At 40.4% G+C, this 55013-nt stretch overlaps 2 protein-coding genes, 1 long non-coding RNA gene and 3 pseudogenes across 4 annotated transcripts; 4 read left to right on the top strand and 2 right to left on the bottom strand.

Moving 5' to 3' along the window:
• The first annotated feature begins 7028 nt into the window (after positions 1–7028).
• Positions 7029–7945, top strand: LOC143854350 (ethylene-responsive transcription factor 4-like). The gene has a single exon (XM_077364244.1). It carries the CDS (start codon positions 7084–7086, stop codon positions 7672–7674), a length of 591 nt encoding a protein of 196 aa, XP_077220359.1. The 5' UTR covers positions 7029–7083; the 3' UTR covers positions 7675–7945.
• Positions 7946–18308: 10363 nt separating this feature from the next.
• On the top strand, positions 18309–18788 carry LOC143854881 (ethylene-responsive transcription factor 12-like). Its single transcript, XM_077365000.1, has one exon. The coding sequence runs from the start codon at positions 18309–18311 to the stop codon at positions 18786–18788; it is 480 nt and encodes a 159-aa protein (XP_077221115.1).
• A 10576-nt stretch (positions 18789–29364) lies between these two features.
• Positions 29365–35994, bottom strand: LOC143854300 (3-ketoacyl-CoA synthase 4 pseudogene; annotated as a pseudogene). The gene is made up of 2 exons (XR_013237479.1): positions 35897–35994; positions 29365–31416 (listed from the first exon to the last, which is right to left on the bottom strand). The product of XR_013237479.1 is annotated as a 3-ketoacyl-CoA synthase 4 pseudogene (transcript).
• A 4402-nt stretch (positions 35995–40396) lies between these two features.
• Positions 40397–42291, top strand: LOC143854731 (uncharacterized). The gene is made up of 2 exons (XR_013237579.1): positions 40397–41006; positions 41600–42291. It is a non-coding gene; the product is annotated as an uncharacterized LOC143854731 (long non-coding RNA).
• Positions 42292–45148: 2857 nt separating this feature from the next.
• On the bottom strand, positions 45149–47370 carry LOC143854729 (3-ketoacyl-CoA synthase 4 pseudogene; annotated as a pseudogene).
• Positions 47371–49046: 1676 nt separating this feature from the next.
• On the top strand, positions 49047–51015 carry LOC143854730 (3-ketoacyl-CoA synthase 4 pseudogene; annotated as a pseudogene).
• Positions 51016–55013: the final 3998 nt, after the last annotated feature.

Raw genomic sequence — 55013 nt, 5'->3', positions numbered from 1 at the left:
CGGAGAGCATAAAAAATTCTTAAGAACTAGTGAAAGAAATTGCCCATTTAAAATTGGTATTTTGTTTTTCTGTTTTTCAGGAACTTTTACACCATGTCTGGCAAGCATGAATTTTTTTTTCATGATAAATTAAGTTTCTCAAATGGTGAGAAAGGGGTAGGGCGGGTGGGAGAAGGAGAGATTTGAGAGGGCACAAATGAGTAGAGACTGAGAAGTAGCTAAAAACAAGGAACAATCAATCATATTTTGAGTGGAGTGTTTTGTTTCCTTGTTTTTTAGCCACTTGTCACTCTCCTTATTCGTTGTCTCTCAAATCTCTGCTCTCCCACTCGCCTTACCCCTCTCATCGCTTGAGAAACTAAATTTATCATGAAAAAAATTAATCATGGATTCCAAACATGGCCTTCGGAGCTTTTTTTTATTCCCCGCGCTCCCACCTGAAATATTTTTTTATGGCTGCCAAATCATGGCCTTAATCTTTCTGACTATGGAGAATTTGAAGATAAAATAGATGCATTTAAAAGCCTTCAACTTTGAGGCCGGAGGTTCAATCCCAGCTTACCTACCAAAAAAAGAAACAAAATAGATGCATTTAATAGAGAATTGACATTGATCATTCCTTGACCCGTCACGGAATTAGATGAAGAATTAACACCAAGATCGAATTTGAAAGGGTTGCTCTATTGAATTAGCTGAAGAATTAACACCAAGATTGAATTTGAAAGGATTGCTCTATTGGCCGAACAAAGAAGACCTGATTCAGAAATGAAACTTTTGAAATTTCAATTCAAATGATGAAATTATAAGAAATAAATCTATTTATATGAAATCAGAAGCAAAGTTCTTCGATTGGCATATAAGTTAACTGCTGATTTGGAAGAATAAGAGGAAAATAAGGAGGAGGAGTCAACAACCGGCCTTTGGGATTCTTAGAAAAGCCAAACGTGCAGTGATGACTTGATTGGATTCACAATAAAAAAGTTTTATTATGATATTCTTTTTTCATTGGCACACACAAAAATTTAATAAAATATATTGTATGGTAAGGGTTCTGTAAACTATTTCTCACAATATTGCTAGAGTAATGTTGTAGGATGCCCACGGAAACGCCAGGATTGTGATGATCACTCTCTGCACTCCAGGTACACAGAAGGCATTTTGCGGATGGTCTGTTGCATGTGAGAGCACCCACAGAGGCTCACTTTTCAGCAGATTTTGTCTTCATTCGCGAGATGGCTGCTGTCACATGCAACAGACCACCTGCGAAATGCCTTTTCAGATGGACGCTAGCAAATCCCTAATAATAAACATTTAATTATGGATCCAATCAGGGTATAATATTTTCTTTTTCTTTTTTCCCCTGTAACGAAGGGTGAGTTTGATTGAAAAAGGCTAGAGAACTAATCCTTCTTCGATTAGGCTACCGGTGAAACCTGAAAGGATCTTTTTTTTATCCTCAAGCAGTGAACCATTCTCACAGAAACCGTTAAAGGGGGGGGATTTTATCCGTTTTGGGGGATATCATTTCCCTTATTTATTTATAAATGATAGTTAAAATTTTATTTGAATATAATCTTTTACTTGGACCTGATTTTAAAGTTAAATATGTTTATTTGAAAAGGATGATTATCATAGTTTTACTTGGTTGATCTTGCTCCTATTTTCTCAAATCCTCTAAAAAGTCATGAGTCATACTTTCGTCTTTTCTAGAAATCTTTTCATGACTACATAACATGATTTTGATGAACAGGGGTGGTACAGTGATTCGGGTGAGAGTTGCGGGCCCTTGCCGCTGCATGAGTGGTAGTTCATGTCCAAAACTCCTCCCACATGAGTCCTAGTCGTTGTGCTGGCTCCAGCAAAACACGTCTGTAGAAAACAAACACTACATTATTTTCAACCATATACGTATATAATTCTTTTTTTCCATCATTATTTGGTCTCCTCTTGTTTTGTATTGGATACGCCTGTAACGATAAGGATCGGTAAGTGCCTATCTACAATATGAGGAATGCTACACACAAGCGCCCTTGCAATAACAGATGAAAAGGCACCCCCATTAGCGTTAAATGCACTTTGGTAAAATTCCCCCAATGGGGTGCCCTTTCATCTGGTTTTTTCCAAAGGCGCCCTTGAGTTTAGCAACCTTCCTACAGTAACTACGTAGAAAATCAAAAAAACTCTAACTCGGATCTTATCACTCCTCTGCGAGCAAGACGATCTGCCTCTTCGTGGGCTGACCTCATAAATGATGATTGCGCACCTTGTGGTGACCCTCAACCCTATCTACGATCTCATCAAAGAGTTCAGAAAATCTCCATGTGCGAGGAGATTGGCCTTCCAACCACCTAATGACGTTTAGGGAGTCTCCTTTCCGCTATTAGATTTTCCATATCTCTTTCCGAAATCAATCTAAAGCCTTAAAGGATGGCCCTCACTTCATCTTCATTAGAGTCTTCTATACCAATCGGTCATGAGAAAGCCCACTCTGTGACATTATTCCCATCTCTTTGAAGACCTCCTATACCAGAGGACCCCGGGTTTCCCAAACTAGATCCATCAAAATTTAACTTTAACAACCCAGTGTCGGGAGGGTCCATCTAGGGGCAGCCACCTCTTCGCTTTCCCTGCTATTTGTGAATCTCTTTCCAACATCGTTTCAAGCCGAATATATTGAGAAATCAGGGAGGGCTTTTGCCCAAGAAACCACTAGAGTAATGATTCTGAAAAAGGAGGTACTTTTGACCACATTCTTAAATGTCCAAGCGCATATTTCTTTCCAAATGACTCAATAAGCACCAAGTTTCATAAGATCTTTCCCTTTTTTGGCCATAGCACAACCGTATCCCATGACTTTTTCTTTGGGAGACCCACTCCAAGAGGGAGCCCTAAGTATGTAGTTGGAAACTGATGGGACATAAATACGGCGCTGCTCTTAAATCTCACCACGTGTCGCCCATGCACCAATAGTGCCTAACCATCATGAAGAAATGCGATGGAAAACGGCAAGACCGTACGAGTACGACACGTGTCACTTCTCGCCGCCCAAACCTCATCACACAAATCATGAAAGGGATTATCCAGCGAAACCATGCGCGCCGTCCAGACAGGAGGTCCGCACGCCACCCTTTAAAAATGAAGAGAGGGGAAGAAGAGAAGCATCCTTTTCTCTAAGCTCCCACAAAACAACCGGAAAAAGAGGCAAGGCAATAACAGAGGAGACTAGGAACTTAACCCCACTCTCCCTGTTAAGTCCCCTCCGACCCATCCATCCGTACACCCAGAAAAGAATCTGCGCCTTGGTCCTGGTAAACCTGATCGAACCCTCTCCTCTTCTCACTGTCCTTTATATTGATTGGTCGAAGAATTTGACTTGGGTGTCGAAGTAGTCATCCGGGACCCACCCCGGACCCCCCCTGACCCCCTTTGTTTGTGATTGAAGACCCCGCGGAGGCCCTCTACCGACCGCGCGATCGCAGACCCGGATTCAGACGCCATCAGAAACTCTTTGACCGAACACCCCAGAAGACATGCCATTTTCCTGTTTTCTTCTTCCAAGTGAATGCTAAACATCTTGGATTTGCTAAAGTTAGATCTTTGACTGGTGGATTCTATGAGTTTTAGGGCAGGTTTGACAACCATGCACCCAGAATTATTCCATGGAATATTATTGGGCTCTTAATTGTACGATAGAAGTTTAGGAGGGAGTCTGAGAGACTTGAGAGGGCAAGAGTGGGGAGAGCATGAGACATCCCTAATGAAAATATTCACTACTTCAATTTGTGATTTGTTTCCCGAATGTTCAGGGGCTTTTCATGCTCTCTTCGCTCCCATCCTCTCAAGTTTCTTCTCCATTCATCCCTCCCAAATGGCCCCACTAATTTTCCGTGGAATTTTTTTCATGGTTGTCAAACACGCCCTTAGTACTATGCTTAGAAGGTCATATATAGCTCTTATAATTTTGATCAATTCACCAAGATTCAAGGCTCTAATTTCTTAGACCTCAATTCATATGCATCCTTGTAGCGAGTCCCAACCATGGTTTCAAATTTCGGTTTCAGAATGCGTTTCGGTCCTCACCCACACCGAAACTGAAATTTCAGTTGAAATCGGATGAAATCTATTAAAATACTATTCAATAACGCTAGGAAAACCAAGAGTTGGACCTAAAAGTGAACCAAACAAATTGTTTCACGCCACAACATCAATAGTGGACGTGAGCAATCCCTTTAGTTTAGGGAGCAATCCCTTTAGTTTAGGGAAATCACCCAAAAAGTAAATTTTTCTTTAACACATGGCTTATTCTCATTGCAGCTCCAGTTTTAGGTCATACTCTAGGTCTCCATATCATTTTCCAACATTATTTTATCTTATAAGAAATTTCGGTCATTTTATTTCGGCCGAAATTTCGGGAGAATATTATATAATGATGAAAATCGAGTTTTTTGGTTGAAATTCCTTGCATTAGAGAGGAAATTTCGGGAAAAGCTAAATTTCGAAATTTAAAGCCATGCTAGTGACAAGAAAATTTTGGGAATAGCGAAATTTCAAAATTTAAAACCATGCTAGTGACAAGAGCCGTGTTCTCCGTGAGGATAACAGACTTGGTATTCTCCGTTCACATCAAGAACAACCCCAATAATTCATTCCATATAAATAGGATAGGCAATCCCTAAAATTATCCCAACAGAGTAGCCAATCCTTTGAATAGCTTATCCCAGGCTTTCTATCCTCATCAAGCCTCTGTATGACTGGAAGCCCTTCATTGAGTAGCGTGTGACGTGTCACTTGCCTTAGAAACGCGTCACACGTCGTTATCGCGTGAATAATAATAAAAAAAGAGGGGTGTGCGAATATCAATCAATGTTCTTAAACTCGTGTTTCTCGGAAACAGAGAACGACAAATCCAGCCTAAATTACCGCGGCAACCCCGATCTTTCGCTGAGGAACAAAATTACTAGATTAACCCGAAACATCGCTGAAAAATATGAAGATCTAAAGGGCAGAAGTGGTCATTTTGACACGTACGGAGGGTTAGACCGGGGGACGTGTGGGGTGGGTGGGGGATTAGATAAACAAGCGTGGAAGAAAGCTGGGGACACGCGTCGATATTCTATTGGATAAGGAATCTAACTGTCGGTTAACGGAGCGAGTAGGAAGGCTACGCGATCCAAGTCAGAAGGCGGGAAATCCGAAGATGCCGACAAATGGTAGACGTGGAAGCGCCGTCACGTTTCCGTCCAAAAAGAAGAAAAAGCGGGCCCTACTACAGAAACGACCCTAGTGTTTTTGCAAAAGAAGTCATCGGGTTTCCTTTATTTGCAAAATCGACCCTGTTGTTCGACAATTTGCAAATAGTCATCATCATTGAGTAAAATGCACTAATCAGGTCATGCCATAAATTTTGTAGGGGCAGTGATAAATCGACCCCCGGAATGATAAATCAACTCCAATGTGTCTCTATCTCTCCTCTTTATCTCTCTAACTCAGAGGAGAGAGAAAGACACATGGGGAGTCGAATTATCATATTTGGGAGTCGATTTATCACTCCCCATTTTGTAGCAATGAAAAGACCAAAATAGATTTTTTACTCATAAAAGGCCAAAATATCCATGAAAATTGTTTTGTTATAAGCATGGTTTTAAACTTCGACCGAAATCTGAAATTTCGGACCGAAATCTGAAATTTCGGACCGAAATCGACCAAAACCGAAATGGTCATTTATTTCGGCCGAAATTTCGGAATTTCTGTTTTTTCGAAATTTGACAAAAAAAAACTGTTTTTTTAATATTAATTTACTATTTTAACGAAATTACCGAAATTTCAAAAAATTTTAACGTAATAAATAAAATATTGGTTTCGGGTTATGAACCAGATTTTGACCGAAATTTGAAATTTCAAAATTCTAGGGTCCGAAACCGGTATCGAAACCGAGATTTTACACCTTGGTTATAAGGGCAAAATGCCCATGATGCTACGTGAAAAGTTATGATATAGAGGGTCCCGCCAATTTAACTCAAACCCATGCATACGGTGGGGTTTAGGTCCCTACGTTCTCGACCGTAGCAAAAAGTCCCACATTCTCCACCAAAGCTTCTGTATAAGTTTATGGTGGGGTCCAGAATTTTACATGGCATGTTTTGATGGGGCAGTTTCTCTTTTTTACTCCCATGCCTAGCATTAGTCAAGAATGGTACTATTTATATAGAAATGATATTCTCACCCTTGATTTAAAATTTATTATGGAATTGTGGTTTTTCTCTATTTCAGTGTAATTTTTGTATTTTTTATATAAGGAAATTTTGGTCTTTTTATGAATAAAAAATCTAAAATGGTTATTTCGGTCACATACTGATGGCAAACCTTATTTGCAAAATTTATTAAAGAGTAATAACTCTTGAGGACTCTTTTGCAAATAAAGCAAAGTAGCGTACGCTTTTCTTTTTTTTTGGTGGCAAAAACCCCAAACAGGCTAATGATATTTTCACCCCTGCAGTACTTGCACACCCCCTTTATAACGTGATTTGACATAAAGTTGCCCGGGTTTCACGTCAAATCAGGTTATAAGAGGGGTGTGCACGTAATACAGTGGGGGTGAAAATATCATCTCCCACACGGAAGAATACAATAAAGAGGTCCCACGAGTGGCTGCTTTTTGTGCCGTCTCCCAAAATTAACGGCCGTTAGACAAACGCCGCCCGTTCTGCCGTTTGCCGCGTCTCTCGACAGCCCGAGTGCCATGTAACCCGGAAACTAAAACAAAAAAAATTAAGTGAGATGTTAAAACCGCACCTCCTATACGAAAATTCGCACCCCTGTTACCATGACTTGATGCGTACTTTATCGTCAACATGGGTGCGAATTATCCTACGGAGGGCGCGAATTTATAATGACCAAAAAATTAATACATGGCCGGCGGCTAATGACAGTCAAACCACTCGTTGACTGCGCTGCGAATATTTTCTATTTTCTTTATTCTTTCTCTCTCCTCCCTCCGCCTCTATAAAAGAAAACCTCTCCCCTCTCGTCTTTCTTCATCTCCTTTCTTCCATTCTCACAAGAGTTTTCATTCATCTCCTTCTAATGGCACGAAACGGTAACGGCGGAGGGAGAGCAAACGGTAACGGCGTTGGCAAAGAGGCGCATTTTAGAGGCGTACGAAAGAGGCCGTGGGGGAGATATGCGGCTGAGATTAGAGATCCAATAAAGAAAAGCCGTGTCTGGTTAGGTACTTTTGACACAGCCGAAGAAGCAGCAAGAGCCTACGATGCAGCAGCGAGGGAATTCCGTGGAAACAAAGCGAAAACCAATTTTCCGGTTCCGGAAAACCCTAGCCCTAGCCAGAGCAGCACTGTGGAATCCTCTAGCCGGGAAAATTTATCACCACGGCCTTCGATTCCACCTCTTCATCCTCCATCCACTGCGTTGGATCTTCATCTCTCCGGCCGTTTTCCGTTCAATCAAAATCATCCGATGTTCTATTTTGACGCGATCGTCAGATCTAAGAATCAACGGCTGAGATTCGCTCCGGCAACTGTGCCGATGCCCGATTATCATGCCGGAGGCATGCAGAGTGATTCGGATTCTTCATCGGTGGTTGATTTGTATCATAAGCCGCCGAGGAGAGTTCTAGATCTGGATCTGAATCTCCCGCCCCCGCAGGAAGATGCGTGAGAAATTTCTTATTTCAGATCGGAATTTTGGTCCTTTTTTTTTGTCCATTTTTTTTCTTCTCTTTTTTGCATTTGGAAAGAGCGCGGCCTCTTAGACTCAGACGTTTACTGCTGGAGAATGATGATGATTTTGTAAATAGGATGATGATAAACATCTCCTTGTTTTTTTTTTTTTGCACTGAGAAATCTATGGTTTCTTAATGTTTATTTAATTACTGATTAATAATCTTCTCTGATATCGTTAATTTAAAACCATATAATCCTTTCTTTCTTTTCTAAGTTTGACATTCTTTAAACGTCTTTTCTTCTTTCATTTTTTTTTTATGCCGGCGTCCGGCCGTAGAGAAACAAAAAATAATAATAAACAAAAAAAAGTTTTAAAGGGGGGCGTCAGCCGTTTTGCCCAGCCGCCTGTAGTTAATTTTTTTTTTGGGGTCCCTTTCTTATGGGGAAATGATATATGTTTTAATAATTGCTATCACGCTCCAACTTTAATAATCGCCCGGTTTTGTTTTCATCGAGCCCGAACCCCAACCCCAACCCCGTAACTTTTCCTCCCTTTCTGATGTGGGATCTCACAGTCTACCCCTCTTAGGGTCCAGCGTCGTCGCTCACACACTGTATGGATGGAGGTCCCGCTTTGATACCATAATGTCATGCCCCAACTCCTTTATGTAGATACTGTCCGGTTCTGGATCATCTGTCCTCCCCGGTTTTGTTTTTCAACAGCACTAACCGTGCCTGACCCACTCTACTGGGCTTGCCCTGGAGAAACTGAAAACACGTTTACGTAGAGAGAGGAGAAATTCACATATATAGCCCAGTAACTTTTTCTCTCTTTCTGATGTGGGATCTCACAATTGCACAAACTTAGCTTGTCTTTTCTATTCGGCTTAGATCTCGACAAAAGAAATGTGAAATGATATCAACACAAACATGTTTTAATAATTGAACAAAGTTAAAACTCGTCTTGTCTTTTTTCTAATTGGCTAGTGAGAGCGTGGTAATCTTTGACAGCTCTATTTTCTAATTTCCGAGATCTGCATATGTTTTATTGTGTAAAAAAGAAAAAAAAAACTCTCTTTACTAATAGTTTGTTCACCATTTCCATTGTGTACGCACCGTATAAATCGTGTTAGGCCTAATGAATTATTACAAGGGGATTGGAGCTACGATCGGAGCATTAGTCAGCGAAGAACGATCAAGAACCCGTAAAGTTTTAAAAGCTTGATAAAAACTCTAGTAAGAGGTGGGCTTCATTAAATTTCATTATGAGGCAACCTTCTTTTTAAATATTTGCATGGTTTGAATTAAATTTCGGAGGTGTGCGAAAGGAGTGAAGAAGGTTTCGAATTGATTGCGATTGCAAAATTGAGCAAAACCTACTCTCTGATTTCTAAAACTCGATGTCGCAGTATTCATCTGTTTGTCGATCAGTGTAGAATACAATTGATTAACTAGGGCACGGCCAAACAGCTAGATTGTGTCAATGGGCAAACAATGCGGATCAGAGTATTACCCGAATAATTGGCCAAGATAGAACTGATTAGTTAAATAATGCACCAATTTAACTTATATTTTAATCTATTAGAGTCAAATTTTAAACCCATACGTATTTTACTTTGATAGGGATTTGTGCCTATAAATTTTTATCCAATGGGATTAGAAATTCGATCCTTTCACTTTCTTCATGAAAATTGGATAGGATAGAATAGCACGGAAGAAAATGATCCATGTTGACGAACTCAACTATTGTCAGGATTAGACTTAGTCAATTTGAGCCGGATAGTTACTTTCACCTTCTTCATGAAAATTTTCTAAAGGATTCATTAGCCAACCCCAACTAGTTTAGGACAAAGGCGAGTTGAGTTGAGAGATTAGAAATTCAAACTTTTGCTCTAATATGGATTCTTTCCTTTGTTTCTTCTGTTTTACTTTCGTGAATTTAAGAAAGGAACTTGGGTCGGTAAACTGGGATTTATGCAAAGACCCCCACCAGAAATCTATAGAAAGAATAAGAAAAATAATATTCGAGTATAGCAGACTCTAGATGAGTCTATCGACGTAAATTGTTATTCAAGAATCTATCGACATAATATCTACTAACATAAAATTTTGAGTATTTTCTCCCTATTGACGTGAAATACTATCGGATTATGACATTTATCAGTATAAAATCTGAAGTTTTAACTCTTCTTGAATAAAAATCATTTTTTTTTTGGTCGATATGATGGGATTTTAGGCAAAGACCCCCACCAGAAATCTATAGAAAGAATAGGAAAAATTACAGTCAATTATAGCAGACTCTAGGTGTTACTTCTTCTTGAATAAAGATCTATCAACAGAAATTCAAAAGGAAATAAAAATACCCATTAATATGAAGAGAAAAGCGTTCCTAGGGAGCTTAACTGCGCTTTAGTGGGTTATAAAGCCTCTCATTGGTTCGTACAGCAGGTCCCCATTTGAAAAGTATAGTGGGTCCACAAGAAAGGAACCAATGGGTGGCTTTATAACCCACTTAAGCGCAGATATGCTCCCTTTGCTGCAACGCATGAACGCTTTTCTCTAATATATAATCTAGTTTTTTCCAGCTAAATGGAGTAAATTGTGAGTTTCTTATCAGATTAGAGTAAAAATCAGAGTATTTTTTACTCCAATAGAGTTTTTTTAGTTTTTCGCCCCTTTTTATATTCTTGCACATTTTTCGGTTTTTTTTTTTTTTTTTTCTATTTTTATGGCATTGTCTTCTTTCTCTTCTACTTCTTCATGCCCAAGTTTTGAAGTTATTTTTTCTTTATTTGTTCTTCTTCTTGCTCAAAATTGAGTTATTTTCTTTCCTGTTTTGTTTGTTCTTCACCTTCCTCTTAGTCTTCATATTCTACTCCTTGCGTAATGTTTACGGATTATTTTGTCTATTTTTCATTTTGTTTCTTCTCCTTTTTATTCTTTTTCTTTTTCTTGGCAAAATATATAATAGTCCCCACCCCGTCAAATGTAGGGGAGGAAGTCTAAACTGAAGGGAGCCCTTGCAAACAAGAGGTGAAAAGGCTCCCCAGTTGGCTGCAAATCACCATCATGTTTGACTTTTTGGCAGTTATTAATGCATGATGGTGATGTGTAGCCAATCGGAGAGTCCTTTCACCTCTTTTTTGCAAGGGCTCCCTTCAGTCTAGAATTCCTCAATGTAGGGTTAGCAGATTACTCTGAAATAAGTTACCCCCTCATGTTTACCCTCGCTGGAACATACTGAGAAAGAAAACGACTAAGTAAAACATGTTTAGTCTACTAGAGTTTTAAAATGGTTTGTGGCTGTATAGTCCAATTTTTTTTTTCTTTTTAAAGTACTGGCAACCCACCCAATAGGATGATCCAAACCGTTCATTTCTCGGGCCATAACGTAAATGGGTTGTGTGCCCCAAAAATCATTTCCATATGATGATTCCAACCATTTGATCTATCGTGGGATTGCACATTAATTAAGCCAATGCACATCCAAGGGTTAGGATCATCCTATGGAAATGATTTTTGGGACACAACCTATTTACGAGTAATGAATGGTTCGGATCATCCTTTGGAGTGGGCCTGGGCCATACAATAGGTTTTGAAAAATACTTGATTTCAGCCAAACACCCTATGAAATCTCTAGTATATAGATGGATAGATGGTATTTTAGTGGGAGACTTTATACTGTGTGTGGCCATAGAGGGGAGCCGAATGGCACGAAATTGAGAACATAACTGCCTTCAATGGAATTTGACCAATAGGGGAGCCCTTTACCCCTTTCTTTTCCAAGGGCTCCAGTGAGTCAAGCATTTCTCTTTTTAGAGGTTCTTAACTACTACTGTTTTGGATAACTTAGAAACAGAGGTGCTTATTTAATAATAGCCGATTAGATAGGTACTCAGTTTAGTAAAAAAATAAAATAAAATTAACTACCTGCTTTCTGCGGAATTAATTGAGAGCAAGGCACTGACGCCAGGCGCATAGCGACCCAATCACGAGGCTATTTTGGGAATTATAAGAAACTCCGTGTTGACGTACAATATATCTCCTGTGATCTTCCCACTTGCCACGTGTAAGCTTCTCTCTGGTCTTAGCAAGAAGAAAGGAAGAGGTAAGTTGGGGCCCACACGACACGGCATTGAAAAATGAAAATGTTATGCGCGGCGGCCGCTTTTTATGGGCCCCAGTCATCGTCATACCAGATTTTTTCCTTTTTTTATTCCGTATTTATTTCTGGACGGTGATGGACATGGATGCATGTATGGGGATGATATGGATGACATGCATGCGGGTGAGGCCACGTGGGGTGAGTACGGCGAGAGGCCGCCGTGGAGCGTGACGACTTCATAGAGAAGGAAGACAGTTACGGCTCCTGCCTGCCTGGGAAACGGTGGGCCCCACAATAAAGATAAGCCATGACGTCAGCTCTAATTCAAACCCAACCCCCCGGCCCCCCCTGCTCTGTTCACTTCTTTCCCTAGTGCTGTTTTCCTGGAAAACATTTTTCCTTGACAAGATAAAAATTCTGTGTTTACTTCTTTTCCAGGAAAAAATATTATCAGATGTGGAATTTCTTATTTAAAAGCTGAAAATGAAATGAAAATTAACTTTTTCATATTACTCGAGATTTGGTTTCCGATTAAACATATCGGAAAGAAGCTTTCCAAGGAAAACAAAACATTTTTCTTGACAGTTTTCCTGAATTCCTTTTCCTTTTACCATGTCACATGGAAAGTTTTTCCTTTTCTTTCCGGGGAAAAGAAGTGAACTGAGGTTGGATTTTTCTATTTTGGATGGCAGCTTCCCATTTCTTCCTCTCCAAAAGTGGGCCCCACTTCACCGCTGTTTCTCTCTGACATGGTTTTAAATTTTGGTTTCGGAATGCATTCTGGCCATCACCGAAGCCGAAATTTCAGCCAAAATTGGGTACACAATTAAAAAATAATATTTTATTTAATACCGAATTTTGGCTGAAATTTGGGTATTTTCAGTTTAAACTTGGGAAAATGGCTATATAATTAAAAAAAAGGAAAACGATATTGAAGCCCCTTTAGATCACCAGGGACACTCATTGACAGTGTACGTTGCAATCAAATTCCCTGGATTTTTTAACATCAATTACATTAGGCCCCTTTTTGTCATTGATACACTGACACTGGGTGTCCCTGGTGATCAAAAGGGGCGTAAATATCACTTCCCTTAACGTTATAAGGGATGCGAATGCACGGTGCAGGGGAGTGAAAATATCATCGCTCTTCTCCAAAATTTCAGATGAAATTATAAAAACACAAAGGCTATATAATAAATAAAAAAACTGAATATTTTGGGTTGAATTTCTCAAAATTTCTGATGAAATTATAAAAACACGAAATTTCGGCTGAAATCCGGTACGGTTTCTAGTATTGCCAGTTTCGGTTTCGGTGTTAGACCGAAATTCCGAAATTTCGACCTCGGTCGAAATTTAAAACAGTCTCTCCGGCTCTCTCTCTCTCTCTCTCTATTTACATTTATTTCGAAAAGATGGTGGCCCGCAGGTTAGATTCGGAAAGAAAGGTTTGTTTCCCCACGCCAAAGATATCATCATTTCACTATTTGTCTCAACTGATGTCCGACGCTTTTGCCAACTGTCAAACGCAGAAATATTCTCTACCGATTTACTGTATGTGATCGAAACCGTTGATTTCCGGGGTGCTGTCTTAAGCTAGGTTATAGCAAAAAAAAGAGTTTGACGGATTGGATCGTTTTGTGACCTGTGATGTACTTACATGGGCCTTACCATATTATTATTCGGATCAATCATCGGCATATATCATATTGTTAGGCCACCACTTCAATAGGGAATTTGGGATCATGGGATAGAAAGTCTATATGTCATCATTAACAGGGTTTTGTGGAGTAATTGAAGCCGTTGATCTCGTGGGCTACATACCATAGATTCCAGGTAGGGGTGCAACTCAGGTCAGTTGGATCGGGTTGATGCCAGCCCTAACCCAGCCAGAGATAGCATTCCCTCAACCCTAACCCAACCTAGCCCGAAACTCGGGTCGAGGATGGTCAACCATAACCCAACCCGCCTCTAAATTTCTCAACCCTAACCCAACCCATCTAACCCGAAATCAGGTTGGGTTCGGGTTCTCTTAGGGCCAAACACAAGAGTGCAACAACTCAAATAAAATAGACATAAAATTAGAGGACGTAGGTCAGGTCGGGTGTGGGTGTGGGTTGGGTTGGGTTGCCAAGGCCTGTGCACCCTAACCTAACCCGAAATTAAATCGGGTTGGCTTTTCCAAACCCTAACCCAAGCCAAATTCAGGTTGATCCCGACCCAAGTTGCACCTCTTAGTCCAGGGCTACCTTGACTTTAAATTCTAAAATGAGATTTGAAGATTACCCAACCAAGGTGAGGTAGTGACCATGGGACCAAGAAAGGGCCCAACGGACTAAAAAAGAGCCCAACAGCCACGTCCTTTTCAGCACTTTTGTTTTCCAAAGCTTTTTGCTTGGTCAAAGTCACTTTTCACACCGCCACTACTTTGCTAGGTGGAGAAACACGGGCCAAAATTGAATCTACTCGATCTCAACTGATGCCTTCTTAATTTGACTAACGGACCCTTTGCACTCGTGTGAATTCATGAAGGCTATCTGTTGGAGAGGATAGGAAATGCCATCAGGGAAGATTACTTTCCTTTGACTCTATTGTGCGCCATAATTATGAGATGGTAGGTCCACCTTTCGTTAATTTAAACTTTATTCATTATTTCTTTTTCAGTGGGCATTTGTCTTATTCTCTCAAACGGAACATAATGATGTATTTGAACCAAGGTTTTAAATTTCGGTTTCGGTACTGATTTCGGACCCCACCGATATCTGAAATTTGGTATTTTGTCTCGAAATTTTGTAACATTTTTTTTTAACATGGCATTTTCTTGAAATTTTAGACCGAAATTACCTAAAATTCCAAATTCTGGGAATTTCGGTTTCAGTCCCCGAAATCGGCCGAAATTTAAAACCATGATTTGAACCTTCTACTTTATAGGCCTTTTTAGATATCTTATATCTGAACCATGGATAGCAAAACAATGACTACAAAAATGCAGCGACTCACATTTAGTGACAGAAGTAGACATTAGTAGAAGTTAGAATTGTCGGCTCAAGCCAAACCCGATGGGTTCAAACCGATATTTTGCTCAGGTTGGGTTGGTATTTCCTCTAGTTAGGTTGGGTTGGGTTGGGTTAGGGTTGGAAAAAGCCAACACGACTTAATTTTGTGTTGGGTTAGGGTTGGAAAAAACAAACCCGATTTAATTTAGGATTGGTTTAGGGTGGGGAAAAGCAAACTATCATCACAACCATGTACTACTTACACAAACTATCTAACAAGAACTGGAAACCACAAATATAACAAATATCTAGTAAGGAAAACCACCACAAATAGGGAAATGTCATCATCACAACCATGTACTACTTACACAAACTCAGCTTCAGCTTGTCTTTTCTTTTGCAACTGGCTTGTGAGAGCGATTTGGAACAATTGAGATGATAAAAGAGGGGAAATGTTATCAGCACTACCCTATTTTGATGAGGGCACTCCTTGCTTTATTCAAAGTAAGGTATGGCCCGCAACATAGGATGATCCAAACCGTCCATTAGATGGGCCATAGCCTAGGCTGAAAACATACAGTAGTGTTGATAACTAGGACTGCAAATGAACTGAGCCGGATCACGGACATGTTTGGATTTAGCTCATTAGAAGCTCGGCTCGGGCTCGTTTGTTTACTAAACGAGCAGAACTCGAGCTTTGTATAGTTCGGCTTGGACAAGCTCGTGAACTTTTTAGGCCCGGTTTATGTTCACTATATATATATATATATATATATATATATATATATATATATATATAGAGAGAGAGAGAGAGAGAGAGAGAGAGAGAGAGAGAGGAGAAATGGTTTGTGAGTAGCTGCTCATATAATAAGCTTATCAGGGCAAAGCTCACAAACCATGGGGGGCCATATTTTTTGGGGGATCCAAAGCATTCATTTGGAAGGCCCTTCCATGGATAGGGTGTGTAAAAAAAATTAGCGCTATAGAATCATCCTAACCCTGCCATTTGTAGAGGGAAAAATGGGCAGAAACATGGACACACAGTGTCTGCCCATTTTCCCCTCCACCTTTGATTGGGTTAGGATGATCCTATAGGGCTGATTTTTGGTACACACTCTATCCATGGAAGGACTTTCCAAATGAATGCTTTGGATCCCCCAAAAAATATAGCCCTCCTATGGTTTGTGAGCTCTGCTCAGATAAGCTTATCTGAGCCTTATCTGAGCAACTGCTCACAAACCATTTCCACTCACACACACACACACACACACACACATATATATATATATATATATATATATATATATATATATATATATATATATATATATATATATATATATATACGGAAAAGTGACCGTACTCGGTCGAGTAGATAATCTTATCTTCTCGGTAGGACTAAAAACAGCAGGGGCCCACATTGTTTGGGTAATCCAAACCATTCATTTGAAAGGCCCTTACCTTATATATATATATATATATATATATATATATATATATATATATATATATATATATATATATACGGAAAAGTGACCGTACTCGGTCGAGTAGATAATCTTATCTTCTCGGTAGGGCTAAAAACAACAGGGGCCCACATTGTTTGGGTAATCCAAACCATTCATTTGAAAGGCCCTTACCTACATAGGGTGTCAACAAAAAATCAGATCCATAGGATCATCCTAACCCATCCAAATGTGGAGTGAAAGATGAGGAAAAATAGACAAACACAGTTTATCCGCAAATCTGCTAATTTTTCCTCCACAGTTGGATGGATTAGGATGATCTTATGGAGCTGATTTTTTGTGGACACCCTATCTAGGTAAGTTCTTTTCAAATGAATGGTTTGGATCACCCAAAAAATATGGCCCCCCGCTGTAAAGTCAGATGGGGCCTTAATGCCTAGTAAGACGGGGAGGGAGTGTTATGAAACGAACGCTAGAGGACAGATCACTCCTACTATCCGTCCTAACACTCTTCCATTCCATTTTGAGACCTCCAGTCCCACCTTAGGTGAGTGATAATTCTGTGGATGCCAAATAATTTGGAGAAAGGTAACTAGCACGGTTCAACTTTATATGTTTTATACTCATTTTTACTTTAACCACCGAAGTCTAGTGGATGTTTACATATGTAACTTAACCCCTTACTCTATTTATATTATAGACTTTGTCTTCTGTCTTCTCTTTCCTGCGCGCTGGAGGGATACTAGCTCTCCTTCTAGTTCTTGATAGTAGCTCGTCTTACAAGTCTAAGTAGCTAGGAATCTTCCCGTTTAGGAGTTCATGAGCTAAGCCAAACCATACTTAGTGAATGGTATTTATTAGATGTGTTTACTAAACCCAACCAAGCCCACTCGGGCTAGTTCGTTTACTAAACGAGCCGAGCTCGAGCTTTGCCGAATTTTGGGGAGCCGAACACGAGCCCATAATATAAGCGAGTTGAGTCCGAACACACCAAAGTTCAGCTCGGCTCGGCTCATTGGGAGCCCTACTAGTGATAACATTTCCCAAAAAGAGAACATGAGTCGGTGCAATTATTATAAAGGCCAGTTGTGCTGATATCATTTCAATATACATTAATACACGGTTTAGATTGCCTGGTAGAATAGGACAAAGTCTTCTTGTGCAAAGCCTAATTTTGCGGATGATTTGTCCACCTTCTTTTGTTTGTCGTTTCCTGCCTTGAGAGAAGGGGGATGCTGGAAAAAGTGTGGGAGACGGAGTGTGTTCCCAAAATCACGACACAACCCGGATGCCTTCCACGTAGACGACAACAGTCCCGAAACAAAAGCTACGCTCCACCCACACCGCGACACAACACGCGCAGAACTACTGGAGTAAACGAAGAACTAGGGCTGATGTCATAGGTTCGTAGGAAATCCGTACGGAAAATGTAGGGCTGACGTCAGACGCTCGACGTCATATGGAAAACCCTGTGACACGTCAAATCAGGCGGCGGCTCTGTTTCGATGGCGGCTGATTACTCCATACGTAGTAAACCATATAAACCTAGTTTATTTGTTTGGGCAATGGTAAATTCGCACCCACTGTAGGATAATTCGCACCACTTTACACCTCAAAAAAAGCGTTACAGTCTGCGACATATTTCACGTCCAAGTAGTGTGAAATATCCTAAAGGGGAGCGAATTTATCATTGCACCTATTTTTTTGAGCAAAAGATAACTATAAACTGAGAAGAGATGTGGAGAGCCGACGATTACGGGAAAGGCTCAGACCCCTGTAATAACAAAGGTGTGGGGGCGAACTGTCAATTCCATGCTTACTTTTTATTTTCAGAAGTAATTGATATTGCCACACTCTTGCTATTAGACTATTAGCTAGGAGTCTGAGGAAAGTTCCTCACACCCCGACCTCGGCCAAGTTTCGTTCGTTCCGGGCCCACACTCTTGTGCCCATCTAAGCCTTTCCCTTACGCTATATTTCTCATTCTCCTTCAGTTTTTTTTTTCTCAACACATCAAACATCTGCCTCTTTCTTATGAGTTTTGCCTGTACGGCCGTACTCTCTAATGGCATCTTCTACTAGAGAAGGGCATTACAGGGGAGTAAGGAAGAGACCATGGGGAAGATACGCAGCAGAGATAAGGGACCCATGGAAGAAGACACGTGTCTGGCTCGGTACCTTCAACACCCCTGAAGAAGCCGCCATGGCTTACGACGGAGCCGCCATGGCCCTCAGGGGCTCCAAAGCCAAGACTAATTTCCCGGTTCCTCCCCCCTCTTCCACCCCTCCCTCCTTCGATCTCAACCTCAGCCCTTCCCCAACCGCCACCGGTTTTACCGACTACCTCCACACGCGTATTATTCGAAAGGAGCTTAGCGGCTTCGACACCGGACAGTTGCCGGTAGATAAACCATTTCCCGTGATGGCTTCGGAGCCGGCTTCAGAGCCGAAGCCCACCTCTTTTGTCGGCATTCTAAGGCGGGGTATTTCGATTGACTTGAACGAGCCTCCACCTATTTCATCTCTGTTTGTTGAGATGAGATGAGTTAGTTTTGTCGTTTAATTACTTATCTTGTTTCTTTGTCTCAGTCTTATTTTCATGCTTCTGGTTTTTACTCTAGGGCAGTGATAAATCGACTCCCAAATATCTTAAATCGAGAGAGTCGATTTAAGATATTTGGGAGTCGATTTATCACTCCCCTTACTCTCTTCTGCTTTTTTAATGAGGGAGAACAGTACTTGAAACTCGGCTGTAAATATGTCTGTTACGTCATGCTTTCTTTATGGCTTTGATATATCTTCTTTGTTTCTGTGGGCAGTGATATGGTTTAATATATTTACTTAGGGGTGGACATGGTTCGGTTCCAAACCAAGGAACCCAACCGAACCGGTCACTTTGGTTCGGCTCGGTTCCAATTTTAAATGGTTCGGTTAGGTTGGAGCCGATTACATATGGTTCGTTTCTGGGTGTGGGTTCCTCGAACCGAGAACCGAGCGTGATGTGCCCCTAACGGATAAAATCACCGTCCTGCTAAAATTTGATTGTAGAGGCTTTTTATGCCAATTTGCTGTGGACGCAGTGATAAATATTTGACAGAAACCAATATAACTGTTTGTAGTTCGTAGAGTAGAAAATCACATAGAAAATTTTTCGTATTGGGAAGATTAGGAAAAACATAACATTAGGCAACATATCTCCATTTGGTCAAAGCTTGGGTAAACTTAGAATCGAACCGGATCAAGTTCGGTTCAGTTCCAAAGATAAATGGGTCGGTTCTTGGTATACCCCATAACCGAGCCGAACCATTTCCACCCCTAAATTTTACTTGTTTTTATATTGTACCCTCTTTTCCTACTGTTGCAACTGGTGCCACTACCAACATCATCCCCCTTGTATTTAGGATATGACGTGTGCTTATGTCAAGATGCATTGAAAGCTTGAAAGCTCCAGGCAAGATCCCAAACACGACTAGAAAATCTTAATAATATTATTATAGACAGACCGTATCAAAGAGTAGATGGCTATTGCGATTGCGTAGATCTTGCAGATCTTTTGTCCTCTTACAATCGCTGTAGAAAATTCATTTTACGAGATATCCTCAGTTAACTGTAATTTGAATCCGTTTCATGTTTCTGCCTTTGTTGCATCTGCTTTTGCCCACAGCAGAATTGGTTTACATGAGGTGGAAACAAGTTTGGTTTTCATTTTCAATTGCCGGCCGTATTGTCATTACCCGCCCCCCTTTTTTTTTCCGAGGGAAATGGAGAACGCCGACCTAATCTCCTTAATATCTCGTTATCTATAAATCGTGAAACACGTATTTTAAAAAGAGCACTGCTATAAAAACGTGATTCTCTTTCGAGAGAAAACCGACATCCATATCGATTGAGCCACGTCTACTAAAAGACAAATGGAGGGCTCAAATCCCCGGCAAAGATAAATACACATTTAAAAGGAGGGTCAAATCAAGGGACATTTCAGTTCTCTTTTTTATGAATCTCGTTTTCTCAAGTATTTTCCTTTTAAAAAAAGAGAAAAGTACGGAATATGATTGATGGTTTCGAGAAATTACAAATTTTATTTAGTTTTTAAAACAATAATCAAACACGGGTGATTCTTCAAAATCTGGTGGAAAGAAAACCCCACTACTCTTACGATATGACCAGAGTCCTCCTATGTTGCCCTTCCGGACAAATTCACAACCTAATGCCAATTATTATCTTTAAAGTAATAGTTTATTACTTATCACTTCTCTTTTGGCTGAGAACGGCTAAGTTATTGAATATTTTATTATTTATCACTTCTTTTTTAGTTGAGAACGGCTAAGTAATGAATATTTTATTACTTACACATCTCTTTCGGTCGAAAACGGCGATGCTATTGAATATTTTATTATTTCTAACTCCTCTATTGGCTTAAAACGTCCATGTTATTGAATATTTTATTATTTCTCACGTCCCTTTTGGCTTAGAACAACACCAGATTCAAGAGTACGCCGCTGAATTCAAGAAACACCCATCGTTCAAAGATCTCAAGTATGCCGTCAATACGCCGTCGAAGTATCTGGTACACTGTCGGATCTTCTATCTAGGTTCAAACATGTGTTCCAAATGTATCGCGTGTGCCGCCGAATTCTAGAGTATGTTGGCAGAATATTAAGGGTTATGCGGGCGGACCTAAAGGGTACGCCCGCAGAAATAATTGGTACGCATGCGAAATCCCATACAGAGAGATGAAGGTATTATTAGAAGATCGTTCCATATTTGATGTCCACTTGTGGTGGATCCGACTGTCTATGTATATTCGCGACGACCAAGATTTAAACGAACTCAAAGGACTGGGAATTTTTTTAATCAAGACCAAACAAACTATGAATAAAGACACCAAGGTTCAAATAATTATTTTTTAACACGTGTCAAGCATTCTTCCGTCTCTAGTTATTTTCGACGGCCAAGATCCAAACGAACCCAAGGTTCATCGGTTCAAATACACATTCAGATGAATCAAAAGTAGTCTGGAGCAGTGTGCCAACGTAAATGGGTTGAAATGCAGAAAATACAGGGGGATTTTCTCTATAAAGAAAATACTAAATTAATGAAAATGTGAAGTACCAACATACGAGCATTCAATCGTGGTTCTGATGGTGTGAGAAGGGTATTGGGTCTTCTTACCACCCAAATTTGGAAATCACCCGGTTTTTATGATTGTTTTAAACAGTACCCAAAATCCTTAATTTCTCGAACCTACGACCCATAGTCCGTACTATTCTCTTTTAATTACAAGGCGGCCTTGAGAAGACATTATTTTTTGTCTTTTCTTAAAATTATGCTACACGCCCTCTTTCTCACACGTCCCAGGTCTCTAAAACCCTGTGGCTTACGCCTTGCAAAGGAAAATAGACGGGGATGCATTTATTAAAAAGGGAGATTAATTTTTCGCCCCACTGTAGAATAATGCGCCCCGCTGTTCACGTTAATTGTCGGCCGTTGCTGTCCATTTGATTGGATGTGTGAACGTGACGGAAAAATGACGAAAAGGGCGGCGAAAGCACACAAAGTCAGACAGCTGGAGGCAGGCCGTCGTTAAAGAGACCGTGACTGATTTGACATTCACATCATTAAGTTTAGATTAAGCGCCACGTGTCAAAATCCAAGAGCTCCAGGCCTGCTCGAATTTGTGGGGCTACCATAAACATCATTATAGTTTTTCTGGTGCATCTCTCGCGCACGCCTCCGTCATCTTGTCGGTGACGGCTGTTCTTCTCAGATGGCTTTCCAAACGGTCCTCAAAAGAGGGAGCCGCTGACGCCTTATCTCCCCTCTAACGGCGCCGTTAACGTTATCATGTCATGTTTCTATGTATGTATGCCGATGATGGAACGAATGGACGGTGATAGAAATGGAATATCGCTGTCAATTGAAAAAAATAAAATAATGTGCGACACAATCCATCGTACACATTGATCTAGTCTCACGCTAGAAAACAATATGAACGGACACGATTCAATGAAATTTGGGTCCTTTTGATCGTTGGGGGTCCACCTTTTCAATGATGTTTAACTCCTACACCTTGTTACAGACATATCCCTAAATAAAAACCCACTCGATCCCACTTATTACACTCCCACTTAGACAATTCTATACTTACAATTCGATCTATAGAGATTTTATATATTGTATAGTTTATCAACAGATTAGATGGGTGGGATTATTTAATGAATATGATTTCTAGGGCACAATCTAGGAACATTGGCCAAACAACTGAATTGTTTGGATCTTTGAAAAAGGTGAATTTTAAAGTTTGGACAAACTTGATTTTCATGCAAAAAATTTTGAAAAATTTTCCGGTGACCCCAAAAATCTCTCAATAATTTACTTTTGCAAGTGGAGACTGTTAGCATCTTAAACGATTAAGCAAGGGGGAAAAAGTCTACTATTGTTTTTTGAATGGTGAGAGGAGCAAGAATGAGTCGTGTTTGGTCTAAAATGCTCCGGTACGGTCGGACAATGAGTCACACCGTGGTAAGGCTGTGTGCGGCAGATGCATAAGCATGTTAGTCTCCTAGGAGTGAAGATCAGAAACTCAACTCAAGGGGTCCACGACCGAAATGTTTTCATCCGTTGGGATTGAATTTCAGGTAACTGAGAAGAAGAGGTGAACGGCGATTCATACCTGAGCTCCTCGCCGTTTAACGGTGCTTTATTGGTGGTTTTTATATGTTCATTTTTGTTTTTGTTGGCAGTGACGGTTTAATATATTTATAGGGAGATGATATTTTCACCCCTCTGAAGTACGCATTCGCCCCTTATAGGCATTCGCCCCCTTATAGGGTGAACAGTGGGCAACATTAACGCCTTTTGAAGTCAACTCACGTCCTTTTGACGTCAAATCACGTTAAAAGGGGGCGAATGCATACTGCAGTGGGGGTGAAAATATCATCGCCCTATTTATGGGGCACCCTTTCCTGCACTTACAATACCTAATGCTCTATTTGGTTGCTTGTTTTTTACGGATTGTAGGAGTTTCAAATGCATGAGATCTCCAAGAGATCTTCCCAAAGCATGTTTGGTTGTCATTTACACATTTGACCACTAGACAACTTCTAGACATCATTGTTGGTTTTTATCCTAGGTGGCGCCTACGTGGCGGAGATGCCCCCCCTAATAATCTTCTAACCTTTTTTCACCAAAATGGAGAAATTTGTTGGGGGAATTAGGAGAAATTCTTGTCTTATCCCCTCTCTCTCTCTCTCTCTCTCTCTTCCACCTATATTTTGATAATGACACCCTACATCTTCCACCTATATTTTGATAATGACACCCTACATCTTCCGCTAATTTCCTCGTGCAACCAAACACTACTCGCAAATCTTCCTCCTAATATTCTTCCCATCTACCATTCTCTTACATTCTTGTCTAATTCTCTTTGACTTGTTTATCTTCTATTCTCCCAGCCATCTACAAGCAACCAAACAGAGCACAAGCAGCGAATAGGCCCTGAAACGAAATTTTAGAACTAAATGCGGATGAGATAACAAGACAATGGGTGCCACTACCAACATCATCCTTTTTTTTATTGACCTACAAAATAGGGAAAGCCTCGCTGTGGTTGCCTGGCACGATAAAATGTGGGCTTATTTATAGGTACATTGAAAGTTTGACCTTCCCTCATACTATAAAATCTTATTATTATAAAGAGATCGTATCAAAGAATCACGATCGTATCAAGGAAACGGAGAACCACTGAAACGATAAGGAAGATAGAGATTTCCTCTCCATATCTATGCACGGCGAAACAAAAATTCAACAAAAAAAGAAAAAGAGGAATGCTAAACCCAAGGGCACTCTTGCATAAACGTGATGAAAGAGTGTCCCAATCGGTTAAAAGTCACCCAAGTGCATCTGTGATAGCACATTAAAACGTAGGAAAAATTCTCAAAAAAGTGTGATTTTTAACTGAAAATCTCAAAAAAGGGTTGAGTTGGCTAACTTCTAAAAAAGGGGTGAAACACATCCCTCCAAGAAGGTAAGAAACGGATTATAATGCATTTCACTTACCCTTTCTACCTTATTACTTTCGTCTTCCCCACCTAGGAACCACTATTTACCACTATATAGTGGTTCCGAGGTATAAATAGTGGTTCTGAGGTATAAATAAAGGTTCACACATTCTACTGGTATTTCATTGGGTGTCAAAGTTGCAATGAACTTATGAACAATGAGTTAAATATTTTTCTAAACACTCATATCTTATGGTGGTTGATAGTTTAGATGGCCTAATACTTGTTCCGAGAGTTTAAATTGTGAGATTGAAAAATTTATGCTCTCAAAATCACTATAGAAAGTGAGAATGAGTGTATTTATATGATTTTAAACACTCAGAACCACTAATTATACCTATGAACCACTATTTACCACTATGTAGTGGTTCCAAGGTATAAACAGTGGTTTCCGGGTATAAATATTGGTTCATACATTCTAATATTATTTCATTGGGTCTCAAAGTTGTCATGAATTTATAAACAGTGGTTTAAACACTCAGAACAACATTTAGATGAAAAAAATTATAATTAAATTCTTCCAAGCACTAATTGTGGTTTCAAGATTACTTGGAACCATAATTATAGTCAAAACCACTATAAAAGTGAGAATGAGTGTATACATAGTGGTTTAAATACTCATAACAACTAATTATACAGTGACAACCACTATTTATACCTCGGAACCACTACATACCACTAAATAGTGGTTCCGAGGTATAAATAGTGGTTCCAGGGTATAAATAGTGGTTCATAGATTCTAATAGTATTTCATTAGATCCATTATCCTTTTTGGATGTTAGTTTCTGAGTCTGAATCACAAGCTATTTTGAGTCAAGTGGGACCATCCATCAAGGTGTCGTAAGTCCTACTTATATTGTACATAGTTAGCGCTTAGAATTATGGAACAAGAGAAAGTGGAAAGAAACTCGAGAGGAAGGATAATTTTTATCCAAACAAAAATACAGAACATGAAATGTTGTTTGAAGTTTTGAATATGTTTTCCATACGCTGATCCTCCCCCTTCAATCTCGAATTTCCTCTATGGATTGGAGGACTAGGATCACCCTATGGAAATGATTTTTTAGGCACAACCTATTTGCATTGTGGCCCATCTAATGGACGGTTTGGATCATCCTATGGTGTGACCCGTACAATACTTTTTGAAAAATCCTTGAGTTTATGGGTTTACACCATATAAAAACTCTTTCTCATGAAGAAACATTTGGTCTTCCCTACCACAAAGTCCAAAGCCAAGCGTATTTATGTAATTGAACACAATTTCTAGAAGGGCAGTGATAAATTTATCTCGTATTTTTCAAAATGGAGTACAACCCACACCATAGCATGATCCAAACCGCCCAATTGATGGGCCACAACATAAATAGGTTCTGCACCAAAAACTATTTCCATAGATGATCCCAACCTTCCAATCTATAGAAGTTTCCATAATCTAAGTCCCTCTTTAGATCGGATGGTTAGAATCATCGTATGGAAATGATTTTTTGGGGCACAACCTATTTACGTTGTGGCCCATCAATTGGGCGGTTTGGATCATCCCATGGTATGGGTTGTATAGTCCATTTTGAAAAATATGGGCTGGATTTATCCTAGAAGGGGACTGTACAATGGAGTTTTACCAAAGGTAATGGACTTTCAACACTTGGAGGGGGGGGGGAAGAAGAAGCTAAAAAAGGTGAAAATGGTTTGTGAAATGCATCGGGATCTGCTTCTCAAAAAGGTAGAGGGAAAAGCAACTCAAGGGCATTCTGGTCTTAAAACATGTCTTGGGATGCGTTTCACCCCTTTTTGAGAATTTAGCCAAGTCAACCATTGTTTGAGATTTTCAGTTAAAAATCTCTTTTTTTTGAGAATTTTCCCTAAAATGTAAGAGTCAAAACCATTAAATTCAAGTTTGTTACTCCAACTGGTGGGACGCCCTTTCTGCTCATTGATCACTGCTATGGAAACGGGATTCCTTTATGGAAAAAAGAAAAGAAAAGAGGGGCATTATTTATTTGAGGCACATCTGCTAGAAGACCAATTAATTTTGCACAAATCCTTATACCGAATAAATACACTGAAAATGGTCAATTAAACGGTCATGTCAAGCCCCTTTTTATTTCCCCAAAATGGAATCCCGTTTTCAAAGTGTTTTCCCCTTCTCATTTATGTAGGGCACCTCCGAGCATAGTATTAAAAATAAGGGAAGCAGAAGAAAACCTTATCTTTTGACTTCCCCTAAAAATATAGCACACCCATTTTGGTACTTGGGAGACTCTTTTACACTAGAGGGCTGTCCCCAGTAAAGGAAAAGGGCTAATTATATCGTTTCCATAAACATAACTCCATAAGGCCTATAACCCTCTGCTTATGCTCTTATGAAGAGAAAGAGACGGGGTGCATTATTGCATTTAATAAAATAAACTGGTGATTCCGTTCCCTTACTAGCAAGCTGTCGAAAGCCATTACACTGCTTGTTATTGATAGAAACTAGGGCTACAGGGGACGGGTTTTTCAAAACCCTAGCTCAACCCTGGAGCCATTATCTCGACCTTGACCCGCCTTGACCTTGAGTCAAAGTAAAAAAACCTCAACCCATTGCCCACCCTACAGGGCTCAGCACAGCCGTGGCCCCCCCTGATTGGGCCAGGCCGGCCCTGATTGACCCTGGTGCAAATACCTATTAAGAGTGCAAAAAAAAGAAGCAACCACATATCATATAGAACAAAATGATCAACAAATAGAAAAAGGGAACAAAATAAGACAATATGAATTCAACAACATGGCGGACAACTGAGACAATTAATAATAATAATATAAAGAAACATCAATCCAAGATAATAGAAAAGATTAGCAAAAGAAACATGAACATATGGTTAATTCTATAATAGAAAACTTAGGATCTGGTCGGGCCGGGTCGGGCTAATCTGAGGTCTTAATCTTGAACCCGACCCGACCGACCCTAAGCCAGGCCTAAAAAATCAACCCTGACCTGCCCTCAGGTTGGAAAATTCAGTCCAGACCCTGTTCGGACACAGGGGCAGGTCAGGGCTGACCGGGCCAAACTCGCACCCCTAGTAGGAACAAAGAAAGATTACACCGTCCTTGCTATGGTCTGATTGGCTAAAGAAAAAAGCAAAAATGTGGACAGAGAAGGATAAAGGACGAAAAAAGGGGCGAAAACACGCAAAGTCGTCATTGGAGGCTGGCCGTCATTACAAAAGCATCGACTGATTTGACGTTCGACTCGTGTGGTCCCCATTCCTTAACACTCGGCATCGTTATCTCAGCCCGTGTGGACTTTTTGGAAAACACGTGTCCAGCACGAAAAGCTCTAACTTTGTTGACGGCTTCCTAGACGGTCCTCCAACGAGGGAACAGCTGATCTCTTTTATCCCCACTAACGGCGCCGTTAACGTTAGTTAGCATGTCATCTTCTTTGTATGCATGCCATCGATGAAATGAATGGAGGGTGAGTATCGCTTTCAACTTTCGTAAGATCCAAAAAAAAATAAAAAATATATATATGATTTTCTCGCCCCCCCTTAGGATTATGCCCACCCCTGGAGCTCGAAAATTGTGGGCAGACTTTAACGCTTTTTGACGTCAAATCACACTACAAGGGGCGCATAATCCTAGAGAGGGGTGAAAAAATCATAGCCCTTTTTTTTCGGTTGTTATTTCTGATATTTTCGGAATCACGTGTGGCACAATCCTTACACATTCATCTAGTCTCTCGCTTGAAAAACAATATGAACGGACGAGATCCAATGAAGCGACAGATCCTCGATCTTCCCTGTACACGTGTGTACCGATACTGTGACCACGTCTCAATCGAGATTCTGTGAAAAACTTTTGGGGCCCACAGATAGGTGTCAAATGACTGATTGATCTGATAGGGGAACTACCTAGGTGGACTGTTTTGAACCACATTTTAAGGTAAAGGACCAAAAAGCAGACAGCGTGTGGCACAATCCACACACATTCAGAGCCGTTGATCTTGTTGACATTAGTTTTGGTCCCACTTGATCTTTGGGGCCCACTTTTCACTGATACAAACTATTTATCTACTAGAACTTCTTAAAAGACGATAACAAAAAACCACGGGCAGTTTAAATACACTCCCAATTACACAATTCTTCTATACTACCACTTTGTACAGGCGTTCTTAATGAATATGATCATTGATTTTTTTTATTTGCTTTCTTCGAATACTCTTCTAAAAAATTCTTGCAATCTTAACAGTTTTACAAGGGTTTCGCTAGGGTCCACTGCAGAAGGCATTTCGCGGAACGCTTGTTGCATGAGAGAGCAGCCGCATCATGAATAATGACAAAATCTATTGGAAAGTGAGCTATATGGCTGCTCTCTCATGCAACAGACATTCCGGTAAACCGTCCGATGAGGTAAGAAATGCCCAAAGTCGGATGCTTAAGTCTGGCGACGCAACATATATGAACTAATAGAAAGAAGAAGAGCTCGGGAGTCCGAGGTGCAGGGGATTGGTTGTGCGTATGACTCCCGAAAAAGCGAGCTCCAGAAGCTTGTCGAGGATCACATCATGCCTTCACAAGTCATAGATAGCCATAATGAAATCCACCCATCACGTTCATATAAATTAGAGGGCACTATCAAACTGTTGCAGTTTAGGCACCTTAACCTCTGCATGCATCTCAATGACCTGATAATCCCAGCGAGCATATTTGTAGGCAAGTTGGATTTTAGAAATCAATAAACAAAAAAGAAACTTAGTAGGCTGAATTTTGACTAGAAGATTGAAGCAATTGGGTATCTCATGAAAGATGACAACTTCTATTACCTTCACAGAGTATCAAGCACAAATGCATTATGTATGTGGTTTTGAATTTCTGTGTAAGGTTATATCTCATCTACCAACTTACACCAAAAATAGGTACTTCTGAAGTTAAACAGAGATGGTTGGATGATTCATAATTCTCTTAAATTACTAAAGTAATTATGATCCTTGAAAATATCATAGGCTACAACAAAGAGGAAAACATAAACCAGCCAATTGAAGTTTAATAGCTTGTAGAACACATCACCCATAGAGATCCCTGGTATTCAAGTCATTAATTGATAGCCAAAAATGTAAAAAACATAATGAAAGGACAGTGCTCAATAATTATGCCATGATAGAACATCCATTAAGCTCTCTAGAGCATATAAAAAGCAAACAACTTGAAATTTTGAATAGTGATTGATAGGGCACAAGAATAGCAAACTGAGGTTTCAGATAACTTGCACCGTACATAAAAAAAAGAGAGACCAAGAAAAAACAAGGAAAAGAGAACATTATGACTTTTATGATAAGAATAACATGGTAAGGAAATCACAACCAAATTGTCTCCAGGTGGCCTTGGATGAGTAATGTCTTCAAGATTAATAAAGAGATCCAAACATGCTCGATAAATAACTGCAATAATCAAAGTTACATCTGTGATGGTTATGGATGAGTGAATGTATCGGTGATCTGCACAGGATAATTATCAATGCAATCATGCCAAGGTACATTGGGAGATGGCTTCACAGTTCGAAGGGCCTTCCAAACTGCGCTGTTACATTTGAATCCACTTCCAATTGCAATTTGCCATATGCGGTTGCCCTTGCGCATCCTTCCCTTGGCCTCAATGTAAGCTAGCTCGTACCAGATGGAACTAGAGGATATATTTCCGAATCGATGCAAGGTCATTCTGGAAGCCTCTACATGGATGGGTAGGAGCTCAAGGTTCTTCTCGAGCTCGTCAATCACGGCTCTCCCCCCAGCATGTATACAGAAGTGATCGAACGCGAGCTTGAAATCTGGGATGTAGGGCTTAATTTTATCGTTGAAAAGCTTCTTCGCTGTGAGAGTGGCAAAGAAGAGAAGCTGCTCACTGATGGGGAGTACAAGCGGTCCGAGGGTGGTGATGTTTGTCTTGAGTGTCCCTCCAGCGATGGCCATGAGATCCTTGGACAGAGAAATGCCAACAATGCCACTATCGTCTTGCTCCTGATAGATACAACGGAAGGCCTTGTCATCGGAACCGTGGTGCGTCCTGACAATGTTGACGAGCTTGTACTTGGAGCGATGACGATCGGAGGACTTGTTGGAGAGGAGGATGGCAGCTGCGCCAATTCGGAATAGGCAATTCGGTAAGAGCATGGATTTCTTTTTACCGATGTACCAGTTCTGGGTAATGTTCTCGGTGCTGACAACTACGGCGTATGTACAACGGTTAGCTTGGAGGAGGTTATTGGCAAGGTCTACGGCAATGATGCCGGCGCTGCATCCCATCCCTACGAGATTGAAGCTATGGATGTTGCTCCTGAGCTTGTACTTGTTGATGATCATAGTGGAGAGGGACGGGGTGGGGTTAAAGAGACAACAATTGACTATTAGGATTCCGATGTCTTCGGGTTTGATGGAGGAATTGTTGAGGAAGAGGGCGTCCATGGCACCAAACATGGCTTGCTCAGCTTCTTCTCTGGCAGCGGCCAAGGAATGTCGAGGAGGGACATAATGTAAAGCTTCTGGAATATAGGCTTCGTCACCGATGCCGGAACGCTCGAGTATCCGGCGTTGGAACTCAATGGCTGAGTCATCAAATTTTCCGGAGAGTTTGGACACTTCCATGAACACTTGGAAGGGCATTTTGAGATGGGAAGGTGGGCGATAGCAGGCGTAATCAACGAGGTAGACTGAGAGAGGACGGGCCATGACATAGACGGTGGAGCCAAAGACGAGAACAGTAGAGCAGACGAGGACACTTACGATATTGTACTGGAGATGGATCCAGAGCTGCCGGACATCTTCTGGGCTTGTCAGTCCGATCTCTAAGAGGATCATCACCGTAAGAGGTATCAAGAACAATGTTAAAAGATGGGTGATGAGGTAATGGTACCCTAACTTCACATACTTGAGATTCACGCTCTGTAAAAAGTCTGGCAAACGCCGGCTCGGATGGATTTGGATCTGAGCTCCAGCCGAGCGCGGTCCTCCATTGTTGCCATTGTCATTGACATTGTTGGTGCAGTTGCCTTGGCTTGGCTCTCCTTCTCCCATTCTCTCTGTACTCTTGTCTTTTCCAATGAGAAGAACTACTCGAATTAGTTTACCAAAGAATTGGAGTTCTGCAAATCAGAAATCATATACGATCACTCCCACCACCTCAAGGAATTTATAAATGAATTTATAAGAAGATAAATGGGAAGATGCTAGAAAAGCTGAAAGGCTACTAGTGCCTAACGGAAAATGATATATACAGTCCTTTATTGCTTGTCTTTTCCTGAAACTGACTTCTTTTGATGATAAATTATATGGTTAAGTGTTGACTTTTTATGTGAAAAAGTCTTTTTGTAATTCAAACTTACAATGGGGTGTTTTTAGTCATTATATGTATGCTTTTGGGCTTCTCATTCAAATTACTTGGGCTTCTCTCCAAAAGGACTAAAGTCATGAGAAAACTTTAGTCCTAGATGGGAAGTGTGAGAGGATGAGGGTGGCCATATATATACTTTCACTCTCTTAACCTTGTGAATGATCAAGAGGTTATGGGGATCCTACGCGCACGGATCTCCCACTTTGGTCCGGCGGGCTTTTGATCTTACCACACACGTGTGCCGCCCGGCTCGGCCGCGCGCTTGGGCCCAAGGATTTTTCTTTTTTCTATTATTTATTTTTTCTCTTTTCTTTTAATGGTTAAAGAGTTTATTTTGTTTTAACTCTTTTTACCGTTTGAGATTCCTTAATCGTGGTTTAGTGACCGTTTGGGAAACGTCTCCCACGCACTAAAAGAGTGCGACGTTTCACCCTAACGTGTCGATTGCTTTTCTATAAAGTCGATTTTAGAGAAAACAGAAAGAGATCCTTGACGGATTCTTCTTCTTCTCTGGTTTTCTGATATTTTTCCCCCAAGCTTTCTGATCAAGGCTTTTGGCACATATAAGCGAGTTCTTAGGCATCCAGGCTGTGTGAGTGCACACCCTTGGAGCAAGAGTTGTTGTATCCTGGAGGCATACGCCGAGACGCCCATCTGCACCATTGATTCGTCATAGTGGGGGCGAGATTTGCCTTAAGGACAGCGAAGATCCTCCGTGCCTCAACTCGATAAGTGGTCTAACTATTTATCTGTTTTATTACAATTGATTCTTGCAGAATAGTTACTGTTGATTTCTGTCTTCTCAAGTAAAAGGGTTAATTCGTTATAAGGTATTTTTGAATCCTAAATTACAGATTTGCAAATCATTTTCTAACAGTAAGGCCTTACAACAATAAGGCCTTTGTATGGCGGAAGTATCACCCTTGAAATTTGATCCAACAGAAAGAGATCCTTGACGGATTCTTCTTCTTCTCTGGTTTTCTGATATTTTTCCCCCAAGCTTTCTGATCAAGGCTTTTGGCACATATAAGCGAGTTCTTAGGCATCCAGGCTGTGTGAGTGCACACCCCTGGAGCAAGAGTTGTTGTATCCTGGAGGCATACGCCGAGACGCCCATCTGCACCATTGATTCGTCATAGTGGGGGCGAGATTTGCCTTAAGGACAGCGAAGATCCTTCGTGCCTCAACTCGATAAGTGGTCTAACTATTTATCTGTTTTATTACAATTGATTCTTGCAGAATAGTTACTGTTGATTTCTGTCTTCTCAAGTAAAAGGGTTAATTCGTTATAAGGTATTTTTGAATCCTAAATTACAGATTTGCAAATCATTTTCTAACAGTAAGGCCTTACAATAATAAGGCCTTTGTATGGCGGAAGTATCACCCTTGAAATTTGATCCAACAGCAGCTCCTCAAAAAACTCAAAAACTGAGCTGCTGTTGGATCAAATATCAAGGGCGGTACCCCTACTGTATTGTCTTAAGGCCTTACACCATATAAAATCTCTCTTTTGACACACACTTTTGTTTGAATTTTGACTCTTCAATGAAGTCTTCAGAAGGATCAGTGTGGAGGTATCATTTTCCTTCCTAAAATTGACTTCATTAACACTTCCTTTTGTTTGTTACTTGTCTTTACAATGCAATCTTGAAAAAAAACAAAAGGGGAGGAGAAGGATGGACGTATCATTTTCCTAAAATCTGACTTCATTAACACACCCTTTTGTTTGATCTTGGAAACAAAAGGGAATAGGAAGAGCTGTGGAAGTATAATTTACCCAAACATACCCCCTCTGGACCATACTAGGCTACAAGGGCCCTGGACCATACTAGGTTACAAGACGGGGAACCTCAGGCCCTGTTCTTTTTTTGGCACTGGTTGTTTCGGATTTTGAGAATCGATTGTGAACCTTAAACTGATTGTTGTGCTCAGATTTTGGTTTATTTTTAGAGCAATGCTAAACCAAAAGCCACCCCATTGGATCCACGTCATCAACCTGCATATATTATTCCTTTACTTATACATTTTTCAATGCCACAATAAATTATGATTAATGAAATGAATCCAATGGGGGCGTCTTTGTTAGTTGATTTTTGAAGGGCACCCTTCATTTTAGCATTCCTTTTAATTTTGAGTCCAATAATAACTTTTGGGCTCACAATCTGTTCTCAAAATCCAAAACAAGAAGGGTGCCTTAACACATGTTCGACAACTACTGTTAAAATGGGTTCTGCCATGTTTGTAGATGCGGGGAATGAGAAAGCAAAATAATTTTAAAAAAAATTGCTAAAATCCGATTCGGATTACACGGTCCACGAAGCCCACTTCCCGACAGAGTCGTTTCTGGACAGGGGCGGAGGGACATATAGCGTGGGGGTGGCCACGGCCCCCAATGACTTGCAAAGTACCCTTTTATACTACTGATATGTCCAAAAGTTATTACATAAAGTTATTCCACCGATGCACATCACGAAGAGGTGGTTCCGGACAGAGAGAAGCAGCACTTTTAGTCTTAATAAAACACCTCAAATTGGTGGTGTTTTGCTGCCTGTAGCTGAAGCCACCCTCATGTCTCCTTTCTAAATGATACTTATTGCTAGGGCTGTGCATTATTCGGATAAAACCGAAATAACCGATCGAACCAAATTCGGTCGGTTATTTCGGTTCGGTTTTTAGATTTTTCGGTTCGGTTACACTATTTAGCATATTTCGGTTTTCGGTTCGGCTTGTAAAAAAAACTTCTGTTTTAACCGAACAACCGAAGTATTGATGACAGTAAAAGAAAAGCCTTTAAAAATTATTTGTTATTTAATATATTTTATGTCACTCTCTTTTTGACTTTTCAAACTAATTTAAATATTGGCATGTGGTCTTGTCTTTTCCGCCTAACACCTAACTACTCCTTCATGTCCACGGGACCACTGTCTCTGTTTTGTTTTAAAAGGTGCAAAATGGGATTTGTCACTCTCTCTGCTGATTTGTTTCCTACTTTTTTCTACTTTTTAGTCCTAAAATACAAGCTAAAATGGGGGGTTTATAATCTTGTTCTTGTCTTAATCATTAATTCAGTTATAACCGAACAAACCGGAGAACCGATTTTTTTTCAGTTTCGGTTCAAGTGCAGTTAGAACGTAATTCGGTTCAGTTTCGGTTATCTTTTTTCGGTTATTTTCAGCTATTTCGGTTCGGTTTCAACCAAATGAACATCCCTACTTATTGCCCCTCTTATCCCTCATGCATGTATGTGATTAGATTCAGTTATCCGAATGGCTATCATAATTCCAGCCAAATGCTATCGAGAGCATCCTATCAGGGATGATCCTAGGCCTTTCAGTATCAAGTTCCACTTATGATCCGGCCAGGAGAAGTTAAACAATTGGAGTTTTTAGTACTTCATCTTATGCATGGAATGCCCATTCAGGATGGAACTAAGAACATTTGGCCTCGTTAAGTTCTACAAGATCGATGGACCTGATTTCTTATACGTTGGGAGCCAAAGATTGACTTTAAAATTGATTGTGAGAGTGACTTCCTCTCACTTTTCACCCAAAGCTTTGATTTTGGCTCTCTTTTTTGCCCAACTTCTTCCCCATGTTCTCTTGTTCTAAACGTGTTAGTATCCTTGGCCTAAAAAGGTTGGTCCCTCCCCACACCCTAATAGGAGTAAACGGCCTAAGTGGCTAAAAGAATGTGGTTTCACCACAGTAATGAATAGGCAGCCAAATTGCGTGGTGTTTTTCTTTTTCTCTTGTTCCTAGAAGCCCCAACTATTAGGCTGAATGTTTAACAAAATCAGGAGAATATAAGACCTCATTTTATATGGGGCAATCTTTACGCACCGAAGGGCACTTATAATCCTTTTTAATGAATTTGGTATCTTGAAAATTAAAAAAAATAAAAATAAAAAATTGAGTAGGAGTTAACTGGTTTTGTTGAGTTGAGTTGGAGCAGGAGCCTAACTGGCTTAGTGGACCCACAACATCCATAGAATTTTGTTGCCTGTTCCAATATGCGTCAATGTTTCTGTCACGCCCAGAACCCGAGTCTGTGTGACAGCTGCCGCATACCCGTTGGGTCACCCCCACGAGTATGCAAGGCTCAATCTCATTTTACCATCCTAATATACAGAGCTGCTAAATAAATGCTGACATATAAATTGTAAACAAGAAACATGAATAGTAGATATAATTAGCATGGCACGCATAATACACTAACATGGTAGGATCACCTACCTCCTTATGCAAAATTCCAACTCCAGTTTGACAGAATCTCCCTCTCTCTCTCTCTCTCTCTCTCTACTTTTCCCTAACACTCTTTTCTTTCTTTTCTCTCTTTCTTTTTGTTTTTCTTCTTCATCTCTTCCTCTATTTATAGGAAAAACTGGAGTGAATAGTGACATGCACAGTAACATAAATAGTAATCGAATAATGACTGAATAGTGAATAAATAGTGACATTGAATAGTGAATGGCAACTTTCGTCTACCTTTTCAACTACTCTCTTAAATTCATTTACTAAAATATATGAATAGTAAATGTAAGTGCAACCACTCATTCAGTGGAATAATGACAGGTTGTTGAGTTCACCCACTTAATCGAAGAGTTAATGAAAGTGGTGGCGGTGGGTCCCGCTATGAATAGTAACTATTATGAATAGCAAATATGAATAGTAAATGTGAATAGTGTCTGTGAATAGTAAACTTCAATAATGTTCAGTAATAGTAACCTTGAATAGTATTTATCAATAGTAAACTTGAATTATATATATATATATATATATATATATATATAGAGAGAGAGAGAGAGAGAGAGAGAGAGAGAGAGACGTATTATTTTTCTGTCATCACCTGGCGTGGTGGCTTAGTGGTAGGAGACCGTTCAATTCAAGTAACGTCTTGGGTTCGAATCTTGCTAGCCCATTATGTCAGGTGATTTCATGCCCTGAGTAATTCGGGGGAATATGAGCAAAAGCCGATGATTACCCACCTATAAGGCTTTTAAAATTTTGAATATTGACACCCTTTTTATCCTTCGTGGGGTTGGGTATTACAGTTTGGGTATTACAGGGGTGTCAAGGGACCCAGACGCTTTGATGGTTAAGATTTGAACGTTAATGGACATGATTTGGGTAGCTGGATCCGAAGCATGTCTATTGGATCCATGTTCTTGTAGAGAATTTAACTGGGTAGAACTCACCCCTAAAAGCTAGCCATTAGAGTGAGGGTGCTCATTCCCTTATAACCCATGTACATCCACTCATTTTTTTCCGACGTAGGATGATTTCCTTTTGCGTGGAACCCCAATAATCTCCTCCCCACGCGGAAGCAACGTGGACAATCTCGCTTGTCCATGTGGCGGCAACGTGGGAACCACGAAATACTACACCGGGGTTTCCGAGATCTTCCCCGAGGGACATTTCTACTCTCGAAGGCAAATTGGGGTTCCCACGCTCTAAGCTCTGATACCATTTGTAGAGAATTTAACAGGGTTGAACTCACCCCTAAAAGCTAGACATTAGAGGGAGGGTGCCCATTCCCTTATAACCCATCCACATCCACTTGTTTTTTTCCGATTTGGGATGATTTGCTTTTGCGTGGAACCCCAACAGGTCTAAGGTCCAAAATTATTTCGTATCAAGTCCTTGACGTAGCTATAAATGTTGAAATTTAATGTCATTTCTAGGACTTTCTAATAAGTTGTTAAGAGTAATTCTGGGTGTGTTCAGTAACAATTTAATATAACACATTACACCATTTATTTAGGACATGAGAATGAAAAGCCCTCAAAATCCTAAAAAATCTCGTTAAGTAACTCTGACCCGGGAAGCCCGTTTCTAATAGTCTTACTTTTTGTGCGACTAAAAATTCGGATTCTGTGGAGCGACTCTGAGTCGTTTTCGCAGATTCTCATCTACCCGATTGCGCCCGTTTAAGAGAAATGATACATCCGCTCCTTTTGATTACTTGGGAAACCCAAGGCTAGTGTACGTGGCAATCAGCCCCATTGAATCCTTCTGGCATGAAGTACATCAGCCCTTTGCAGTCATTGATGTATTGTTGCTAGGTGTCCCAAGTAATCAAAAGGGGCGGATATATCACTTCCCCCGTTTAATTAGGCGAGAATGAGAATCTTTGCCGAACATGCCCTTCCTTTCTAGATATTTCTAATGTATTGGAAATGAGTTTCTTGTAGGTTCAAAAGTCCCCTTGGAAATGTGTAGTAAGTGTGTCTAGGAGCAAGCATTGTAGTTGACAAGTGAGGGAAACAACATCCTTGTTTAGGAAACGAAACTACAACAAAGTTTGTTTTTAGTGGCGGACATTTACCAGCAGTCCAAAAAAACCGCCGGTATATGTTCAACTCTATGCGCAGCCTTCCAAGATCTCCTGTTTTTTACCAGCATTTTATTATTATTAATAACCACTGAAAATATTATTTTTCATTTTTTGGAGATCTTTGTAGAAAAGAATTGGTACTAAGTTGCTTTACAGTAGTGCTTATCACCCTTAAACTGATGGACAAACCGAGAACATGAATCAAACATTGGAAAACTTCTTAGGAGTTAGGCGGTAAAAAGACTCAAGCAATGGGATATAGTGCTTCCTCAAGCGTAGTTCTCTTATAATTATGTGGTGAATCGTTCCACCGGTAAGAGCCCATTTGAGGCGATCTATGAAAAATTTGTAAAACATTATCTTGATCTTGCACCCATTCCTAATTCATCATTTTCAAAAAAGAAGGTTAAAGATTTTACTACCTCCTTGACAAGAATTCACGAAGAAGTGAGGAAGAATCGTGAAGAAAGTAACGAGAAGTACAAGAAAGTGACTATTACTCATTCAAAGCATTGATTTTGGCTCTGTTTTTTGTCCAGCCCAACGCCTTCTCCATGTTTTCGTGTTCTCTTGTTCTAAACGTGTTAAATATCCTTGGCCTAAAAAGGTTGGTCCCTCCCCACACCCAATTAGGAGTAAACAGCCTAAGTGGCTAAAGGATTGTCGTTTCACCACAGTACTGATTAGGAAGCCAAATTGCGTGGTGTTTTTCTTTTTCTCTTCTTCCTAGAAGCCCCAACTATTAGGCTGAATGTTAACAAAATCAGGAGAAGTGCTTATAATCCTTTTTAATGAATTTGGTATATTTATTAAAATTTTTTTTGGAGTAGCAGCCTAACTGGCTTAGTGGACTCACACAATCCATAGAATTTTGTTGCCTGGTCCAATCACGTGGTGACATAGTAGGCACGCGTCAATATTTCTGTACAGGGGTGTCAACGGACCCAGACGCTTTGATGGTTAAAATTTGAACATTAATGGACATGATTCTGCTGGATCCGAATCATGTCTATTAATTAATGTTGTGGAGAGAGTCCTATGTCGAAATTCCTTGTAAGAGTTCTACAATTGCAATATGTCCATAACATAATTCGTCCCAGAAACATTGATGCCTCAAGATGAGTAGGAAATCTCTAACCTCTAAAGTCACCAATAATGAATCTTTCAGACGAAAGGGAAGATTAAGAGAAGATTACTAGAACAATAAAATCTTCAGTTTTGAACATTGTGTTATTAGCACATGACAAGAGAAGAGCGAACTTAATTGAGGGTGAGAAAACAAAGAAAAAACATTCGACACAACTATAAATAACACGAAGCAACAAAATTCTACTTAAGAAAATTTCTCATAGATCCAACTCTGTCTTCTTGTCTAAGCCTATATACTACATGTGTGACTGCTGAAAAAGCGAGCTCTAGATGCTTTCCGATGATCACATTCTGCCTTCAAGAGTCATAGATAGCCTTAACTAAATCTACCCTTCACGTTCATACAAATCAAAGGGCATTACCAAAAGTGCAGCAGTTAAGACACCTTAACCGCTACATGCATCTCATTGATCTGATAATTCATAAATGCGGGGCGCTGATATCTCCCCCCCCCCCTAAGGCTGGGTTTTCCCACTATTTGACCTCTCTCTATCTCTCTCTCTCTCTCTCTCTCTCTCTCTCCACACACACACACAACAGGAACAGTTGGTGGGCCCAACAGAAACTGTTGGTGGAATGGTGGGCCCATCTTTGAACAACGTAGGCCCCGCCCATACCACACCATAGGATAATCCTAACCGTCCATTTGATGGGCCATAAACGTAAATAGGTTGCGTCCCAAAATATTATTTCCATAGGCTGATGCTAGCCCGACCTAAATAGAAACTACATCTTATGCAACGTCTATAGATTGTAGGTTTGTGATCATCATACGGAAATGATTTTTTGGGCACAACTATTTACATTGTGGCCCATCAAATGGACGGCTCGGATCATCCTATGGTATGGACGGTACACTTCGTTTTCAAAAATATGGGCGGGGCCTAAATTGGTACGAACCACACCATAGGATGATCCAAACCATGGACGGCTTGGATCATCCTATGTTGTGGACGGTACGCTTCAATTTGAAAAAATATCGGCGGGGCCTACGATTGGGCCTTAATGTTACTGTATGACCAACTCCATAGGATTATCCAAACCATGGACGGCTTGGATCGTCCTATGTTGTGGACGGGCCTTAATGTTGTCAGCGCCCTTCATTGTGAGTATCATTGTAGGCAAGTTGAATTTTACAAATAAGGGTGTATTCGGCAACCATTAAATAACCACATTTTTTCTTTTTTTAGGGGTGGAGAATGATGACAGCCAAAAAAATCTCAAGAATCTTATTTGGCTGTGTGACCTGCTAAGGTCCGTTTCTAAAATCTTGTTCGACAAAAAAATAGGATTCCTTGAAGCGATAAATAACTGTTTCTCAAGTTTCTCATCACTCCATTTCCGCCCAATTCTTTAGGCGAGAATGAGAAGTGTTGCCGAACATGCGCTAAATAAGCAAAAACATGTGATTTTGAATTTCAGTGTAATGTTAGATCTCATCTACCAACTTACCCGAAAAACAGGAACCCCTAAACACTACAAAAAAGTATGTTTTTAACCATTAGTATAACCGCCGGTATATGTTTAACTAAACCTATAAATTGCTTACACCGGCTTTTTTATTCTGACCACCGACAAAAAAAAAAAAAAAAACCCACAAGAAGAATAATAAGAGGAGGAGGAGGAGGAGGAGGAGGAGGAGGAGGAAGAAGTAAATGATATCTTTCATTTTCCCTCCCCTCCTTTCATCCCTTTCTAATTAGGGTTTCCCCCCTCTTTCTGATAGTTGTCCTGAATTCCTAATGTTATTAGTTTAAGCCATGATTTTAGGGTCCTGCAGATGCACGTTTAACTCATTTCGATAAGAAGACGAAGACGAAGACGAAGACGAAGACGAAGACGAGGAGGAGGAAAGACGAGGTAAATGATTTCTTTCATTTTCCCTCCCTTCTTTTCATCTCTTTGTAGTTAGGGCTTTTTCCCTCTCTGATAGTTGTCTTAAATTTGTAATGCTGAATATGAAAGAAGCAGTGTGCTGACTGTTGTTTTGTTTCTCATTAGTGATCAATTTGATGGCATTTTTTACCTCAACTTTGAATTTTTAGGTTTCATGGAAGTTGTTTATAGGTTATCTTCCTCACAAAAGTAGATATCTTTTTCTCTTTGAATCATGTTGTGGTTGGATTTTTATAAAAACAAAAGAAAATTTAGCTTGAATCAATTTTTTAGGTTTCAAAAGCTTTGACAAAAGCAAATCCTGTAGCTTGATTGTAAGAACAAGATGACCAATCTCACAACCTTGAGGGCTCAATTTCAATCATAGAAGGTAAGGCCCTGTTCGTTTCAGATTGTGACAACCTATGGTAAAGGCCCCAACCAATTATTGGCCCAAAATTGTGTACATAGTTATTTATATGTCTGTGACAATAGGAGACTTCTATCAGCACTTCAGCAATTACTTCCATTTATTTGTATGTTCTAACCATGCTAATTTCTGCTCTGAAAACTTTCAGATGGCAGTGGGCATGTGAGAACTGCCACACCAATTGTAGGGAAATTAACCGGGTAGAACTCACCCCTAAAAGCTAGCCGTTAGAGTGAGGGTACCCATTCCCTTATAACCTATCCCCATCCATTTCACTAATCCGATGTGGGACTATTTGCTTTTGTTTGGAACTCCAACAATCTCCCCCTCCACGTGGAAGCAAAGTGGACAATCTCGCCACTCCACGCGGCGGCAACGTGGGAACCACAAGATACTACTCCGGGCTTTCCATTTAACCGGGTATAACTCACCCCTAAAAGCTAGCCGTTAGAGGGAGGGTGCCTATTCCCTTATAACCCATCCCCATCCATTTCACTAATCCGATGTGGGACTATTTGCTTTTGCGTGGAACCCCAACAGCAATTTGATGCAAGGTCAGACATGAAGGTGCGATGTGTTGGCTTCTAGTCCCCTTTAATAGACTTGGCCTGTTTCTATGAGGTTGTGGTCTACTCAAGGACTTGTACCATGATCTAGTAATTCTTATTCATAATTTTTTTTCCGAATTTAGTGATTTCTGATGTTCTACTCTGTTTCATATACACAATTGTTTCTTCTGTATACTGAAATTGGAATCTGGGTATGGTGACAATTCTCAACTGAGAGATTGCTATGAGCTGGTGAATTAATGGTTTCGTTTACATGGACATGTTATCTTGATGCTATTGTATTATTGGGTTGCCAAATGACGTAAATTTCAGGCATCTGGAGTGCCGACTGAAGTAGAACTTAAGGTCCATAAGGCTGATTATTCTTTCATTGCAAGATTGGATTTAAGTTGAGATGCATTAATCTTTTCAACTGCCTTTGGATCTTCTAGCATAATCTAAGAGTTCATGACAGAAAGGTGCAAAATTCTGTCAAATTATAACAAAAAAAAAAAAAGAGATGACATTTTACTTCATCACCGTTGACTGTTTGTGCCTCAGAGGAATTATTATTTAGTTTAATTTGCTTGAAGATAATTGCATTAAAAAAAAGTAAAGATGGGATGCTCTTAATGTATCAACATGTTTTGGGATTTTTCCTCTTGAAATATTTGTCCTTGCCTATGTTTCCCTCTCTGTGAAAGAAGAAATGACAGCTATTTTATCTCAAATTTGTATAAGTGAAAGAAGAAACCACAACTATTTGGGTATCTATACCATTTTTACTAAGTTTCCCCATTCCTAAGATTGCAAGCTTAATTCTATGACCATCGATCATTAAATTGTTGCACACATTTAGATTGAAAACTTGTGATGTCATTGATATCGTTTATTGTAACAACCCGGATTTTTACTGCACGGTTCGCTACGGCAACAAAACATATTTATTCCTGTAATTACATAGCGGAAGGTTAAAGTACATCCTGTATTTACAAAAATTCCAAGTATGACATATTTAAAACCTTTTTACATCTGAGGAGATTGACTAGGTTCATCATTTCCGTATTTCCTCAAGTTGCTTTTACACTTCTCATAACTAAGGTTCCTCATTGACAAATACTCCCGCATCCAAATTTTCAAACCCTGGTAGAAAAAAGTGGGTTAGGAGAGCAGGTATATAGAAGCTTCGACAAGTAGCTGAAATCAATAATAAGAATAGTTCTATAAAAATATGCAGTATTTTGTATAGACCATAATGTGAATTTAAAACTAATACTAATAGGATTTTTTTATAGAAACAATTTAACCAGATAGTAAAACAAACAATTTAAAACCCAATAGTTTCCAACTGTTTCTATTTCAGAAGTTTCCTGTAACGATCCGCCTCACCCTCGTATTGTCCGCTTTGGACTTGGCCCGCTTCCGCTTTTGGGTAAGTCAACGGCTCAGAGATACAAACACGTCACACGAGAGAGACTATCGCACATTTACCTCTTCCATTTCTTTCATTTCTCATTTTCGTTCAAACTTTTCGTGCATATGAAATCCAACATTTCATTTCATTTTTTAGAATGAAACACATTTCATCATTTTGAAACAAATATGATTTGATATTTCCCAAATGTAAACAATGAATATTTGAAGTAAAATAGATAAGAAATATCTGAATAAAATAACTTATAATCATATCCCTATCACTTTCATTGAGAAAAGATACCAGTCGAGTCTAGCTATCACCTGCCTTATCAAACTTGAAAAGTGGGAATTTGAAGATGCTTGACCTTGAAGATGACAACGATCAGGAAGAAGTGATTCTCCTACCTTTTCCTTCTTCTCCCTCTCTTCCTCCCTTTTCTTTATCTTTCTTCGGGGAATAGTAATATGTGAATAGTTTTTATGCATAATAACTGTTATTTTTATCTGGTATTACATTTATTCTTGAAATCCTTCATTTGATTGGAAATTTTCAGCCCTGTTTATACCATTCATTCCTAAATTACCGCCATCGATCTAAAATCAAATTTAACCCGTTTGCGCCTCCATCTCACCTAAATTACCCCCATGAGCTGGATATAGCTAGTTGTTGTTAACTATTCTTCATGAATAAATGATGCCTAGCTTGACAGTGTTGGCACTAATTTATGGATAATTAGTGCCCTAAGAGCCTTGAGACTAATACTTGTGAGACATTCTTGGTAATTCGAGTTCCACATGAGTTCCAAATATTTTTGAAACTGTATGCACACACATGACACAATGTGTGTATGTGTGTATGTGTAACACTTAGTAATCATTCAAGTAACATACATAGCACTTTGTAATCATTCAAGAAATATCAGAGCTTTGTCTAGATTGATTTACAAAATTTGAGGAGAATAGTCTTTCTAGCTAGAGTACATATCAGGGTTGTCGGTGTTTGATTTATAACTAATTGAAAGATAATACTTAGACTTTCCCAACCACATCAGTTTCCTCCATTTCCATAATGGTGTGGGATTGTCTTGGTCTGTCTTCTTAGATTCCATTATAGTATCTTTAAGTATCTCAAGTCTCACAAGCAATTTTTGTGAAAAGAACGATGCATTTTTTTATATATAAATGGAGAGATGTTGTTCCCAAAGAGAATTCTGCTATCCAAACGGGGCCTTAAGTTAATGAATTTTCAATTTCTCAAGAATTTTTTCCATTCTAGCTTCCAATTTCTCATGAATTTCACCATTCAAAAAAAATAAATTTCTCATGAATTTCGCAGCTCACTTTTGCAAGAGAGAACAGCCACTCATGGTCTGCTCACTTTTAGCAGATTTCTGTCATTGCTCCAAAGTAATTTAGTTGTCATGCACAGGATGAGTTCTTTTTGGATGTTAGCTAAATAATGGATGTTGGACATGTATTTACCATCTATTCGTTGTGCTCTTATTTGTAGGATTTCGATGGGATAGGCAATGGGTGGATGTAAATTCCAAAGGAAGGGCATATACCCAACGAGTGGAACCGAAGCTTGTCTAAATCACATCACCCAAGGAGATCCCTTGAATTAAAGTCATCAATCATTGCTCAATAATTATGCCATGGTAGAACAAACATCCAGTGAGCTCAATAGAGCACATAAGAAGCATTCAATTTGAAATTTTGAACATTGATTCATGGGGTGCAAGAATGGCAATATAAGATTTCAAATAACTTGCAAAATACAGAAAAAAGAAAGAGAGAAACTAAGGTTAAAGGGTAAGAGAACATTATGGCTTTCGTGAAAAGAATAACAGGGGAAGGAAACTGCACCAAATCTATTTCGAGTTGGCCTTGGACGAGTAACGTCTTCAAGATAATTAAGAGATCCAAACATGGTCGATAAATAACTGCATCAATGAAAGTTATTTTTATTTTGGCTGTGGATGAGTGAAGGTACCGGTCATCTGCACAGGATAATTATCAATGCAATCTTGCCAAGGACCATTAGGAGATGGATTCACGGTCCGGAGTGCCTTCCAAACTGCGCTGTTACATTTGAACCCACTCCCAAATGCAATTTGCCAGATACGGTTTCCCTTGTGCATTCTTCCCTTGGCCTCGATGTAAGCTAGCTCATACCAGATGGAACTGGAGGATGTATTTCCAAATCGGTGCAAGGTCATCCTAGAAGCCTCGACATGGATGGGCTGGAGCTGAAGGTTCTTCTCGAGCTCGTCAATCACGGCTCTCCCCCCGGCATGTATACAGAAGTGATCAAATGCTAGCTTGAAATCAGGGATGTAGGGCTTAATTCTGTCATTAAACAGTTTCTTGGCCACGAGGGTGACAAAGAAGAGAAGTTGCTCGCTGATGGGGAGTACAAGGGGTCCAAGGGTGGTGATGTTGGTCTTAAGCGCCCCACCAGCAATGGCCATGAGATCCTTGGACAGAGAAATGCCAACTATGCCAGTATCGTCTTGCTCCTGGTTGATACAGCGGAAGGCCTTGTCATCGGAGCCACGATGAGTCCTGACAACATTGACTAGCTTGTACTTGGAGCGGCGGCGATCGGAGGACTTGTTGGAGAGGAGGATGGCGGCGGCACCCACACGGAAGAGGCAATTGGGTAAGAGCATGGACTTCTTATTACCAACATACAAGTTCTGGGTAATGTTCTCAGTGCTGACAACAATGGCATAGGTACTGCAACGGTCCTGGAGGAGGTTATTGGCAAGGTCCACAGCAATGACGCCAGCGCTGCATCCCATCCCGCCGAGATTGAAGCTGTGGATGTTACTCCTGAGCTTGTACTTGTTGATGATCATGGCGGAGAGGGAGGGGGTGGGGTTGAAGGCACTGCAATTGACAACGAGGATTCCAATGTCTTTGGGTTTGACGGAGGAATTGTTGAGGAAGAGGGTGTCCAAGGCACCAAACATAGCATGCCCGGCTTCTTCTCTGGCAGCGGCCATGGATGGTCGGGCAGGGAGATAATGCAGAGCTTCTGGAATATAGGTTTCATCACCGAGGCCGGAACGCTCGAGTATCCGGCGCTGGAACTCGATGGCGGAGTCTTCAAAGTTGCCAGAGAGTTTGGAGTGTTCCATGAACATTTGGAAAGGCATTTTGAGATGGGAAGGTGGGCGATAACAAGCATAATCGACAAGATAGACAGAGCGAGGGCAGGTCATGAAGTAGACAGTGAGGCCAAAGATGAGGACTGTAGAGCAGACAATGACACTTACCATGCTGTATTGGAGATGGAGCCAGAGCTGTCGTACCTCATCTGGGTTTGTCTGTCCGACCTCGAAGAGGATCATCACCATGAGAGGGATCAAGAACAAAGTCAAAAGATGGGTCATGAGGTAATGGTAACCCACCTTCACATACTTGAAATTCACGCAGCTCGAATGGATTTGAATCTCAGCTCCCGCTGCGCCCGGTCCTCTTCTGTTGCCATTGCAATTGACAATGTTCTTGCAGTTGCCTTCGTGTCCTTCACCTCCTCCTCCTCCTCCCATTTTCTTTCTCTTACTACAGCTTCTATCAACTTACTCCTCTTTTCCAATAAAAAGAACTACTTACCCGCCAAAAAATAGAGCTACTCGTATTAGCTTTCTAAACAATTGGGATTCTACATATCAGAAATCATGTACAATAAATCCCACCACCTCAAGGAAATTATAAATGAATTGAGAAGAAGAAGAAGAAGAGATCGATGGGAAGACTAGAAAGTACAGAGAGTAGTAAGTAGATCCAATCCCAACCCCTCCAACTTATTTGAAGAAGAAGCCCCAAAAAGGTAACATTTGACCTTGTTGGTGACACTACAACCAGTGGCCAATGACAAGTCTACGAGGCCTAAGGATGGCAGTATGGATTCACTCGCTCTTCTTATAGAACCCCGGGGACAGGTTAACTTGTTAGGCTGCGTCAGGCTAGGAAGGCATCAGGTGCTTAATGGAAAATGATATTCTCCTTTATTACTCGTTTTATTTTAAAAGTAGTAGGGTGCAACTCCGGCGGGGTCGGGTTCGGGTTGAGGCCAACCCGAACCCGACCCGAGCAACCATTTACTCAACCTTAATCCGACCCGACCCGACCTGAGCAGCCCTTTTTGCCAACCCCACCCAACCCAAGATTTTAAGATTAAAAACTAAAAAATTATTAAAATTTTTGGGTTGAACTCGGGTCGGGCTGCCCAAGACCTCAACCCGAACCAAACCCGAACTCAACCCGGGTTGAGAAAACCCAACCCGAACCCGACTTGAACTCAACCCAACCTAAGTTTTTTCCGGGTTGAACCCGCCGGGTTCGGGTTGAGCCCGCCCGAGTTGCACCCCTATCTAAAACTGACTCCTTTTAAGACAAACTTTTGTTTGATGTTTGACTCTTCATTGAAGAGGGGTCGGTGTGGAAGTATAATTTTCCTAAACCTGACTTCATTAACACTACCTTTTGTTTGTTACCTGTCTTTTCAATGAAATCTTAAAAGAAACAATAGCGCATGGGAAAGGGGATGGACTTATCATTTTCCTTAAAACTGAGTTCATTAACACACCCTTTTTTGTTTGATGTTAAACTTTCCAATGAAATTTTGGGAGAGAAATAAAAGGATAGAGCGGTGGAAGTATCATTTCCCCTATCATACCCCTTCTTGATAACAGATTTTAGAGTCTAAAAACTGATTATTGGACTCAATTTATGTCTAATTTTGAGTCCAATAACCAGTTTTGGACTTGACTCAATCAGTTCTCAAAATCCAAAATAATCAACATAATTTTGTGTCAAATAATCAGTTTTGGATCACAGTCGATTGTCAAAATCCAAAACAAACAGGACCTAAGGTGGTCCCATCTTGTAACCTAGATTAGCCATGCTCTTAAGTGGTGTAAGGTTATGGTCGAGGAGATTATTTATGCCATGTGTGCGCATGTGAGGTCTAGTCTCTTTCAAAAAGTACAGTGGGCCAACTTCATAGGATGATCCAAACTGTTCATTTGTTGGCTCACAACGTAAATAGGCTGCATCCCGTACATCATCTCCATATGATGATTCTAACCCTTCGATCTGTAGAGGGACTGCACATCATAGAAACACCTATTGATTGGAGGAGGGTCAGGTTCATCTTAAGGAGATGATTTATCGGGCGCAGCCTATTTATGTTGTGGGCCAACAAATGGACGGTTTGGATCATCCTATAAAGTGGGCCCCACTGTACCTTATGAAAAAGACGGGACTTCAGGTGCACGCATGCAGCTTATTAAATCTCATGGTCTGAAGGGGGGAAATGATACTTCCAACTCTCTTACCATTTCATTTGTTTCTCACTCAAAATTTCATTGAAAAGTCCGACAACAAACAAAACGGTGTGTTAATGAAGTCAATTTTCAGGGAAATGATACGTCCATCGCTCTTTCCATTCCCTTTTGTTTCTCTCAGCATTTCATTGAACAACAAAAGGTAGTGTCAATGAGGTCAGGTATGGGAAAATGGTGCTTCCACCCTGATATTTCATTGAATAGTCAAACATCATACAAAAGGTTGTGTTAATGAAGGCAATTGATTTAATTTCCTTGTAGGGGTTGGAGTTATTGTATAAGATTTCTGATTTCCAGAACTCTAATTCTTTATGTTGTTTTTGGTAAGCTAATAGTAGTATATCATCTGGAAAAGAGGAGCAAGTAGTGAGAAGCAGTAGAGGAAGAGAGTGGAGGGAATAGTAGTAGTAGAGCGAATGGGAGAAGGAGAAGGAGAGCGACAGGAAGGACACTGTAACAACAATGTCAATTGCAGCGGCAACAGCAGAGGACCGGACGCGGCTGGAGTTCAAATGAGCGTGAATCTCAAATATGTGAAGTTGGGGTACCATTACCTCATCACCCATCTTTTGCCTTTGTTCTTGATACCTCTCATGGTGATGATCCTCTTAGAGGTAAACCCAGAACACGTCCGACAGCTCTGGCTCCACCTCCAGTACAACCCAGTGAGCCTCTACGTATGCTCTGCCTTCCTTGTCTTCTGCTCCACCATCTACTTCATGACCCGCCCTCGCTCCATTTACCTCGTGGATTATGCATGTTATCAACCACCTTCCCATCTCAAAACCCCCTTCGAAAAGTATATAAAACACAGCAAATTATCCGGCTTCTTCAACGACTCGACCATCGAGTTCCAGAGCCGCATACTAGAGCGCTCCGGCCTAGGCCAAGAAACCTATATTCCAGAAGCTCTGCATTGTATCCCTCCCCGACTTTCCATGGCCGCTGCTAGAGAAGAAGCCGAGCAGGCCATGTTCGGCGCCTTGGACACCCTCTTCCTCAACAATTCCTCATTCAAACCCAAAGACATCGGAATCCTAGTTGTTAATTGTTGTCTCTTCAACCCTACCCCCTCCCTCTCTGCCATGATCGTCAACAAGTACAAGCTTAGGAGCAACATCCAAACCTTCAATCTCGGGGGGATGGGATGTAGCGGCAGCATAATTGCTACTGACCTTGCCAGTAGCCTCCTACGGGCCAACCGCAACACATACGCCATCCTCGTAAGCACAGAAAACATTACCAACAGCTGGTACACCGGGAACAAGAAGTCCATGCTCTTACCCAATTGCCTCTTCCGTTTGGGCACCGCTGCAATCCTCCTCTCCAACAGGTCCTCCGATCGCCGCTGCTCCAAGTACAAGCTGGTCAACATTGTCAGGACACATTGCGGGTCTGATGACAAGGCCTTCCGCTGTGTATACCGGGAAGAAGACGATACTAGCATTGTTGGAGTTTCTCTGTCTAAGGATCTCATGGCTATCGCTGGAGGTGCACTCAAGGCCAACATCACCGCCCTCGGACCCCTTGTACTACCCATCAGTGAGCAGCTTCTCTTCTTTGCCACCCTCGTGGCCAAGAAATTGCTCAATGACAAAATTAAGCCCTACATACCAGATTTCAAGCTTGCATTCGATCACTTCTGTATACATGCTGGCGGGAGAGCCATTATTGACGGGGTGGAAAAGAACCTCCAGCTCCAGCCCATCCATGTCGAGGCTACCAGGATGACCCTGCATCGATTCGGAAATGTATCCTCTAGTTCCATTTGGTACGTACTAGCTTACATCGAAGCTAAGGGAAGGATGCACAAGGGCAACCGCATCTGGCAAATGGCGTTCGGGAGTGGATTGAAATGTGACAGCGCAGTCTGGCAGGCCCTCCGGACGGTGAAGCCATCTTCCAATGGACCTTGGCATGATTGCATTGATAACTATCCTGTGAAAATCACTAATGGCTTTACTCATTCACAGCCACATGTCACAAACTCAGAATAATTTGTCTAAGTCCTTCACATTCTCGTCATACTTGTACTAGAGGTTTCTTAGAATACTATAGAATTATGTAGAGGATTCTAGAATATTATAGATGCTAAGCATAGTGGTGCAAAGTGCAAGTGCTATACGGGTTTAAGCTATATCAGAATTGGTAGGCCTATGACACAGCAGGAATAACTTTGATTAATGTAGTAAGTTATTGGACATGTTTGGATCTTTCTATGAATCTAAAAGGCATTACTATGACACAGCAGGAATAACTTTGATTAATGTAGTAAGTTATTGGATAGGTTTGGATCTTTCTATGAATCTAAATGGCATTACTCACCAAGTTTGCCTGAATATATTTGCTGATGTTTCCCTTCCCTATTCTTAAAATGCAATTGTGGACCCCGATCCGAGAGATGGTGATTACATAAGGGAATCTATTTAAGGAAGGGAATCGTACTGATTGCAGCCTGCTAAAGGAATGGTAATCTACTGAGCTAGCCTCCCGTTATGCGCCAATGCTTGAACAGGCTTTTTACTAAAGAGAAATAGGCACAAGCAAGTAGCTTACCAGTTGTATCCTTTCTATATTTTAATATAAAGAGCGGTAAAGGTGATTACTACACTTAAGACAGATTACCCAACTAAAGCTGCGACAGCAAGGGCGCTAGCAGCCCAAAAACGAGTCCCTACATCCTCTGGATCATCCACGTATGAGAGAGCCTTGCCAAAGAACTCTCGAAACGGTGCCACCCTCATAGCAAAGCACGAGTGGCGATATAAACTAGATATCTCTTGATCCAAGGACAAATCCCCAAATCAAGACATACTTAAAATAAACTCAGAGTCGCCATCCATGGATAGGCCATGGAACCTCAAAATCAAATCCTCTGTGCAATGGATAACCAGAAATACATATGGGCTCGTGCCTGATTACGAATGGAGAAGGTCCGAAGAGCACCTCCAATTTGTCCGAGTGTAAGCACTTGGTCTCTTATGCCATTTATTATTAACCTTGAAGAGTTTCAGGCGAAAATCATATGAAATGGGAACGAAATATCCCCGAGAAGACGTCTACTTAATCATGCATGACTCGGAGATAAAATAATAAGCACACACAAAATAAAATAAAAGATGTGTCACTTAATCAGAACTAAGTTATGAGTGACAAGCCTAACTAGTGTCTAAGTTCTGGTGGACATACATATGCATGCTACAGCTAAAGGTATAAGATCAGTACAAGAAAGTAAGAAAACACAATAAAATATACAATAACACAACAAATCCTAAGACTCTAAACGATTTAGCCCGAGTCCTCGGATGGTCTGATATTCATCTAAAGAAGCCTACGTATCCCCGCCTCCGCAAGAATCAGAGCAAAGTAGTTCTTCACGCCTATTCTAAGCTATGATGCCTAAGACACCTAGACCTCTATCCTAGACTCGATCTAAAAGACCGGACTAGTTGTTAAAGCTTCTTGAATGATTATTTAAATTTCAGTGAATTGTAGATTTTAGGACACCCTATATGCCCTAACTAAATGTAGGTTAGCCCTAAGCTAATGCAGGTGGTTCCTACAACCTATGTGTAACTAGGCTACGTTTTCTAAAAAAACAAGCGGCAGACTAGCGCATCATATTCTAGTCATCAGTTGGCGATGTGGATCGCCAGCTGATCGGACGGAGGCGTTCCTATAACTCTAGGACATACCTCTAACTCTAAAACAAGCACACAATAAACAAACAATCAAACAACATATCAAGAAGAAGAAACTCATAACTCTAAAACTCTCTATCTAGGAGAAAATCTTAACTCTGGAGGAAGATCTTTTGAAAACAAGGTTTTAAAGGCTTTTTGAAGAAGGTTTAAAATACTATTTACAAAAGTTTGGCTGGACTTGGGGTAAAGATCCCAAGTTGCACTACGTACCTCGTGGAAGAGGATCAAGTCAGCATAGTTCGAAACGAACTCTCCTAATTACTACTTCTAAAACACTCAACACTTCAGGCTTTTTTAAGGTTTTCAAATATTTTTTATGTTTTAAATTTCTAATGTTTTTGAGTTTTGAATGTTTCAATGATTTTTAGATTTTAAAGCTTTTCCAATTTTTTTTGAATTTTTAAAGGTTTTCACCCTTTTGGTCAAAGACCTAAGGGAATACACAAAGCAACACCTTAGGGCCAAACCCTAGGGCTTGTTGGGAAACCCCTAAACCAGATAAACTAATTATGAAGGATAATGACAACGATCTAAGATCCCTAACAAGCAAGGCTCTAATGAGACTATGCTAGTCTCTAAAGAAGAAGAAAAATAACAAGACTAAGGAGAAACTCCTAACTAAAAATACTAAAGAAAATGGGGAAATGAGTCAAAGACTCTCTAATTCCGCCTAAAAGATAAATGAGTCAAAGATTCTCTAATAATGCCACCTAAAAGGACGAATGAGTCAAAGATTCTCTGATAATGCCACCTAAAATACAAATGAGTCAAAGACTCTCTAATAAAACCACCTAAAAGGACGAATGAGTCAAAGACTCTCCAATAATATCACTAAAAAGACAAACGAGTCAAAGACTCGCTCTAAAAGAAAGGTATTCTAACGTGAGGCTAGATAAGCCACCTAAAAGGGAAACTCCCTAATGAGACAAAGCCTATCTCCAAATACGGGCTCTATAAATGAGGCGGGGCATGCCTCCTATGCACAAAGGCGGGCTCCAAGTATCCCTATCATCGCCCTTGCAATGAATAGGCAGGACAACTAATAGACCGAGTTGGTCTTCAACTAGCAAGGGGGACAAGTTGAGACACAACTTAGAAAAAGTTCTATACATGAGGCAGGGAATGCCTCCTATGGGTACATCTCTATCTAAATCAAGGTTAACTTCCCTGAGGGATAAGACTCTAGACATCAAGGCTTGTCTCTGAAAGAGAACTGCCTTTCGAGACGAAACACGTCTCCTAATGGGAGCTCTAGATAACTCTTTCATTGCCCTTGCAATGAGAAGGGGCTACTAATATTTAAGGGCACCGAAATGACTGAGAAAGTCCACTAAATGGGAGAGGGGATTACTATTAGGACTAGGTAAGTCCCCATAAGACGGGCTTGGGCTAACGCCTTCATCGCCCTTAAAGAGGAAAGGAGCCTAAAATTAAAGTGATATTTTCAAATCATAACCATTCTTATGAAAACAATTCATGTGCTAAGCAAAGTATGAATCACAATTACAGAGTATACAACTTATAAGAACATCAGTTATATAATGATAGATAGTAAATATATGCTCTTTAACTCAATCCAAATTGCAATTATAAAGCCTATAAAAATATAGGGCAGCAGCTATGCAAAGATGGACAGCAGGTATGAGCTCCTTAACCTAATCAAAATCACAATTACAAAGCCTATAAAATATAGGGCAGCAGCTATGCAGCAGATATGTACTTTTTTAATTCAACCAAAAATCACAATTATAAAACGCAGGACCATTGGACAGAAGTTATATAGTGATAGACAGCAGTTATGTATGTCCAACTAAACATAGGTCATAGCTGAAAGGTAAGACATCCATCAGGGGCAGCCACTACGACCACACAATTCTATTAAGACCTTAAACTCATGAAAATCCAGCCTACACAATCTCTGCACATTCACTTGTCAGATAAAAACAGCGTAAACCATATAGATTATACACACATCAAGATCTAATACTACTTTTTCAACCAATAGAGACTAACACTGCTACTCCCACAATCTTTTGAAAGCTCTAATATCTCGGTTTTGGGACATGATGTTAATTAATCGACAAGAATGACTCGCAGACATTGAATCTTTATGAAGAACCACTCATGTTTTCCCATTTCCCTTTGTAGACACCCCATTTTGACCGTGCCCTTCACCTTCCAATTTTATGCAAAACCCCATCAAATGAATGAATTAGGGTCCCAAACTTCACCCTAAACTAGGTTAGGGTTTCATCTAGGTCCCTGCAAAATTTCGTCAGAATCCGAGCGCGTTTGCCTAGCGATCGAGCCGAGGCAGTGTCGTAGTGTAAACCAGAAAAGGGGGGTGAATTTATCCTGAAGGGGGGCGAATTTATCCTGGAAAGGACGCGGCCTGGAGCAGAAAAGACACGATTTCTTCGTGCGCCCATCAAATTTTTGCGCGAACTGCGCTCCTATCAAAATGGTAGTGCCAATATCCGCACCAGCCTTTGCCTATAAACAACAGTTTAATCTTCATTTTTCAAAGGGGGGAATTA

The sequence above is a fragment of the Tasmannia lanceolata genome, unplaced genomic scaffold, assembly GCF_043159265.1.
Source record: "Tasmannia lanceolata isolate RefF3 unplaced genomic scaffold, GAP_Taslan_0.1 ptg000020l, whole genome shotgun sequence".
NCBI classification, from domain to species: domain Eukaryota; kingdom Viridiplantae; phylum Streptophyta; class Magnoliopsida; order Canellales; family Winteraceae; genus Tasmannia; species Tasmannia lanceolata.
This window is presented reverse-complemented; position numbering and strand designations above follow the sequence as displayed.

Bases quoted from the DNA above. Each gene is read 5' to 3' on its own strand.
- LOC143854350 (XM_077364244.1), top strand. From the start codon at position 7,084: ATGGCACGAAACGGTAACGGCGGAGGGAGAGCAAACGGTAACGGCGTT.
- LOC143854881 (XM_077365000.1), top strand. From the start codon at position 18,309: ATGGCATCTTCTACTAGAGAAGGGCATTACAGGGGAGTAAGGAAGAGA.